Raw genomic sequence first — 72,089 nt, 5'->3', positions numbered from 1 at the left:
TAGAAAATTTATACACAGTCATCAAAATCAACTGTTTCTTTTTTCAAATAGATTCAGAAATCCAGACTTCAAGTTGTTTAAAAATAACCCAGTAAGATAATGGTTCAAATGTGATAAAACTTTCATGTTGTTAAAATATAATTCAAGGTGTCAAGTCAAAGAGGCTGACTTATTTGTCAGTTTTAAGTTTCTTCCTCCAACTCAAAAAAAATTAAACTTAGGAAAGTGATTGTAATGTCAAATTAAAATTGTGTAGCTTCAAAAATAGGAAATTTTTCCTCTTTAACTTATTCATCTAAAATCCATGAAATAGATAATAAAAAGCGATAGCTGCCTAATATAGCCTTAGATAGCTAATTATCTACTTCCCATAAATACCAGGACAATGTTCATTCTTGGTTGGTCATAAAAAAGGAGGAGGAAGAGGATGTGGAAACAATATAAAGACCAATAATTAATAAAAATTCAGCTGAACAGGTTAGTTTCTAAAAAGCACAACTGAAGGCAAAAAACTTATCTATTTTTCATTATAAAAAGTAATCAAACAAAGATATTTACTTCCTTAAGATGAGTTTCATAAAATCCCAATGAAGCCAAGAGTAGTCCCACATGGTGGCATGGAGTGGCAGCTGACTTTACGAATACGGAGCCGTCCTTCTCTATCATTTCCTCACATTACCTTAACATCAGGAAAGAATACTTTCACATTTCACATTATACATTTTACATTATGCCCACTTCAAACACCAAATTACTTTAAAGTCTTTATGTGAATTTTGAATTCTGCCTTGTCATATATCCATATCACTTTTATATCAAAGAATGGGCAATTGGTTAAATTTTTATAGGTACTACTGAAATTCCCAACGTCTGCACACATCCACCTTGCAGTGTCGTCTGCATGTCCTGACACCACACGCCCGTGGAGTCACCGCGCTGACTTGCAGGGTGTCCACAGAAAGGGGCTGAAGAATTTCCCCCGCCAGCATCCACCTGTCTGCCACAGTGACTGAGTCTCCCCATAGGGACTGTCGGCTCTGAGCTAAGGCTTCTGGACAGGTCAAAAGGGAGGACCACCTCCAGACCATGGGGACAGGGCAAATACTTTATACGATTTCACGTAGCTTTCTGGAATATATCTCAGTCAAGATTTGTATAAAGCAGAGATATTTTAAATGTACCGGAAAACTGCTACTTACAAGCCAGAAACTAGAAATCTTTGAGCAAAATAATTTTTTTAACACAGATTTTCATCTATCCATTTTGCTTACGATACTAAATTACCTACACACAATTATACTATAACTATGAGGGGAATACTATTTCCCCTATTTTACAGCTGAGAAAACGGAATCTCAGAAAAGGCAAGGGAGTCACTTACCTCGTATGTAGTAGAGACCAGCTTGAACCCAGGCTGTCTGCCTCCACAGCCTCCCTTAAGCCTGTCCTCTTGATGATGTTATTCTGACACAGAACTACGTGAAAATCAAAATATTTCTTAGTATTTTAGGAACTTCTTACAATTACACTGCTTGATGCTGACATTAACAACACTGATTACTATTATAATGTCAGCTCAAATATTACTTTATAAAGAGGAAAGGAAATGAGTACTACCAGCTCTTAGTTTCCTATGGGTCATTTGTGGCTGGGAGAACCTAGAGCATCACTCCCTTAGCTTGTACTTAATAGTAAATTGTCTGGGGCCTGCACAGCCCCTGGTGATCTCACCGGCCGCCCTCCGTGCTTCCATTTGATAATGTTCACCTGCTCCCTCTCGTTGATATGCAAACATGCAGCTTATTTCAGCTTATTCCCTAAGCCTCATCTTGACATGAAGTCATCTTTTCTCTGGGTGTGCTTCTTTGAGTGGCCATTATCTGAACTCTGAAACATCCTGTAGCAACATAGGCATCTCTGAGAAATAAAAATGTCGCATAGCCCTGACAACAGAGACCAGAGGAATAACTGCCTGGATAGACGACAGTGCAACCATGAGCCCCCATAATCTGCCATTTAAACCCCCATCTCACCATCGTCTGGTGACTCTATCACACCTACAAATACTGAAGAGCAAATAGGAATTTCTTGGACTCCGGCTATAGAAAGTGTTTGGCTAATCCTGTTTCATGCTATCCTAATTGTTTTCCTTATATTCAACTCAGGTCGACTTTGCTAGAGGTGCCCTCAACCAGTCCAGCGGTCATTTTTTCTTGCTACATAAGCATGATGAAGTTAACGTGTTGCCCCATTGTGATCTGTCAGTTATCCTAACAAAAAATTCACTCTGCAAATACCAGGAGGTACCAAAAAAGCAATCTGAGCTTCCTGCTTTTTCATGCTTTGGCTATGTGACCTTTCCTGTCAAAAGTTCAGGGGGAGTCAGGGATAAAGTTCTAACTCTGGTGTGCCTCGTTTCTGGTGTGTAGATACCAGGCACGTAAGCAAGATTTGAACAAGAGGGTGTGCGATTTTTCAACTTTGAGGAAATATTTCTATTGAACTTTTTTAGGAGTGTGAAAAACTCGCTGTCCTAGGGCGAACTCTGTCAATCTTTGATCGAGCGTCTATTCTCCCTGGTATGGTTATGAGAAACAATATTAAAATATCTAATTCTTTAGTTTCAAAGCAGAGTACACACAAGGATATAATATAATTTGCAATTTGTTTATTACTGAAAAGTGATAGCATAGAATTGGGACAATTGTCCACATAATTGAAGCAGAAATAGACCCTTAATCACAATTTTCTGCATTTATCAAACGATAATGTTGTGGTGTTGACCTGATTTTATGGGTGAGTTGCCTCCAATTCTGTATTTCACTTTGTATCAGACCACGAGAAATTTCCATCCCAACCCTATAACCACAATCCTAACACCATCCCTTTAACACATCTCTTTAACTCTGTCCTTTTAATATCATTTACCTTGGATCTTATAAAGTGACCACATAAAATCTTACTTTTGAATGTCACCCTAGATAAACCACAAAGTTGTCAATTTGGAGAAGTAGCCCAGATGTGTGCGTAACAGTCAGGGGATTCAAAAAGAAGGGTTTTTAAAATCAAGATTTGAGTCAAGTTATTTACTTCCTACTGGTAAATTGCACCCATTATAAAACAGAGACATCAAGATCGTGTTGTGAGGATTAATGAGATCGCGTTGGTTAAGTGCTCTAAATTCTTTGGAGATAGATTCCATCTCTTACCACCTGGGTGCATGACAAAAAATACCTCCAGCTTTCTTTGCTGCACACTGTATAGAGTCAGCAACAGCCAGTAGTCTTTACTCACCTTCTTTCTTTCATCTCTTTAGTAATTAATGTTGTTAGAGGAGAGAATGTTATGAACCAAAGCTAAAAGTGAAGTAAAGGCAGATAACTAAGAAGGCAAATAAGAAATTGATTACTACAATTTTTACCCAATACATTAACCTTATAGCCAAATATCACCAAACTCATTTGTTAGTCTACATAGCAAAGCAGAATGAGCAAGAAGTTTAGAATAAGAGCAAATTGGATTCAAATTCTGGTTCTACTGGATGGATACCTCTCCTTAAACTTCAATCTCTGCATCTATAAAATGTCACAACACACTTCCTTCTAATAATCACCATCAAAGTAATTCAGATCCACACTCCGATTGAGAACAAGAAAAACAGCTGAACAAAATATTTATAATAATAATAATTTATTCTTAAAAAATCAAAGAGATAGCAAGAAACTAAGGAATTACTGAACCAAAATCTAAAAGACAAGATTCCAGCAAAGTTAGATCAAAACTCAAAGCCACTTTTGCTCTGAAGGCATCTGCTGATCTAGAAAAAATAAAATAGTGGCAAAACTGAGCTGAGCTTTTGGCAGCCTTATTGACTGAGAGTGAAAAGATAAAATCTAGAATCTACCAAAGCTGGGAACTCTGAGAAACCAGCCCTAGTCTAACCTCAAATCCTATACCCTCAGGGCAAAGGGCCCCAGAAGTGCCCAGTCCTACCACAGACCTGCAGGATTCTCGACACCCTAGAGAACCTCAGGCCTCAGACTGGGATCAAAAGATTTTCCTAGGAGGGGCTGGCCCCGTGGCCGAGTGGTTAAGTTTGCGTGCTCTGCTGCAGGCGGCCCAGTGTTTCGTTGGTTCGAATCCTGGGCGCGGACATGGCACTGCTCGTCAGACCACGCTGAGGCAGCGTCCCACATGCCACAACTAGAAGAACCCACAACGAAGAATACACAACTATGTACCGGGGGGCTTTGGGGAGAAAAAGGAAAAAATAAAAAAATCTTTAAAAAAAAAAAAAAGATTTTCCTAGGAGAGGCTCCCGGGAGCACTGTGTGTCTAGGTCAATGACGGCTCAATAAATGTTCACTCATAATGCAAGCTTTTACATTTAAAGCATGCTTTCATATGTGTGTTATATTTCATTTATAAAAGGTTTGTTAATACAATGATAACACATCTTTCAGGTTTATGATTGGAATTTGATGAGACCTTTGATATCAAGGTTTCAGCATAATGCTGAATTAGTCACATATTAGCCTTATTGTCCTTTGCCTTACCTTCATTTCTTTCTCTCAATTTCATGTCTTTTCTTCTTTCCTTTGCCCCTTTCTTTCTTCAATACTCAGGTTCAACCTCCTCTCTCAGTCCCAATCCCCTAATAGCCTCCCCGTTAGTTGCTTCTCCATATTATGAATTACTGCTAAGTTTAGTCACATCACATAAGAAATAGTGTGAAAAGGGGCAAAGTGAGCCCATACCAATATTAAGGCTACTTTAGCACGTGTTCCAAAATTTTTTCTAAAATAATAAACTTGAAGAGGTTGTTATTTTATGTATTTGTGAATCCATCTATTTCAATGCCTCCATTGTTAGGTGTTGAGTGGAGGACATGTGACCAATATTAGCCAGATGCAGGAGAGAGCAGAAAAGAAGTCCAAGAATGATTCCTGCTCTTCAGGGTGTGCTTCAGCTGTAGCTAAAGGAAATAAACGAAAACATACCAAACAATTAGAGAAACAGTGGGAATTCAGAAGACTGTGTGAGGAAGGTAGGACTTCAACTGTAAATTAAGGGTGAATGACACTAGAAGTGCCAAGGAAAGAACAGAGATGATGCTGCCCCAGAGAGTGAGGAATCCAACACAGAGGACAGGAACAGAGGGAGTGCCAGCTGGAAGACAACGGTGAGTACATGAAGTGAGTGCCCACTGTGTGTTGTATACCATTCTGCACATCTTACAGATGTTATCCCACTTTCAAAGCCTCTAGAAGCCTTAGCAAGCGGGCATTACCATCATTTTACAGATAATAAATTGAGGCTGAAAATGGTCATAGTGCAGAGCTTGTAAGTGGTGAAGCTAGAATTTGAAGCCAGTTCAACAGGACACCAAGACCTGTGCTCTTGACTACTACCCCAGAATGCATTTCATTAGGGTCATTTTATGGAAGTCATGGGGTCGTGTTATGTTGCAGGCAATAGCCAAATGGCAGCTAATCATTACGGGTTCTTGAGGATGAAAATAAAATGCTAAAAGCAGTTTTTAGAGCAATTTCTCAGATCTGGACATGAGAGAACAGACAGAATTTGGTTATGACCAAATGAGTTGAACCAAATAGAAGATTGTGGGCTATATCCGGGGGTTATTGTGTTCTGGTCTTAGACCAAGTGGGAGGCTGTGAGAACAGAGACCAATGGGTGAACCTAAAAACCAATTCAAAGGAGGAAAAGAAGGACATGTTGACATTGGCTAAAGAGAAGATGGAAAAAGAAAAATCAAAGAAAATCTGAGATAGAAATGGCAAAAAATATATATATATATTATATATATATATATAAAGTTGACAAGCAGACGACAGACAACGCAAGCAATTTCTATGAGAAGAAAGGGACTTCAGGTTTTAATGTGTTCAGTTTGGGGCAATGGCAAGACATACGGAGGTGGGTTTATAATAAGCATTGAGAAACCCTTGGATAAGAGACCACAGTAAGGGGATTGGCCTGGTGGCATAGTGGTTAGGCTCATGTGCTCAGCTTCAGAGGCCCAGGGTTTGCAGGCCCAGATCCCAGGTGCGGACCTAGCACCACTTGTCAAGGCACGCTGTGGCCACATCCCACATAAAATAGAGGAAGATTGGCACAGATGTTAGCTCAGGGCCAAACTTCCTCACACACGAAAAAACAGAGAGACCACAGTAAGACGTCTGTGAAACAGCAAACAGGTGAAGCACCAGGGTGTCAGTAAGATAACTATTATTTTGTAAAGACCCAGAGGCTTCTTATAGGAAAGATACAGCATAAGTACAAAATGAGACATAATGAGAAAATTTCTCCCACCTGCCATTTGCCTAAATTTCTTTCATTTCGCACTTTTCTCTCAGTACTCACTAACTGTTAGGCGGGCATGTCGTAATTCTCCCTCCACGTCTTAATTTCTGCCGGTGTTTGTTTGTTCAGATGAGTCTGTGCCTTTAATCCTGCCCTACTTTTGCGCTGTCTCAAATAATAAGGGCAATAATGACCGGAATCTGTCTATTTCAGTCTATACAGCACTGATTGGTTTGATATCCCTCTATACCATGTTATTTTACAGTAAACATAAGATTAAACTCAATTACGTTGAAGATTAAATTCTTTAACGTCAGCATTTCTAATGAAACTGACCTCATAACTCTCTTTGCATGACCTTTGTAACATTACTTTGGGTAAAGGCTGAGCTACTACTGAAAAAAAAAACCTCAAAATACAGGGGCTCAGCAACATGAAATTTTATTTTTCACTCTTATCATAGTTGAAAAAGAGCAGTTAAGGTCTGATGGGATGGCTCGGACATTCTCAACTCATGGCTCCCACCACAGAGACTAAGCTGGCTGTGCTAGCCACTGGTAAGGGGAAAAGAGAGAAAGGAGGGCAGTCAGCTTCCTTTTTTTAAAAGAATGACACAGAACGTACACACATCACTTCTACTCACACCTTATTGTTCTAGACTTAGTTACATGACTCAGAGCTAGCTCAAGGAGGCTGGGAAATATGGCTTCTAATTGGGTGGTCTTGTACCAGCTAAAATGGGAGAAGAGCAGGAAAATCAGAGCTCCAATACTGAAAAAAAAAAAAGGAGAATGGATTTGTGGCAACAATTAGCAGACTCGACCACATCGGATTCAGAACCCCATTGCACCCCCGTGCTGTTCTCTTCCTTGAATAAGACCTTCCTCTCCAGCTGTCAAACTAATTTTTAAAGCAGTAAATCCATTTTGTAGTATTGTTTTCAAATGTAACACATTACTGTTTAAAAAAGCTGAAGGGAGCGCTCCTTGGGTTGAAATGAGGAAGTGAGGGGCCAGAATGAGCATCTGAGTCTCCTCTTGTCGCTCCCCCACTCATTTCGTGGGAGCTCGTTGACTCTAAGAAACAAAATTTGGAAACTGTTCTCATGGCATTTATTATCCAAAAAAGAATGTGTCATGCTTCTTAAACAGTCAAACACAACCAGTGAGAATCACTCTCTCCCATTTAAATAATGAAAAGTCCTCTTCCAAGCCTGATTTACATCATCTTGTCAGCTAAGTGAACATCCATGGAAGTGAGCACAGAGCCATTTGCCAGTTCTTCCCAAGAGTGCTTCTGACCTTGCAGAACGCCCCGCCAAGCATGAATTAATAATCATGTTGATGCAAAGGATAAAAGAGGAGGCTATTTCTGTGATTCCTCCCCACAAATCTAATCTTGACAAATGAAATAATGTTACGTCTCATTAGCTAATAAACTGTCTAGATTGGAATCGCACGTAGGGGTAGAAATGAGCTCAAATTATGCCTAATACTCTGGGAAACAACTTTTCATCTTCATTTCAAGAGGAGAGGAGAGAAAAAATAAATCCCAATAGAAAAGTCAACAGAACTGAAAACAAACAAACTGAGAAGTTTTCATCATGGCCAATAATTCCATGGGCTCCATTACTGAAATCTAAGAAAATATGGCAAACACCTCGCTCATGTGGGGCTGTGTCTGGTTACGTCAAGTCCTCCAAGCCAAAATCGTGCCATAAAGTTTACCAGGGTTTTCTGATTTTCACCAACTAATTTTTGTGCTATTACACTTGGAGCCTATATTTTATTTTACATATGTTAGGAAATGGAATAAATCGTTTGATTATAGGCAGTTTTAAAAATATTTAACTGTTTGTCTTTTTTTTTTAGAACAGTGCCATAGTTTCCCATTTATTCACCCATTTCCTGATAGAAGTTCCAAGGAAAGAAGGTCTTCCTTGAAATGCCCATGTTTGGGGTACAAGTCACTTACCTTTCAGATTTCCGAAGGGGAGAGTAAGTCACATTCAGCTACTTGTTGGGACTACCCCTAGGACAAGTTCAAAATGGATCATATGGATGGATACTTGTGAAGAGAAGTTCTTTGCAGGACAATCTCATTGCCTGAATTAACAAAATACACATGCTTTATTACAGTATGACTTTGTCATGGCCTAAGAACATTCGCTTATAGGTTATTAACAGTGTCTTTATAGAATTCAAGTGGAAAACTCAAAATATTGCTATATACTTTCTATTTGCAAGAGTGAAGCTTCTCTGTACTTTACAAGAGTCTCTTGTTTATAAAGAAATAACTTCCAAGCTATACTAGTGTTTTTATTATCTCCTAGTGATTACTTTGCTATTGAAAATTACAGCAACCCAATGTTTAGGATCCATAGTAGTATTATCATGAAACACACATTAGATGAACTACCGTTTAAGTTTTGTTTCGGTTTCAATTATTTTCATTTGCCCAGGACCTCATGCCAAATTTCATCCAAGAAAATATTAGGGTTTCAGAAATTGCTTTACATGATTTCTATCAAACAATATTTAGATGAACAAAATACTGTTTTGCAAGTCCTGCTCCCTGGAGAGTCATGAATAACCACTTGTATTCGGTAAAGAGAATCCATGGAAACAATCCTGCCTTCAAAAATGCAACGTGTTGTTTTTCCAGCAATTCATATTCTAGGTGCCTGATCAAACCAGCAATTAAACCACCTAAGCACTATAGAGATAAAATCAGATTAAAATCAAATTATGGCACCTGGTCAAATACTTCCCCAAGTAAAAACAAAAAGAGAGTCGATAATCCCTTTTTAAAGATGCCAGATGCTTCAACTCATAGGATAAATAGCATTTAACAAGTCCTAGCTCACAGCGGCAGCGCCTGTTCTAGTCTGTCCTGTGGCCCTTGCAGTAAACTTCCCTTAGCCTGTGTCTCTCTTGCTTTCTCCAGTCCCTCAAGTGTGTGTACAGATATGCACATGCACCCATTTAACGAGTCTGTTTTGAAGTTTATCTCTGCATGAAATCATAGCCTGTCATTGTAGTGGAATACTCTCAACTTTGAGAAGTCAGGGACAACGTCTTTTTGTTCTCCTCAGATCCCCAGTGATTGGCACAAAGTAGATGCTCAATAAATATTTTTGAATGAATTAGTGAATGAATAAACCGGTGCCAAGATACTCACCTCCACACTGCTGAATCCAGCTGTCCATTCTCAGTCCTCATCTTTTTGACTCATGAGCCAATTTGACAAGGTTGGTCACTGTCTCTTCTCTGGAGTCTTCATCCTGCATCACTGGTCACTCTTTTCCAATCTCTTGCTGGTTTTTCTTCTTCTCCATGAGTTTTGAATGTCAGAGAGCCTTGGGATTCAAGTGGTGGTGTTCTTTTTCTCTGTTCTTCAATGAGCTCACCCATTCTTAGAACTTTAAATGACATCGCTAACTTTCAAATTTATACCTGCAGCCTAGACCTCATTCCTGAATTCCAGACTGTCTGGTTCCTTACTCCCCACCCGGATAGCTTACAAGCATCTCAAACTGCCATATTCCAAAAGTGAACTTCTACTTTCTCTCCTATCCACCCAGCCCCTTCTGCCTCAAACAGGCTCCATTTGCATTCATCTCCATATCAGTATGGGTTTTCTATCCTCTAGATGCTGTTACCCACTGCTCCTACTGCCACTGCAACTAGAGGTGCCACCAGAAGCAGAAAAATGGCTTCTCTCTTCCTCCTACTTTCATGCTCCCAACGTGCTTCCCATTGGCAGGTCTCATGTGGAAACCGGCTGGCAAGGGAGTCTAGGAATAGTAGTTCACAAGCTTCCAGCCTCATGGTACAGAGGAGTTTAGAAGATTGAGTGTGGAGCTGAGCATCTGTGAGCGTTATCTGCCACAGCCTCCTAACTGCTCTGCCTGCTCCCACCCTTACCCCCTAGTCTAATCTCAACACTTCACTCAGAGGCATTTACTTTAAAAGCAAATCATGGGGCCAGCCCAGTGGTGTAGTGCTTAGGTTCGCATGCTCCACTGGGTGACCTGGGAGTTCAGATCCCAGGTGGGGACCTACACACCACTCATTAAGCCATGCTGTGGCGGTGTCCCACACACAAAATAGAGGAAGACTGGCACAGCTGTTAGCTCAGGGACAATCTTCCTCACCAAACAAAAAATAAAGAAGGAGAAGAAGAAGTCAGTCAGATCATGTCACTCCTCTGCTAAAATAAAATATAATATAACTAACTTCACTTACTCCCTGTTTCACTGAATAAAAGACAACAAAGTGCTCACAGATGGCTACAAATGGGATGTGAGCTCACCTCTGTGATCTTTCTGACTTTATCTCTGCATTGTTGGCTCTGTGGCAGCTCCCCTGGCCTCCTTGCTGTTCCTGGAATACAGACACACTCCCTTTTGCCCCTGGCACTGGTTGTTCTGAAAACCTAAAACGTTCTTTCCCCAGGTGGCCACTTGCCCGATTCCCTCATCACGACGTCTTTGCTCCTTGTTACTTTCCAGTGAGGCCTATTTTAAATTGCAACCCTCCCACACCAGCATTTGCTGGTACCCCTTACTCTGATTTCTTTGTTGGTGGTGGTGTTTTGAACATAGCCCTTATCATGTTCTAACCCACAGAATAATTTACTTGTTTAGTTTTTTGGTTTTGTAATTATCTCTTCCTACATAAAAAGTTAAAGCCCACAAAAGCAGGAATCTTTGTTTAATGACATTTCAAGGGTGTGGGCCAGTATCTTAATGGTTATGAAAAACACCTTCCCATATGCTTAACCTAACGGACCTGAGGGCAGGGCTATTGATAACCCAGCAATCTGTTTGTGTGGACGATAAACATAATAATTGCAGGTAACTCTTTCATGCCTTTTCTAAGAAATAGCTTTTCAGGAGGAAAAATAAAGAATGGGCATTACAGTGAAATAGTATAGTAGCTGCAAAGTGACGGAACCAAGTATTTCATTGGATCGCCTTCATCTGCGGGAGGAAAAAGACAATCAAACCGGCTTAAGCCAAGAGTCGATTTACTGACTGTATATGTGAAAAGTCCAGTAATTGATGTGGAAATGGAAGGACTGGATCCAGATCTTGTGGTTCTAACACCAGGAATCGGTCTCACTTCTCCACATGACTTTTCCTTCTGTCTTGGCTTTCTTCTCGGACAGGCTCTCCCCAAATGCTGCCAAATCTGGCCACCAGTAGCAACAGCCTCCCTCCTGCCCATGAGAACCACGGTGGAGAAAGCGGCTCTTTCCCCAGGGTTCCAGCAAAGTACTCTGAGTGTCCCTCACTGGCCTGGACAGTCCCCGCCCTCCTCAAACCAATCATTCAGTCTTCAGCCATCCTGGTTTGGGTTAGATGCTGTTCCTCAGGCCAGGGACTGGGGTGAAGCCACTCAAACCAGAAAACAGTGAAGGATAAGTGGTTTAACAAGAAGTCAAGGGCTTTTACCAAAAGAGGAAGAAGGGCCACCGGGCTGGCATTACAGCTGATGTCACCTGTGTTATGAAATGCCCGGAGTTCTGAGGAAAAGTTAACAGCGTGTCTAGAGTAAAGTGATAAAAAATGAGGCTGCAAAATTAGGTTGAAGTCTGACGGGGAAGAGCTTTCTTTTTTTAAATGAGAAAAGCACCAGATGAGGTCTCTGGAGACCTGAGTTCTACTCCCAGCTCTCTCCAGAACCATCTGTGTGACCTTGCCAAGTAACTTAATATCTCTATCAATGCATCCTCAACTGTAAAATGATAAATTACACTAAAATAATCTCCGTGTTTCCCACCAACTCTGTCAAGTGACAATTCCAATGGAGCAAACTAGGTGTCACAGCTAGCTGATGTCACCCTCCCACAGACACACTTATTATCACAAGAAGGAAACACCCTCTCCCTACTCCCTTATCATGGGTTAGGGACACTGTTTAGCACCCGTAGCTGGTACAATAGAGCATTCTGACAGATGTTAAAATTAATTCCAGGCAGAAAGACCAGGATTCTTGTCAGTGCTTCCCAAGGGTGCCTGTGCCTCACTGTTACCTGGAGAGCTCAGAAAAAGTAGATTCCTGGGCTCACCCCTATGGCATTGAATGGGGCTCAAGAATTTGTATTTTTACGATTCTACTTGGTTTTGCTTACTCCTACTCTCCAGGCTTGGAAGTGGCAGTTTTCTTTTGGTCAATATTACTAAATACTAATCAAAAATTGTATATATCTATATGCCAAGAGAGATCCTGCTTTGGGAATATGTATCCCCAAGACATAGTCTATATTGCTTGACTCTAAAATATGGGGGGGAAATAAACACCACATTTACTAACATATTTGAGTTTTTTATGCTGAGATTATTTCATTCGCGAAGAATGAAGGTTTTCATAATATATATGACGCATCATCTTCATTCTGCCAGTTTCAGAGAATTAGTCATAACTTTGCAATTTTCACATAACATCCGAGTCACAATAAGAATGAAAGCACCCTTCACATATCTTCAGTCATTGATTTTTTTCAGTACATCTCCAGAATTTTTGAAAATGTGATGATGTAAGTACCTCAATATCAATCATATCTAGTGCATCTGTTCCCTTTTGTGATGAATGTTTGAATAGATCGCCACATTATATTTGATCAAGTTCCTAAGCTAATCAATAATTAGCTTTAGTCTTAATTTTTCTCAAGACATTTTTCTTAGATCAGTTTAGCCAATATTTTTTTTAAGTCCATATATTGAGCTGTGGTCAAATTAGTCACACAAAAAGCCTGACACCTGAGGAAATGACATGTCAACACAGACATGTTTACCTTAAGTCATTTTGTCATTCTGACTTCCTTCTCGTCTGTGTGAACGTGCGCTCTGGGTTTACCAGGAAATAGTTAACTTCAGCGTGATGCGTGTTCCTCCAACTGTAGGGAGGGACTTCTGAGAAAGCTGATGTGACGTACAAATACAATACAATATTTCCTTTCCACAAGCAGAAGAAAATAAACAATAGGTGCCCGCGTGCACACGCGCACACACACACATTTAAGATCAGCATGTGAAGTGCTCTGAGAAGAGGTTAAGTAAATGGTTGCTTCAAGTACAGTGGGAATCACCTCCAAACATCAAATAAATTCTGACTTTGCTACAAGAAAAAGACTTGAAGAAATATATGCTTCCTTTGCTGGAATAAAGAATAAAGGTGATGTTTTATTCTTTAATGGGCTACCCTTCTTGCTAGGGCTCTTTTGAAACAGAAAGAATTAATATTTCAAGGCACTAAATTGTTCATGCATTCATTTATCAAATATTTATTTAGCCTTTACTATGTCTAGACGGAGCACTTGGTACCAGGGAGATTTTTAGTACCTTCCATATAAACCAAGACGGAAGCTCCAATAGTTTTTGGAGTGGTTTTCCTGAGGCCTTGAAGTTGCCACAGCCCTGCAAATCAGAGGAGAGCTCAGGAGCACCTCAAGGCCCCTCTCTGCCCAAATGCATCAGCTGTCAGGACTCACAAGAGACACGCCCTTCTCCCCCAGGTTCATAGAGCACCTCCTCCGAGCCTACTGCTTCTCTCATCCTAATTCTGGGAAGGCAAATCGGACGCAGTCCCTACCTCCAGGAACTCCCATTCCAGAGAGAGAGAGGGGACATGTAAGAAATCCCAAGTGTGTGACAAAACCTACAATAATTGCAAGAGCAGAGAGCCAGGGCACCAGGGAGGGCAGCTAGCTCCATCTCTCATGGCAGCATGGGGCATTGAAAGTGACGTGAAAAGGAGGCAAGAAGGACCATGTGAGTGTGGCAGAAGGAAATGTTGGTGCAAGTGCAAAAGCAAGCATGGCCAGGTTGGGGGCAGTAGCACTGGATGTCTCGAGAAAAAGGGAAATGAGGAGGAGGGATAAAGAGCAAATACAAACGTAGATGTATTTTGGGCGTGAGACCGGAAGTTGAAGCCTTTCTTCCTGCATCGTCAATTTTCTCTGTGAAGTAGTCTGAGTCATCTTAGGAGGGGGAGCATCTTGAAGGCCCCACTGTTGCAATCTCTTCCTCGGGTGACGTGAGGAATGTGAGGACCTTGTGACAAGAAGCTGAGAATGAAAATGCACAACCCTATGGGGCAGCAACAGCTAAAGGATCCCTCCAGTCATTTCTGAGTAACACTTTGGCTGTAAGCTTGACTGTGAGGGGTGAGATTCCACCAGGAAATATCAAAGGATTTAGCTGGAATGTGGCAGATATGGAGGGCAGAGGGCAGAGCGGAAGAGATAGGTGGAAGTTGCCTCACAGAAACATTGGGCCCTGAAGGATGTCAGGGTTGCAAGCAATTTCGAGAAAAGATGAATCCTGAGTTAACTAATCAGGTAGAACAAGAAAGCTGTTGTAGGAAAATGTTCATTTACTTCATTATCCTGCTTACAATCCAGCACTGAGAGCACTACACATTGAAAGTTTTTAGAATTTATCATGCCAGAGATTAAACAGTTTGTCATTAATATTAAATTTAGAGCCATTTAAAATTAAAAGCAATATTCTATTTTTGTGTGTCAATAATAATTGAAAAACTAACCTTTAAATATGATTTTCTAGGGGCTGGCCAGGTGGCATAGTGGTTAAGTTCGTGTGCTCTGCTTCAGTGGCCTGGGGTTCACGGGTTTGGATCCCGGGCGTGGATCTACACACTGCTCATCAAGCCGTGCTATGGCAGAATCCCACATACAAGAAACAGAGGAAGATTGGCACAGCTGTTAGCTCAGGGACAATCTTCCTCAAGCAAAAAGAGGAAGATTGGCAGTAGATGTTAGCTCAGGGCCGATCTTCCCCACCAAAAAAATAAAGATAAAAATAATGTGATTTTCTATATTTGTTTTGGCAGACATTCTGTCTACATAAGCTATTGATAAGGAACATTGTAACCTCATCAAAACTTCTTAGATATATATTCATGGCCATCCTAAGCCTCTCCATGTTAGTTTCCTTTTCTTCAACCATATCTACACAAGTCCTTCTCTAGTCAAACTGGTCTATTCAAATACAATTTCATTATCCTTCTATATTAGAGCCTACACTAACCCCTTGCCCAACACCACTACCCTATTCCTATTTTTCTGGATTGTCTTCACCCTCAAGACACAGATGGCACCTCTTCTTTTCCATGGTGCAGTCACAGATAATTCTTCTCTATGGCAATGTCTCCGTTATTTGAACCTCTGTAGGAGACATTGCACATCTCCCTCTTCCAGTACCTATAAACATCATCCGTATTATAATTTTTTTTATTTCTGTTTAATCTACAATTTGATTTGTAGAAAAGCTAAAACCCTTTCCTACATGTCTTTGTATCCCCTCCCTTCCCATCACCACTCTCAACTCCTTCTCTCCAACATCTCACTCTCTGACCACCACACTCTGCATATTCCCAGCTCTCACCCGCTCCCTCCCATCATGAATGATCTCCTGCTTCATCCACTTTGTCTCTTCCTTAAGCTCTCCATTTCCTCTCACTCCGTCTGTTAGTTCTTTTTGTTTCCTTTTCCAGTCAGTCCAGATCACATGGTCCACCTCTTAGACCACAATATTGTTGACACCATCAGCTTCCTTATTGTTAAAAATCAACCACCCGGTAAAATTCCAAGCCTCCGTTCATCCAGCCATCAACCACCTCCACTACTGTATCCAGATTGCTGAAGTCACCTGAACGTTAGCACCATGGTCTCCCGTCTCAATGATGCACTGCCATCTTTCCATTTGATACCAGGCAGTTACTTCTCCCACTCTGCACTATAACTTTTCCAACATCTTTCGTGTTCTCCTCTAGTCACCAACCCCACAATACTCCTCTCACTCACAAGAGATTTGCCTTCCAATTTACAGAGAAAATAAAGGCTATTCAGTCTCATCTCCCATAACATCATGCCTTCCTTCTTCCAACAAATTTATTTGTTCCTACATTATCACTTTTCTTATATCCCAATGGATGGACAATTTCTTCTTCTAACCAAAGCTAATCAAGTTATCTGCATCATGTTATACATTATCCTCCTTTCCTCTTCAAAGACCTTGCTACTTTTCCCTCTCCTTCCTATATCTTCAACTTCTTGCTCTCTACCACCTCTTTTCTCTCAGCTTACGAACATGATCAAGGGTGTCTGCATTTTAAAAGAAAGAGAGAACAAAGCCCACCTTTGACCCTATGTCTCACTCAGCTATGGCCCCATATTTGTATCTATTTATTTCTGTGCCCCCAAACTCATTGTATCTCACTATAGACCTACTTCAGAACCCTCTACTCCATTGGAGTGGCTCATGCAAATGGCGCCAATGACATCCAGAGGATTTTTAGTTCCTATCTTTCCTGATTTCAGTATTGAATGCTGTTGGCTGTTTTCCACGTTCTATCCCTCTCCTGGTTTCTAGAAATAACCCCTTCTTGTTTTTCATCTATCTCCCTGGGCATTCTGTTTCAGGTCCCACCAGGTTCCCTCTTCCTAGATCTTTCTCAGGATCATGTCTTCAACTCGCTTCTCTTCTTATTATATAGTTTCCAACCCCAACTGAGCATTGGAATCACCTCAGAGATTTTTTGTAATTATTGATGCCTTGTCCCCATGCTAAGAGATTTTGATCCACTTGATCTGGGGTGGGTTCATACATCAATATTAAATGAAATAAGATAAGTCTGTCACCAGTGATTCTGGTGTATGGCCATGTTTAAGAACTACTGCTCTTCAGAGTTGCCCTGAGTAATTCTATCCATTTCCATAACTGTGCTTACTATCCATTATCAACTTTAGATTAGCCAGTACAACAGGGGAAGGAAATCATAGATAATCATCATGTCACAGAGAGAACATAAATAGACAAAATACACTACAAAATGGTTTTGCTTTTTTTTTTTTTGAGGAAGATTAGCCCTGAGCTAACATCTGCCAATCCTCCTTGCTTTGCTGAGGAAGACTGGCCCTGAGCTAACATCCATGCTCATCTTCCTCTACATTATATGTGGGATGCCTGCCACAGCATGGCTTGACAAGCAGTGCAAACCTCCATACCCGGGATCTGAACCGGTGAACCCTGGGCCGCCAAAGTAGAGTGTGCAAGCTTAACTGCTGTGCTGCTGGGCTGGCCCCCAAAATGGTTTTAAAGCCAATCTATTTAGTAAAATTTATTTTAAATATTCAGAGACTTATTTACCACTCTAGAGACATCATTCGAAAATATTAAAGTAATATAAGTGCAATGGTTTAGGGTTATACCATTTAAAGCAAAATTGGTCAAAATGTTTCAAAGCTGTCTTTCTCATATTGCTGTCTCTTAGAGCTGAGCTCTCCTTTTGTTCAGATACGAAAACAAAGACTACACGCCTGTTTCACTCTGAGCAAATTCTCCTCTTCACCTTTTAAATGGTCCAGCCAATCACTGGCATCACACAGCTCATCTCCGAGAGTGATCTCGTTTTTGCTGGTTGATGCCTGCCTTTTGCTATCACTGCCATTTTTCTTCTTTCCATATGGTAATGTTTTCTTTTCTCAGAGTCTCATACCTGAATTCATACACATTATAGTCAAAATACTCATTTTTTAAAACAACAACTTTCTGGTCTCCAAAAAGCACAATTCGCGGGGGCCAGCTGGTAGTGGTTAGGTTCATGCAATCCACTTTAGCAGCCTGGGGTTTGCAGGTTCATATCCCGGGCGCACACCTACACACTGCTCACCAAGCCATACTGCGGCAGCATCCCACATACAAAGTAGAGAAAGATTGGTTCAGATGTTAGCTCAGGGCCAATCTTCCTCACCAAAAAGAGAAAACAAAAAATCCAAAAACATGATTCTCAATTTAAGCTCATACCAAGAGAATGACAGTTCCGCCATGCCAGTGTCCTAGCCTCATATCCATTTGGTAACGAAGAGGGCTTCCCAAATTGTAGTAAAGGCTATGTAATCTATTGTTTACTAGACTCCAGATGACAAATATCTTCTAAAATATTGCTTCATGGACATTTTACTTTTTCAATAAATATAGTTTAATATTTTTTAACTGCATTGAATCCACCATCTGCAAAAAGTGTATGCTGAGCACCATGCATGTCTAGAGCTCCCAAATCTATAGTTCTATCTCCAATTCTTTGTAATAGTTTCAGACCGTCCTGCCAAAGGTCTGCTGAAAAATCCACCTGGATGCTGCATCGACACCTCAGTCCTAAAGTGTCCAAAATGAATGACTCATCTCTGTCATCCTGTCTCAGGAGCCTGCTCCTTCTCCAGACTCCCTCTTTTGGTGATCAGCACAACTATTACCACCTGATCGCTTCGCCAAACCCTGCGGAGGCTCAGGACTCTGAACGAGCTTCTCCTTTGCTGTTCTTATTCTGCTAGAACCCCCACATGGGTGATTTGGGTCAGAGGTAGAGTTAGCAAGAAATAGTGAGCCAATTTTCAGGAAGTCATGGGGACAAAGAAAAAACAAATTTTCAGCAACTGTTTTGAAACTTACCTGACTCAATTCTGAGTCCCTGGATAGAGAACCACAGCCTCAGGAAGCACGTGTCTATGTCGTGCATTTCGTCACTTAATTGCACCATGCCTGGTGTGGTAAATTGACTCGACATACCTGTGTATGCCTTGTCTCGAGAAGCAGTGTGGTGTGGCGCAAAGTGCACTGACTACGGGGTCAGAAAACCAAGGTCCTAGGTCATTAACTAGCTCTGTGAACTTGGGAAAGACCTATATATGTCCTACCCCACTGACTAGTGTCTTCTCTGCCCTCCAAACCAGCGAGGACACAAAACCATTCCTTTGGACAAGAATTTTTAAATGCTCATTTAGTCACTTGACCTTGGCAGCTCCTCAATTTAGCTCACACTCAGTTCTTTCCACAGTGCCCCTTACTGTTTGTTTATATTATTTTTGTCCATAGGCCAGATCTTCTTTAAGGTCTTATTCATGTCGACATCCCACCTTCCAACCCAACCCCTCATCCCTACCCACTCCCAACCCCATCCCCCCAGCATTATGCATGTGGTAAAAAATCAAAAATGTTTGCCCAAACTTGCTGAAAACAAAGTAGTAATATGCATCAAGTACCTTAAAAAGAAACATATTCTTTGACCTAATTATTCTTTTAGAACCTAGCCTTAATAAACAATTCCAAATGCAAACAAGAATATGTCTGCAAAGATGTGCAATATAGTGTTGTATTAATTGCAAAACAAAACAAAACAAAAAGAATGGGACAACACAAATAATTATCAAGAACCAAAGACTAAGTAATTCATGGAATATCCAATGATAGAAGCTTCATATATATGAATATATGATACGTGATGGAAAGGTACTAAGCATCCTTGAAAAATGTCTTAATAGGAAAGAAAACGTACTATTAAGTGAAGAAATTAAGTGTACAAAAACTATATGCATTATGATTCCAGTTGTGCACATACCACACACATACAAAGAAAGAAGACTATGGAAATACGCCAAAATGTTAACCATGGATATTCTTGGAGTGAGATTATGGTATGATTATTTTTCTTCTAAATCCTTTTCTGTATTTTCAGTTTTCTATAATGTACATGTATTACTGACTAATAATCAGAAGAAACAAGTTTTAAAACTTTGCTAATAAGTGAGTTGATTAATTAAAAAAACTTTTAGAGGAACTAATTTATTTAACAATAAAATGGAACTAATAATACTATTCCTGCTCCCATATTCTCATACGTGAAGCTTAATGGAAACACTATATACTCTGCATTAAAATTGTTAATGGTTTCCTCCATAGGTTAGTAAAATTTTAAAGAAAAAATGACATCTTATATTTCTTTCAGATTAATGACCTCTAGGGCACATAGTAAGACATGGCCAACAAATAGTTGTTAAGAAATTATGACTTACAAAGATTAAGCCCTTTAATTTTGGAACTCTGAAATAGACAGTAATGCAAATCAGTGCTCATCTATAGTCATTACAAAGGAAGAAAAAAGAGCTAGACTATTCAGAGCATATTGAATGTCAGATAATTTACATCCGTTTACTGGAAACTGTGGTATGAGGTAGGAATTAATAGCCTTGTTTTATACATTGAGGAGGTTGAGATTTGGAGAAGTAACTTCAGCAAGATCGCTGAAGTAGATTATATTCTGAATATTCTCTGCTATTTCCAAAGGGCCCCTCCCAATAAGGAGATTATACAATTCTACCCCATTGACTCAGGCACGGCCATGTGCCTTGTTTAGGCCAATGAGCAGAAATATCACAATGTCCACCACAAGCCCTCTTTTCTCCCTCTCCCATGAGGCCACAATGTCCTCAACAACAACAAGAAATGACTGCTTCTTTATTTTGTGTTCTAGAAAGAAAACGTGGCCTTTTGGCTCTCTGAGCACCACCATGGCGGTAGGCAAGAACAAGTGACTTACAAAAGACGGCAAAAAGGGAGCCAAGAAGAAACTGGTTGATCCATTTTCTAAGAAAGATTTGCATGATGTAAGCACCAACTATGTTCAATATAAGAAATATCAGAAAAACATTAGTCACGAGAACTCAAGGAACCAAAATCGCATCTGATGGCCTCAAGGGTCGTGTTTTTGAAATGAACCTTGCTGATCTGCAGAATGATGAAGTTGCATTTAGAAAATTCAAGCTAATTACAGAGGATGCTCAGGGCAAAAACTGCCTAACTAACTTCCAAGGCATGGGTCTTACTCGTGACAAAATGTGCTCCAAGGTCAAAAAATGACAGACCATGATTGAAGCTCATGTTGACGTCAAGACTACCAATGGTTATTTGCTTTGTCTGTTCTGTGCTGGTTTTACTAAAAAATGCAACAATCAGATTCAGAAGACCTCTTAATGCTCAGCACCAACAGGTCTGCCAAATCCAGAAGAAGATGATGGAAATCATGACCCAAGAGATACAGACAAATGACTTGAAAGAAGTGGTCAATAAATTGATTCCAGACGGTATTGGAAAGGACATAGAAAAGGCTTGCCAGCCTATTTATCTGCTCCGTGATGGCTTTGTTAGAAAAGTGAAAGTGCTGAAGAAGCTCCAGTTTGAATTGGGAAAACTCATGGAGCTTCATGGTGAAGGTTGCAGTTCTGGAAAAGCTACAGGTGCTAAAGCTGAATGAGCCGATGGATATGAGCCGTCAGTCCAAGAATCTGTTTAAAATTCAGACTTTTAATAGAGAGGAATAAAAAAATCTTATTTGTTGAAAAAAAAAAAGAAAACCTGGACCAAAGTCATAGTCAACCCAATATAAACTGTAATGTGAGCGAACAATAAACCTTTGTGGTCAGAAACTACCGAGAACTGGCCATGTACATCCTAACCTAACCTATGCCAATTAAGAGTCACTAGTGACTGGTGATGACAAAATTCACACCCTAGTCCATTTGGCTCTTATGTCCGTGGTCTTTCCACTACATCGTGCAATCAACTCTTAAGTTTTCAACTGTTTTGCTGAAACTTATTTTTATGCTGAGAAAGAAGATATAATAAAACAGTAGTTTGTGTGGGTCAGGGATGTTTTCTGAATGGAAAACTGAAATAAATAGTAGTTTGCTTCCCCGTGACTCTGTATTTCCTATTATATTACAAGTAATTTTAAAGATTTAATCTAACACCCTGGAAATTGCCACTCACGCCTGCAGACTGACGCCTAGCTAAGATCTCAGGTGTTGAGTTAGCTTATTTCCCGATGTTCATACAGAAAACCCACATGCAGGCAAATCCTCTGCTCTTTTGCTTTGGGAGACTGAACTCAGGGGTACATGTTATCTCTTATTTGGGAATCAATCCTGTGGATGAGGAAATGGACTTTTTTAAGGCTTCTGCTTTTATCTTGTCAAGGTGCCACTAGGCCACTCTGTGGGTGGGAATCTCTCAGTGCTGGCATTCTAGGGGCTCAGAGATTATCAGGAAGGCTTTCCAAAGAAATGGCTTCCTCTACTTGGGGGTCCGCTCCTCCTGAGCACAGCCATTTGCTGCCGTGGAGATTCAATCTCTTGGCAGTTACTACCAGACTCGCTATAGAATTTTACAAAATTCCTGGCAAGCTTACCCATACTATTTTGAAAGTCTGGAAACTGAAAGTTAGTTTCAAACTGCTTATAGGTTATGACAATAAAATTGATGATCAAACCTAGTCAAACTCATTAAGCCTTGGCCTTGGGGCCCGAGAGCACACACATAAATACAAATACACACATACCACCTCCTTTATGATGTAATCCAAAGCCTCAGGACTCACCAGTGTTGAATACATCTGAAGTCACAGCAATTTTTGTACTCAAGTCTCTGATTCATCTCCCCCTTTTTCATGTCAAATTTTAGCCTTCTCAAAAATAACATCCCTGCCCCAAAGATGTATTTGAGGAGTATTCCTAGCAGGAGTTTCATGTGCATTCTGGAACAAGTCTTGATCCACTGGACATAGTATAACTATTTCCAGTCTTATACTGGACAAGCACCATGCCCAGGAGCACCCTCTGTGTCCACCATTATTTCTTCTACTTCTAGAAGACTTTGCCTTGCTAAAGGTGCTGTCTCCTGATATATTGAAATTATATGGCCCTCATGGTACTGATACACAGCTGTGTTCACATCCTATCTAAGCTAGGGATCTGAATCAATATGTCACCATTAACTATTTTTATCTTTATCCTCCTACCCCTTCTAGCAAGGATGCACAATCTCTCTCCCTTCAACCAAAATACAAAAGCCATTACGTAGACTAAACTGATGTCTCCTTACCACCTCTATCACCTCTTCAGGTTCTCCTCACTGAGGACCCAGCACAAATTTCCCTTGTAATTTCTTATATCTTTACAATATCTTATGAAGTTTTTAAAAAAATGTATGCCTATAGTACTTTATTGAAGTATAATTTACAAACAGTAAAATAAAAAACCTTCGGTTTACAGCTTGATGACGTTATACTTCAATGTAGCCTAGTCAAGATAGCGAATATTTTCACAAGTCCAGAAAGTTTCTTCAGTCACTTCACAGCCAATAATGTCAAACCTCTGCAGGTAACTGCTCTTCTGAATTCTATCTCCACAGATGAGTTTGATGTATTCTTGAATTTCATGTAAGTAGAATCACCCATCTACTTTTTTGTCAGTATTCTTTTGCTCAAATAACTTTTGACTGTAATAGTAACTTATTCCTTTTTATTGCTGAGCAACAGCTGTATATGTATGAATGTCACAGTTGGTTTATCTATTTTTCTGTGGATGGACATTTGGGGTCTATTATGAACAGAGCTGCCATCAATATGCTCATGAAAGTCCTTTTATGGGTGTATATCTAAAAGTGAAATGGATTAGTTGTACAGTAAATGTCTTTTTATTAGAAACCGCCAAATGGTTTCACAAATTATGCACCATTTTATATTTCCACCAGCGAAAGATGAGAGTTCCAGTTACTCCACATACAGAAGGGTATGTGGTGGTGTTTCATTGTTTTTCCTTAGTTCCTGAAAGCCTGTTAGCCAAGCTAATCCAGTCGTATGGCAAACAGAACATAGTGCCTGTGTTCAGGTTAAACAATGGTGATTCTTACATGCTTATAAGCTTCTACACACTAGACCCTCAAGATAGATTTTCCTTTCCAGAGATCAGGGAAAAAAACTAAAATAAAAGCCTGGAGTCTTTTATCCAAACAGAATTTCTCTATGTCAGCTGCTACTGTTGTGCATGCTTGAAGGAAAAGTTTTTAATTTTGTCTTGACGTTTTTATTACCTGATGGCTCATTTTCAGAATCCCTCACCCTTGAAGGGTACTTGGTGATTTCAAACGCTCATTGGCTCTCATTGCAGCCTTTATAAGTCAGGAGATAAAAGGGTTATCCACCTGCCCGGAACTCCATGGTCGGCAACGGGTGCTCAACAAAAAGAGCAGCCCCGGTAGTGAGGTTTCCCAGAGGAGGTACCGAGAAGCTCCCTGTTCTGCCTGAATTGAAACCACGTTCCAGATCCGCACTAGAGTTAGAGCTGAAGAGACTCCAACACCTGGAGACTAGTCACTTGAGCCCCCCTGCCCCTCCGCTCCCCTCAAATATGCAACAGTGTTGACTAATGAGCACATGGCTGCCGTGTGCTATTTACTGCTGGGCTAGATATTTCGTAACTGACTCAGCTGAGGCCCAAATCAACAGTTACAAAGTGGTGAAATTCAAGGTGGTGGTAATTTCTTAAGAATTTGTTTCATAATTAATTAAACAGACACTGCCCCTTCACTGGAAATCTTCATATCCCAGGTACTGGAACACAGTTGTTTCAGAGAAGTACATTCTAGCTTTCCTTTTACTCTGCTCTTTCTGTGTTGGTTGCACAAGGTTAATTAACACAGGATTTGAACAACATTTTCCCTGGATTAATCCATTATAACAGAAATATACTTTTAAGTAAATTATTTGGAAGAAGAGGATTAGGCACATGTAAAGGAATTACTGGATAACTTTAACTAATGGACTAAAATTAACCGATATGATCTCTAATCTTTATTTTCTCTAAATTAATTTGCATATCTATGTACATGTTTTTGTCCGTGCGTGTTTGTGCATGCACACTTGCAAGCTTCGTAATTAATTGAATCAGGAACCCTAAAGCTGCCAAAGGCGACAGCCAGGCCTAACCACCTTTGCCCTGTACAGGTCTAAATCTTCATGGATTATTCATTCTTGTCTTTGCGATCTCGAAGGCTTTAAAAAGAGCTATAAAAACTGGGAGACGGTTAGGGCTGAGTTTTGCAATATCTTGCAGTCAACAGGCATTTGCCCAGGGAAGTAATTGATGGACCAAGATACAGCTGTGACTTCTGCTGCTGCTTTTTATCTTCTAACTTAAGTCATTTGTTTCCCAACTCTCCTAGTTATCTCAAACTAACTATGGAAATTTACTAAATCTCCTTGAGGAAACAGCCTATATGATTTCCCAAGAGAATATTCAGTGGACATACAGGATCTTGGTCCACTCAGAGTTGCATGACCTTCCAGAGCATCAGTTTCCTCCTCTGAAAAACAAAATTCGTAATACTTATCTTGGGATAATTGGAAAAGCAGATGGATTAGTGATTGTGGAGCCCTTTATTAACTTTAAGGCATGGCAAAATGTTATTCGTTGCTCTTTACAAACAGAAAAACCAAAATGAGTGCCTAGAGTGGGCTATCACTAAAAGTCTGACCTGAATGTATCAATAAGATGCGCAGTATTTCTCTCAAAGTGTTTTACATTTCATGTCAAGGGGGAAAAATAAGATAAATCGTGCCCAAAAGAGAGTGTGCTGACGGAAGGTATGTCTGACAGAGGTTGAAAGTAGAGAAAAGGAAGGGCAACTAGAAAAACTGAGAAAGAAAGGAGCTGGGACAGAGGCGATAACACAGACAAATGAAATATACTTGTGCTCATAAAATTTAACAATAAAGCTGTTAGACTGTACGATAACTAACTTCGCTAGGATACACATTAAAGTGACATTTAGAGATCTGGTAAATCAAAGAACTGCATCAATCCTCTTTTCAGGTGTACCTATTGTTTGCAGAACCCATCTCTACTTATGACTCTGCCCCTTATGTTATGGGATCACCCTGAACCTTTGGCCCAGGAGCCGTTCCAGTAACTGCGCTTCAGACTGCTCTGTGTGCTACATTGTTTATCATCTACGTCCAGCCTGAGACTCATCTGTGGCCTGGACTATATTTGCCTCAGTTCAGTTCACCTTACAAACATTCTGGGGGGCGTCTTGCTTTCTTTATCCTCCAACAACTCAGTGGAACGACACTTGGATGAAGGAGGCCTCAGCCCTGATCTTCGGGACCTATTACTGCTAATCAGATCTTGACCCATGGAAGGGAATTTGGAGGGGACTCTGATTAAAGTTCTCTGATTTCTTTCTACAGCAAGACTTTGTCGACTGTAGATGTCATCCCACTCCCACCTGAGAAAGCCTGATTCGCAAAAACGCCCACCTCCTAAATGGATCCATTTAAAAGTGTCCCTTGGGTTTATGAAAAGATTTGCTATAGGATTTCTTTAAATAGCTCTTTTACTGCATTTAAATAAGAGTTCATTTACCCATTTTCAGGAACACATCCATCCCAGGTAAAGTGTGGGATTCCTGCATAAGGATAACACAGGAGGAATATCTTTAAAAGCCTAAAGGCCTGCCTAGACAGCACAATAAAAAATACTGAATATTAATCTTGTTCACAAAGAAAATGGCCTCATTTCTTCCAAGTCCTATTAAGGCTTTATGCAAACATGGATCACCCATTACCCACTGTCCTTTGCATTCTAGTTGCTTGGGCTTGACATTTAGATGTGTCCAGAATCATGTATTTTTAAGATAAACTCCCTTTCGTATGTGTAAAAGAAAGTAGTGCCTAGAGGGAGTCACAAGGTTAAATATTTCTTTTGAAAATAGCATGAAAGGAGAGTAGAAGCATGTAGCCTTCAATTATCCATGTTAATATGGGGCAAGATTAGTTTACTTAATCCAAAAGCTTTTATTTTAGACAATACATTCAATTCTTTAATTAATTCCTTCACGATAAACATTGCTTTTTATTTCTTATTAATACCTTCACCTCCTCTCCTTTCTAAATCTCCACCCAGTTTTTGTTTTCTAAGAGCCCAGGAATATTCTATAGACACGAAAGAGTTAGATCTCACCTCTTCAGCTAATCCACGTAATTACCCAACTCACCTCCAAGCAATGTGCTAACTGGAAAGACAACATATTTCATTAGTGAGTATGCATGGTTGGTGAAACTGGATCAACGAGATTCTGCTCTGTCAAGGTCCAGGTTTCTGAATTTCTGTCCTCAGTGAAGCTCTGTAGGTTAGAGCAGTATTTCAGAGACACCGAAGGCTTGAATTAGTTTCTAGATTCTTCCTTTGTACCTTCTCTTCCAGTCGTGTTTAGCCATGTACAAAACTCTCCCATAGCCATTTAAAAAAATCTCCTTTGATTCCATTCTATCTTCTGACTAAAACTCAAAATTTTTATTCCCTTCTCCGAATTCCTCGGAAGCACAGCCTACACTCCCGTTTGCTTGAGAACTCAGTGAAATCCGACATCAGCTTCATTACTTGACTGAAATCGTTCTTATTGTTCCTCCTAAGGTCACAAGCAACTTCTAAGTTTCCGTATCCAAAGGATATTTTTCAGTCTTTATCTGTGGAAGGCGACTTGGTTTAAAACTGTTGACCACCTCTTTCTTCTTAAAACTCTACTCCCTTCGTCTCCATGCCACCACATCTTTCTGGTTTTCTTTACATTTTTATGAGCATCCCTTTTGCCTGTTTTCTCTGCACAACCATTCAGTGTGGCCCAGGCAGAGAGCTTTATCTCACCATTCTCCATCTATGTTCTATCCCTTTGTGGTTTCATCTACACCTGTAGTTCAAGGATTATATGTTGCTAATAGCTCCCAAATTCAATCCTTTGTACAGCTCTCCCACCGGAGACTGAGATCGTATGCTGAACTACAGGCTGGATAACTCCACCAGAATAAACAATGGAGTTTCAAATTCAACATGTCCAAAGCTGAAATTTCCCATTTCTTCCTTAAATTTGTTCCTATTCCTATATTCCCTATTTAGTTTACAGTACTGCCATTCAAACAAATATTTAAACCAAAAACCTGCACGTCATTCTTGACTCGGTCAGTTCCTGCAATCCTAAGAGGTAATCGATGAAATCACAAAATCCTGATGATTTTACCTCTAAGTACTTCTAAAATCTATCTTTTTTACTACCCCAACTAGTACTATTATAACTAAAGCTCTTATCTCCTCGTAAGCAGTGTGGCAACCTCCTCGATCATCTCATTTACAGTCTTCTCATCTTCCACTAGCCACTAGAGTTCTATCTAAAATGTCTATCTCGTTAATGGCTCCATATCTCCTCAGAATGAAGTCCAGGCTCCCTTATAGGGAACATGGTCCCTTGCCCACTTCTATGCCCTCATTTCTTGCCACTCAATTTCACACCTTTAATTTTTCCCCATTCAATTTCACACTTCATATTTCAGAAAGCTTGAAGTGCCTATTTCCCATATGGCGTTCAATTTCTTGCCTCCACACTTTGTTCAGCCTGTCTCCATTCCTATCTCTTTGCATCTTCCCCTCACCTCTGCCAACACCCTCTACCTGCCTAGCTTCTACTCATCTTTTGAGAATGAGTTAAGTATAATCTCCTAAAGCCTTTTTGATGACAACACCACTCTCTCCACCCCAGGCTGAGTTAAATATCTCTTCTCTAAGACATCATAATGGCTTGCACATTTCTCTCCTGCATACTCATCCTCAGTATTTAGCATTGTACCTAACGAGAATTGGCTCTCATGAATATTTGTTGAGTTAATGAATGCGGAATAACAGGTTGGCTTCCTGCTGACTGGGCTTTTAGTATTTTGTCAGTCTAAGAGGTGATGTCATTCCTTTCCACCATAAAGGAGACTGAGCAGAAGATTGTGACAAATGATTTTATCACCATTTCCTTTTAACAGTTGAGCCTCATGATGTTGTTTTAAGAGTTACAAACTTGCAGAAAGACCAACACATCCAGATCTAAATGTGGCCATCAAATTACATTTCAAAAGTAATAATTTCAAAATAGCTCCCATTGTGGAAAATGTGTGACAAATTTCTGCCAACGATCAAAGGTTGCCCTTTCTTCCAAATTTTTCATTGGAGATGCCAACAGGTACGACCAAGTTTCACCTTTGTGTCTCGTCTCTATCTAGGCCCTGGTACAAGGGTGGTAATTGATGTAAAACCTGGTTAGAAAGTTGGTCACCGAAGAGAAGACGTGAAAAATCTGAAAGCATGGGAACCACCTTTCCAATCATCAAGAGATAACATAGTGCATTTTTACACTATTTCAGAATTTTCAACTCCAGAAAAAAAGAACAATGCTTCCTGAAACTCACAAGTCAGCGCCTGGCCTTTGTCTCACAGGAAGCATCTGGGGGCTGCAGGTCGCAGGCCATGAGGGTTACAATGGGAAGGTTTCACAGGGATGATTAAGTGTGCGGAAACTGGAAGTTTTGGGGGAATAGGATGTGAATATTTTTTAAGACAAGAGCAAAGAAGCATAGACAACAGAAGGACTTTCGGAAGAGATCTGAAAAAGAAACCAAGAGGCTTCAAGAGAGAAAAACAAAATAAGTCAGATAATTACTACCCATTGTGTAAAAATGATAAAAAGGGAAAATTGAGAGACTGAGTTTTTAACTCAAAAAAAGACAGAAGAAATGCAGCAGCATCTGTGGGTGACTAGATCTCAGGTGCTTCACTTGGGAGATGGTGGGAAACAAGGAAATACTGAAAGGAGGAAGGATAGTCCTTTTTATCAGAAAGTTTTCCAGCTTTATAGACAAGAAAGTATTTAGTTCTTTACCTGCATAATACTTTCCTTTGTTAAATCTTATGTTACATATCACTAATTTTCATTTAAGCTTTAAAACTAAAAAATTAAATAATTTTTCTTAAATATTTGATTCTAAATAAGATACTACTCATTAGATTGTCCCCCCATATCAATTCATTTTCTAATTTGTGACATTAGTATTTGGAAATTTATATTCCACTCTTATCCAATGGGGATTCCCCGTTCAAAATATGAAACCCAAGAAACTAACTCCAAAACTCTCCAGGCTCATGCCCCCTTCAGCTGCCAGAGGGACTCAGCCTTGCTCTTCGTTTCCCATGCCCTTTCCCCAAAGGCTTTGACTCCCAGCTCAGCCATCAAGACTGCCGGAGCAGTCTCTTACCTAACAGTTTTTAAAGACTCAAGTTTTCGTAATGGATCACCGTTCATATAAGTAGACAATTGTAAGTGGAAAGTTGAGTTCTATCTCTCTTGAAATGAAATAACAGAAAAATGGATGAACATACTATTTTAGATTAAATGCAAATATGTTTGGTCTGAGCTTGAAAAGTCAGTTAAATGGGGTTTCATTAATATTTTGTAGTAACACAATACATAAGCACTACTAAAGCAAAAGCTATATTTTCAGAATATTTAGACAATATCTTTAAATTTTAGTATCACCAAGGCACTTTACATCCTGGAAGCCAAAACCCCACAGAAAACAATGTCTAAGCCACAAAATATTTTAGGCCTAGCCAAAAGAAAAAAAGACACGATATTGAAAAGTCAAATTTATTACTACATTAAGGAATCCTAAATTTGTCTACTTATTATGCAAAAACAGTGACTTTTTTCATTTCTAAACTATAAACACACCTGTAAATGTTACAAATACAACACCTTATTGATGCCTAAAATGAACCCCAACGTGAAACCATTTCTCCAGGCTGTTCTCCATGGGTTACAGGGAAACAGGACCAAAAGACAGAAGAAAAGGCGTTGGCACTTCTGTTTTATTTGGTTTAAGCATTTCTTTGTTGTTTTGAGATATTCCCAGACAGTAATGCCATTAGTGTTCATGTGGGTATTCTTACTAGTCCAGTGAGAAGACATTCTGCTAACATTCTCCATAGCAGTTGAAATAAAAATTACGGTGCCAGGAAAAACAAAACACTCTCTGCCACATAGGAAAGTAGGATCTGCAGAAATCTCCTAAGCAGAGGTATAGAAAATTTCAGCCTAATCCTTTGTATTTTCCTTCTTCAACACCCTTTTGGTAGGGACGGAGCACGGCTTCTTGGTGTGGTATGACACGGCATGTGTATTACCTATCCACTGCTGGTTACAAATTACCCCAAAAAACATTTCGTATCTCACACAGTTTCTGGAAAGTCAGAGATCTGAGAGTGGCTTAGCTGATAGTTCTGGTTCAGGACTCATGAGGTCACAGTCAAGCTAGGGTGACCAATAGTCTCAGTTTGCACGACAGAGGAGTTTCCCAGAATTTTGGCAGTAAAACTGGGAAAGTCCCTGGAAAACCTAGACAACTGGTTCCATTAAACTGAGGGTCATTTGGGGCTGAAATCTCTGAAGACTTGACTGGGGCTGGAGCATCCACTCCCAAGTTTACTCACATGGCTGTTGGCAGAAGGCTTCAGTTCTTTACTCTGTATTCCTCTCCATAAGACAAGCTTATAACATGGCTTCCCTCAAAGACAGTGATGCCTCACTGCCTTTTATGGCCTAATCTTCAAGTAGTACAACCTCCTGCCTTAGTCTATTTGTGAGACGCAAGACTTTAAGCCCAGCTCACATTAGAGGGTAGGGAATTATAGAAGGGTAAGCATACCAGAAGACAAGGATGATTCCGGCCATCTTGGAGATTTGGCTACCACTGTATGGTGTGGTATGGTATGGTATAGTATGTATGGTTTGGTGTGGTGTGGTGTGGTATGGTTTGGTATGGTTTGTTATGGTATGGTGTGATATGGTTTGGTATGGTATGGTATGCTATGGTATGGTATGGTGTGGTGTGGCATGGTATGGTATGGTATGGTATGTTTGGTGTGGTGTGGTATGGTTTGGTATGGTATGTTATGGTGTGGTGTGGCATGGTATGGTGTGGTATTGTATGGTATGGTTGGTGTGGTGTGGTATGGTATGGTATGGTTTGGGATGGTATGATACAGTGTGGTGTGGTATGGTTTGGCATAGTTTGGGATGGTATGATATGGTGTAGTATGGTTTGGTATGGTATGATATGGTATGGTTTGGTGTGGTGTGGTATGGTTTGGTATGGTTTGGTATGGTATGGTATGGTGTGGTATGGTTTGGTATGGTGTAGTGTGGCATGGTATGATATGAATACTAGAGGAATGTGTTGAAAACACTACAGTAGATGTCTAGGCGAGGCACCTTCATCTTTTCATTCAACAGGCATTTGTTATGGACCAGATACCATGTTGAGCACCCCTGTTTGAGCTTATACCAGAAGAATAATGATAGCAAAGCAGTCCCACGGCAATGGGCACTCTAACAAGTCATTCCCCTGCAAGTTTATATAGGAAAAATTGGGCCTAAAAGAATTATAAGGTTAATCTTGAAAGGGAAAATAAGTATAAAGAACAAAATGTAGGATAAAGAGACCATCACATTTTGTAGCTTCTTTGGAAACTTTATAGGCCAAACTCTTAGTATAATGCAACATAAGGCACATGGAGCTGATTGTGTAAAGTGTCTAGAACAGAGCTTGGCACACAACATACAGCTATTAGCCTTTGTTAACACCCGTCGCCATTCTGGAAACCAACATCCTTTACTTCTTTACCACTGCACACTCTTAGTTCTCTACCTCCTTTGCAGATCATTTCTTCACCAGCTCATTTTTGGCTGCCTTTCCTTTTCCCACCCTGTGTTTCTTAGGATCCTACCCTCAAATCATTTTTTTTTCCACACATTCTCCCTGGGAAATGCCATCCTCACACACAGCTTCAAACCCCCACCTGTATGTCGAGGACTTCCAAAACCCATTTGCCTGTTCACATTGTTCTGCTGCGGGCTCCGGATATCACCTGGACTCTTAAGCAGCAGGAGCACAGCAGATCTAAAACCAAGATCCCTATGTGCCTGCTCTGCTTCCTTTCCACTGTTTCCCTTTCTTGGTAAATGGTGTCACTATCTCCCTTGTTGCCCAAGCCAGAGTTCCACCCAAGAGTCACCTAGACTTTTTCCCCTGTCACACTCAACGTTCAATGTCATCCCATCTTCTCTCTTAAAATCTTTCAATTTATCTCTGTACCACTAATCTGTCCCATCTAATGCCTCAGCAAGACCTTCCCATCCACGGAGACATTGACGTAGTACGGGGAAAGGACAAGGCCTTCAAACCCCAGCTCTGTCACATTTCAGTTATAGGGCCTGACTAAACCTCAGTATCTTGTCTATTAAAAGAATAAAAAAACCTTTCCCCATCACCCTAGGAATCTTAGAACCCCCTCCTCAAGCTCCCACAATACCTTCTATCAGGGTGTTGATATCTACTTGACTGTCCCCACTGTGCTGTGAGCTCCTTGAGGGTAGAGCTGTGCCTCAGTGGTTCTGTATACCCAATAAAGCATAATGCCTGGCCCAGAGAGTCCAAAAGATGTTTGTGGAATGAATTACATTGTGGTAGGTGTGCACTGAGCCTTTCCAGTTCCCAGTGTTAGAACCATCCCTGCTCCCTTGTCAACTGCCTCCCTGAGCCCAAGTGCATGGTGTCCACCACACCGCCCACGTTTCACCACCACGAATGACTCAACTGATCGCCTACTGGCCATTTCACATCAAACTGCATTTTACCAACCACAAGCCTATACGTGTTAAATGGAATCGATTTTCCTCTTTTTTTTAAACTGATTAATCAGATCCATGATAAAACCACTTTAAGTTGATAAAAGTCCTAACTTTTATAGAAAATTTTTCTTCAAAAATAGGGAATTGATGAGTAAATAGCATTCATTACATTTTGCTTTCCTTTAAAAAAATAATAATACATTATGTAATTTTTTTTCACTTCTGACCTGACACCATGATGATGATTTGAATCAAGTTTGAAAAAGAAATGACTATTTTTGCTAGCATAAGTCCTCGAAGTATAATTGGGTTTCATGCTGGGAAAAAAATATGAGCCATTATCAGGGCTTCTCAGGTCTCAAATTACAAATATAAATTCTGAGGCCTTTTTTGACAGAGCAAGTGATTCAGGCCTCTAATATCAGGAATAGGGGGAAATATCCCAGCTATTGGTAAATACCACAACTATAATATTTTGTCTCCAGAATCTACACTTCTCCCAAGGCTTCCCAATCCTGAATGCACCTCAACATTCTGAAGTATTCTATGACTCGGGCTGCTGAACTGGTTTATACCTAAGAAAATGTTCTTGTTCATTTCAAGTGATTTTTATGTTTATGATCTCATATCAATTGATCTTTGACATCTGGTAGAAAACAGCAAAGATGTTTTATACAAAGGACAATCTCCCGTTTGTCACAGAATTGGTACTAGTTAAGAGCCCCACCACAATTTCATCTTTTGTCTACTTTGGATTTCTTCCCATAATCCTTCAGACATGGTAAATGACATAATCAGTGACATGGTAAATATTCTTAGAATGGAAAGGCTATCAGTGCTCACATTAACCTGCGTGATTGGAGCCAGTGTGAGATATAGTTAGGCCAGAACCAAAAGGAACTGAAATGAAATGAATTTTTTAAAATTCCTTATCCTATTAGAGCAAACATATGTAATATTTAAGGTTTCTAAGATCTCTTTTTTTTAAGAGGATTTCTTTTTTTTCCTGAGGCAAGATATTTGTTATCATTTCTCATTATTTTGAAAGTCCCTTACTTCTAAATTTTAAACTTTATCCTTTTAAAAATTGATACAATGGTCGAATATCATTGATCAAATTAGATGTGGCAAGCAACAAAAATAATAATAATACAACTGATTCGTGACACAATACTCAGATTCTATAACCATATTAAAAATATGTGAGAAGTATCTTCCTTTATAACTTTGTTAAAAGACTCTTAAGCACAGGTTTTGTTTATTATTTTTCCCTCTGTTCCCCAAAGTATAATGCCAAGTCCTACACACAGGGAGAAGTGATGATCAGAATTAGCCAAATATTTTTTAAATTTTTTAATAAAAATTGATGTTCTTTTCCTTATCCCAAAGTCATCTAAACTCATTGTAAAAATTTTTAGGAAATGTAAATAAACACAAAGAAAATGTAAAATACACATAATCATACTTCCCTAGAAAATCACTTTAATATCTAGAAACCGTCCTTCTCTCTCTCTCTCTCTCCAACTTCTTCTTTTTTTTTTCCCCTGAGGAAGATTCCTCCTGAGCTAACATCTGTGCCAATCCTCCTCTATTTTTTTGAATGTGGGACACCTCCACAGCTGACTGGTGAGTGGAGTAGGTCTGCGCTGGGGATCTGAACCTGGGACCCTCTTGGCTGCCCAAGCAGATTGCAGGGAACTTTAACCACTTGGCCACAGGGTTGGGCCCTCTCTCTCCAATGTTTAAAAATTAAAAATGAAATATCGTACTATACTTGTATTTTTATAACCATCTAAAATATTTTATGTTGATATCCTGCCTAATGAGATCATTATGAAGAAGGATGCAGTAGCAAATAAAGTTATGAGGTTCTCTTATGTCGACGGCCTAAGAGTCAGACTGTCAGAAGCACCAACCCCTCCTCTCCCTCTCTGCCATCTGCTCCGCAGCAGAAAGTGGCAACCACGCGTGAGTGCGTCTCCATCCACCTTGGCCAGGCTGGTGTCCAGATCGATTGGCAATGCCTGCTAGGAGCTCTACTGCCTGGAGCACAGCATCCAGCCCCATGGCCAGATGCCAAGTGACAAGACCACTGGGGGAGGAGCTGATTCCTTCCACACCTTCTTCAGTGAGACTAGCGCTGGCAAGCATGTGCCTAGGGCAGTGTTTGTGGACCTGGAACCAACAGTCGTCGATGAAGTTCACACTGGCATCTACCGCCAGCTCTTCCACCATGAGCAGCTCAATACAGGCAAGGAAGATGCTGCCAATAACTATGCCCGTGGGCGCTACACCATTGACAAGGAGATCAGTGACCTCATCTGAGACCAAATTTGGAAACTGGCCAACCAGTGCACAGAACTTTAGGGCTTCTTGGTTTTTCACAGCTTTGGTGGGGGAACTGGTTCTGGGTTCGCCTCTCTGCCGATGGAAGGTCTCTCTGTCGATTATGGCAGGTAGCTCAAGCTGGAGTTCTCCGTTTACCCAGCCCCCCAGGATTCCACAACTGTAGTTGAGCCCTACAACTCCATCCTCACCACCCGTACCACCACGGCGTAATCTGATTGTGCCTTCATGTAGACAATGAGGCCATCTATGACATCTGACATAGAAACCTCAATATTGAGTACCCAATCTATACTAACTTGAATAAGGTGATAGGTCAAATTGTGTCTTCCATCATTGCTTCCCTCAGATTTGATGAGCCCTGAATGTTGATCTGACAGAATTCCAGATCAACCTCTCCCTGCATCCACTTCCCTCTGGCCACATATGCCCCTGTCATCTCTGTTGAGAAAGCCTACCATGAGCAGCTTTCTGTAGCAGAGATCACCAATGCTTGCTTTGAGCCAGCCAACCAGATGGTGAAATGTGATTCATGCGATGGTAAATACATGGCTTGTTGCTTGTTGTACTGTGGCAATGTGGTTCCCAAAGATGTCAACACTGCCATTGCCACCATCAAGACCAAGCGTACCATCTAGTTGTGGATTGGTGCCCCACTGGCTTCAAAGTTGGCATTAATTCCCAGCTTCCCACTGTGGTACCTGGTGGAGACCTTGCCAAAGGGCAGCGAGCTGTGTGCACACTGAGCAATACCACAGCCATTGCTGAGGCCTGGGCTGGCCTGGACCGCAAGTTTGACCTGATGTATGCCAAGCGTGCCTTTGTTCACTGGTATGTGAACATGGAGGGCATGAAGGAGGGAGAGTTTTCTGAAGCCCGTGAGGACACGGCTGCCCTTGAGAAGGGTTATGAGAAGGTTGGTGTGGATTCTGTTGACAGAGAGGGTGAGGCAGAAAAGAGGAATACTAAAGTTAAAATGTCACAAAGCTGCTGCTTTTGTAGGGGAGCTTATTCTGTTTTAAACATTGAAAATTATGGTCTGATCAGTTAATTTGCATGTAGCAGTGTTTACTTTCATATACAATGACTGACTTTGCTTTAAAACATGATGCTTTGTTACAGACCCAAGCTGTCCATTTCTCTGATGGGTTTGAATAAAGTATCCACTGTCTTAGATGAAAAAAAAAAAGTTATTGACACTCTCCAGTGCCTCAGAACACTTACCCAAGTGCTTCATAAAAATGAATGATTGAGTGAAGGAGCAAATGAATGAATTAATGAATGAATTTATCAATACTTATCTTTATGGGAAGCTGAATGGTTGCTTTAACAAAGCACTTTTGGCAAAAATGATAATAATACTCACTTATTGGCTTTTTGTTTTTAGCCCATTGCTAAGCTTCACAGTAACCTGAGAAGGTAGATCTTGTCATCTACCTCCACCACTTCAATGGTCTCTGAGAGAATGGAGAACCTGCCCAAGCTGCAAAGCCGAGATTGAAACCTAGACCTGACTGAACCAAAACACTGATAGCTCTTCCCACCAGAACACACTGCCTTTCCAATATTGCTAATACGCTGAAGTGAAGCTTTGTGAAAAGGACACCACCCCCCCTCCAATAAAGGAAAGAAGCCTTTCAGAGCTGTGCACGGCATGTAGATTCGCTGTCTTCTCTCGTGTCCCAGTACAGCTGTTACCATCCATTTGTGTGGTGGCTGTTTCATACTAGTACTGTCAGGGTGGCCGAAACCACAGACACATTCACTCAGAGGAAAATAAGAATGGATTTTCTTTTTCTTTTTGAGAAAGCTTTTTACATTAATCCACTTAATCCTATGACTGATTTGCCATTGAAATCTGAAGCAGAGTACCTTTTACTAGAAATTTCTTAACTTTGGAAAAAAATTAAATTAGCCAGCAAGATATGTTTATTGCTCCTTCCTTAACTTTCAAAAAGAACGTGTGTGTGTGTGTGTGTGTGTGGTTGGGAGGATGGGGGTGGGCGGGAGAGGGCAGCAGATGGATCTTTTCAGCAAAGTGAATATTATTTTACCTCTGAGGCAAACTACAGCATAGCCCATAAAAGTAAAGAAAAATTGATTTACTTAATAATAGCTAAAAATAACACTTTTTTTTAAGAAGGATTTTGGATACATGTCATTATACACCTGTCAAAACCTATAAAATACACAACCCCAAGAGTGAACCCTAACGTAAATACGGACTTTGGGGGATAATGATGTATCAGCGTACGTTCGTCAGTTGCAACAAATGTGCCACTCTGATGGGGGATGTTGATAGTGGGGGAGGCTGTGTGTTTTGGAGGCCAGAGGGATATGGGAACTCTGTACTTTCTACTCAGTTTTGCTGTGAACCTAAAATTGCTCTAAAAATTAGTCTATTTAAAAAAAATAGCAGGTTGGGATGAGACAAATGTGCTCTCTAGGTTTTACAAAGAAGTAAAAGATGTTTTTCTCATTCCAATGGAATAAACAAAAAAAATATATATATACACGTATATCTCTCATTGGCCTTACAGCTTACTTATTTATATGAGAGGCGATCCCACAGCCATAGATTTCTAGTTTAGCTCTCCCTCGTCCTGAATGACACACCCATTGCTGGGCTCAGCCCAATGCAACATCAGCATCACCTGAGAACTTGAAAGAAATGCAGATTCCCAGGTACCACCCAGACCCACTGAATCAGAAACTCTGGCAGTGGGATGGGCAACCTGTTTTTTAACAAACCCTCCAGGTGATTCTGATGCAAACCAAACTTCGAGGACCACTTGTTTAGAGTACTCACCATTGTATTTCCAACCAGATCATTCTCTGAGTTGAGAGCAACCATAGAAAGCCAGCCCTCTCATTTCACAAACATGGAACCCAATTTCAGGAATCAAGAGATGGATCACCTGTAACAATGGATAAACAATACCTACTTCACAAGATTGCTACGGCGATTAATGAGTTAGTCTATACAAAATGCTTAAAACAAAGCCTGGCATATACATACCCACTAAATATTAGCTCATACTGTTACCATTGCTACCGTTAGAGTTAGCTAGCTTTTCGAAATGGTTCATGAGCATAATTCAAAAACTCTGTTGGGACAACTGACCCCTGATTCTGTTAACTGCTCTTAAATTCTTTTTGTGGGCAAGTGTTTGTACATGTCGCATTGATGATAACCTCTCAGCCTTGACACAGGCTCCACACACAGGTTTCTCACTGTCTAGCACATTAGGGCCGCTGGAAACGCCCTCTCCTCAGCAGATGTGCAGTATGAGAGTGATGATGAACCAGCCTCCCTGGACCAGATGCTGAAAGTGGGTAGATAATGCCAGAGCTCTTAAACAGGCACTCAGTTACTAGGGAAGGGAGAGTTGGATGACAAACTGCTAAGGGAAATGTTGTAAAGACACACTGAAGGAATAAACTGTGTAGGGAAACAAAGTTAAGCCTAGCTGTGGAGACCCAAAAAGGATATTTTCTACAGCTGAAGGAGTAATGAAGAAATGATGGAGCAAGGATCAGGGATGACAGGATGAATGGCAGTGATCAAATATGGTCCCATCACTGCAGTACGTTTAAAAAGGGGGGAAATTCAATGATTTGTTTTAGTCTATGACAAAACTGCCTTATCAAAAGGGCCTCATCAAAATGGCCATGCTAAGACATTACAGACCCAACAACACAGAGTAAGGAAGAGTCTAATCTAGAGCAATCATAACGTCCACTGCTGTCACCTGGGCTCTTAAGACCCAGATCAGATTGATATAAATTCTCATGGTTCATTGTCCTCTTGCTATTTCTGTGGCTTTCCAGTAGACTGATGTTCTTATGGTCCTCATCAAATCAATGTAGTCTATGGATTAATCACAATAGCTAACACATACATTCTTTACTCTGAACCAGGCACTGTTCTCTGAGCTTTACAAACAATAACTTGTTTACTATTCACAACAACCTTAGAGGGGACTATTACTTTCATCAGAGGAAACTGAAACACAGAAAAGATAAAAACTTCCCGAGATAACAGAGCTGGTAAATGTCAGAGCTGTTTCAAGCCCGGGCAGCTTGGCCCAAGAGGCCAAGTTCTCATCCACTGAGTTTTGCTGACTTCGTATTAGCCTGTCCTGCATGTACTGTTTCTGTTCTATACTTCGTGGACTCTAGAATGGAATCACCCCTTTATTTGATTTACCAAAAAAAACAATAAGGAATAATCATCACACAGGCATTTGTGTGTGGAGCTGACTTTATTGAGGATTTGAGAAAATGGGTGGAGAAAACCTTCCTTACAGTAATTAAAACAACTCAAAATCGATTGTAAACACCGATGTATCCAAAAGGCTTTCCTTTTTCCCGTCTTCCAGCCTGAACCTGGGGCCTCTTTTTTCACGTCCTAATGGTCCCATTGACTTCGTTCATAAAGAAAGGAGAAAACCAGTTTGTTCGCTGAGAATAATTCTGGTGCTTGCCACCAAGACGATCATTTTTATTTAAGCTTGTTGCCCTGGCATTCAGAAACCAGGGAAAACCAGAAGCCAATTTTAAGTAAATGCTTTCCAAAGGACTAAGAAGATGGAATTACATGAACAATAGGCCCTAACACACACCTGGCTTCACCAGAATGCAACTGTGAAAGGGACTGTTGTTAATCTTTTTTTTTTTTTTTTTTTTTTTTTTTTTTAGGCCATGCACACTTGACAAGAGACAATTCCAGGGCTGGCCCAGTGGCCCACCGGTTAAGTTCGCATGCATGTTCCGCTTCTCAGGGGCTCAGGGTTCGCCAGTTCGGATCCCAGGTGCAGACATGGCACCGCTTGGCAAAAGCCGTGCTGTGGCAGGCATCCCACATATAAAGTAGAGGAACATGGGCACAGATGTTAGCTCAGGGCCAGTCTTCCTCAGCAAAAAGAGAAGGATTGGCAGCAGATGTTAGCTCAGGGCTAAACTGCCTCAAAATAAATAAATAAATAAATAAATAAATAAATAAATAAATAAAATTTAAAAAAAGAAAGAGACAATTCCATCAGCAGCAACAGCATCTTTGAACTTAGATACCACATGGACCTGTGTAGATACCAGAATGAGGTTCACTGGGATGCCTCCTAGAGCATTCGTCAGTGTAGGCACAGGGCATCTTGCTAAGGAATTAAGTTCAGTGGGAGCAATTTGAGGACCTCCATCAGGGACAGCATCATAGGCCTTTGACCTGTGCAACTGCACAAGCCTTGCCCTCAGAAGGGCCCTGCACTTGGTTTAATGCTCTGCCATCACTGTCTTGGAATTCCTAATAATTTTTGAATAAGGAGCCCTGTGTTCTCATCTTGCACTGAGCCCCACACATTATGCAACCAGCGCTCGCTCCAGTCGCTGCCCTACATTTTCGTATCTGCTAGTCAGCATAATACCTTCTATATGGACAGGAAGGTGAGTTCAAACTGTCAGCAGATATTAAGCCAAACAGCATCTCAGCTTGATCACCCACCAACTAGAATTTGACTTTGAATGGCATCAGGTACCTTGGCGCCATTCTCCTCCTAGCACAGCAGGGATACTGGAAGCCCACCTGCAAACTGTCACCAATCCTCAAAGCGGCAAATACAGAAACTGAGAGTAAGCATTTAGAATTTTTTTTTTAACAATTTGACATTGCTGCAATATCCAATTACATGATCATTTTTTTAGTCATTCATTTTCGTTGGATTTTATAAATACATGAGTCCATGACAGATAAGGGGAGAGAGGAACTACACTGGTCCTTGCCACAGATGTTTTGAAAAGCACTGCCCAAGAGTCAGAATCTCTTTTCCAACCAACACTAAGAAACAGGTCAAGAACAACAAGAAGACAGAGACCACAAATGAAATGTCAAGTTAAGATGCCCTTAGGAATTGTGGGCTCTGGGACATGAGACATCCTAAAGAGATTTACAAAATAAACACCTAAAACATTTGAGAAACTCCCTCTTGCCTAACAGCTGCCACAGAAAACATACTTTGTTTCTTGGAAAGTCTTCTCAATGTTACTGAATTTAAAGTATATTCTTTAGTCAAATGCAGGACAACAGTAGTTTTATATTTCCTACCATTTCCGGGTTCAGAATTAAACATTAGCAAGTGGCATGCTCTAGGCTGGACCTGGCTTTTCCACACCTTGGGAGGGCCCGACTACACTCTGGACCTTGTTTACTGCCTATTGTGCTAGTGCTAATTAAAGATTGCACATGAGAACATATTACCACAATTTATCTTCTCCGGAACTCAATTAATTTTATAGACTATATTTCCTGCCTCTCTGGGTGGAATATGACTCTTAGTTGGCTTACAGTCCATATAGATGGAGATCAAAGTATTTGCCTATGGTCAAACCGGGATGCCTAGACTGTTTGCCTTCACTTCCTCTCTTGAGCTTTCTGAGTCACCCTCTTGTCTACCCAGCAGATAAGAAGAGGCAAAGTGGTGACAAGGGCTCCTCAAATTGTTGCTACTGAACTGAGCCTTGGCAAGATGCCATCTGCTCACACTGAGGGTTGCCCTATGAAACAGCTCCATAAAACCCATTCTCGTGTCTACTAAGAGGTGGTTGGTTGGGTTTGTTGTTCAAAATGTTACACCCTCAGGAGAAATTCCTGTCTGTCCTTATTATGAGCAATAGTTAGGGTTTGCCTGTCCAATTAGTCTCTTTTTATGTCATGGACGCTGTAAGTCGTATATGTGATCCAGCAGCTCTCTCTTTCTTCTTGGCTGCTAGGATGCCAATTAGTACCAGATTCACAGTCCTTTTGTACCAACTGTGCAGGCTTTTATGGAATGTGTCTTTATATTCAATTTGTTCTTAGCATCATGCTATACCCCTCTCTAGTTTGCTTTCTCTTTTCTCAACTACTTGTAATTTATATCTTGTAAAATACCCCAGTTGCTATTGGAAGAAAATAACAGGTAAAGAGAGAAAGGAGAAAGAAGAGATGGGACACAGATCAGGGGAGAAAGGAGAAGAGGAAGAAAAGGAGGAAGGAAGAAAGGAAGGAAGGAAATTAAGAAAAAAGAGAGTGTAAGGCAAGGAAGAAAAGGGGCCATATTCTTGTGGTAATAAAATGAAATGAGAATCACAAAATTCAAATAGTGAAAAGGTCATAGAAAAGAGATTATCATATGAGTGAATTATATAAAAATCATTTCAAAGCTAAGATTTAAGAACTACTCTCCGACTGCATTGTTCACTATGGATTGCTATTTAATTATGTCCAAGTTTAACTGTAACAAGATACGAAATTGTTTCAGAAGTTTGGCTTCAGATCTAAAAGCTTTAAATCTAAGGACCAAAGATGACTATCACCTCCTTCCTTCCCCTTACTAAAAGGTTCTAGACATATCCCTCCAGGACTTACTAAGAGGAGGCCGAACTGGTTTCTTCAACTACCAAGTCCATCAGCCAACACCAGCTTGGAGGAGATGAACACATAACAGAGAAGATTTTTCTTTAAAGGCAGTAGTGGAATGAAGAGCACTTGATGTTTTCTCTTACCTCCTCCTGGGATGCTTCTCTCCTGTGTACGCGCGCACACACACACACACACACACACACATCAAGCCAAGAGAGGAGGGCCCTGTAAGAAGCTCTCATAGAGATTGGAATTATCTTCTCTAAAAAGTGGAACCTCAACGTTCAGTTGGGTATCTGCTGAGCCTCAGAATCTTGGGTGTCTGCCCTTTTAGAGAAGACTGGGGAAGGCCTGCCATGTTGACAAGTGCACCCAGGAGTTTCGGGTTAAACGTGAAGGTAGACACTGAGGCTGCCCTTCCTTAGAGAAGTCTAAGGATGGGAGACTGGCTGGAGGAAATTATAAAAGAGAGTGTGGAGAGAGAGCACCAGTGGGGGTGACTTGTGCTTCCAGAGTTTTCTGTCAAGCCCAGTGGAAGTTTCAGAATGTAGCTAGACCCTAGCCATCTTGAAAGGATCCCAATGAAGAGGGCTTCTCACCTGGTGGAGGAAAGCCCAGGGGTGTGCCTCTATAGCAGGAGAGGAGGAAGGTTCAGAGAGGTGAGCCAGAGGAAGCCTCACCTGCGTGAGGGAATTGCAGTGTGCACATCCCCAGGGGGGCCTCCCCAAAGAACCCACCCATGCAGCTGGCAGAAGAGCAAGCATTGGACATCCTCCACAAAGAGGGCTGACGGGGGACTAGTGCACAACAGTCCGGTACAGGGGCCTTTTCTCCTTTTCCTCTGATGCCTGGGAGAGTGGACGCCATGCTTAGTTAGGCAGAACGGATACTCCTTTGAATTGAATGCCAGTTTGATTTTTTTTTTATTTTAATTAAGCTTTTTCACAGTTGGAAAAAAAAGACTGCCCTAATACCTAAAAGTAACTACAAAAGCAATGGGATCTCTGGTTCCTGGGAAGAGAAATCTAAACGATGGTGGGGGAAGCAAGTTTCTTCTGATTTATGTTAGATAAATGCATGCAAAATCTAGAATAAAAATTAAATCTCAGCTTCGGCCTGTTCAATAAATCATTTACATAACACTAAGCATTCCAATTCAAAATGAAAGATAAAACAATTGAAATGTCACAAAAAACAACAAAGACCAGGATATCTAACAACATAAAGTACCTACGTTCTCCTCAGAACACTTACCTGATGTGTTCATGCTGAGAATGGGGTCTCACACCTTAGTTTTTCTCTCTCCCAGATAGCTGGTTGATCTTCTCTCTTCCTTCTCTCTTCCCAGATTCTCCCATTTTAATTTACTTCTTAAAATTCATTTAGAGTAAAAGAAAAAAAGAGACAAATAATAAAGGCAGGAGTTTATAAATTTCAGAAAACTAGTACAATTTTTAAATTCATCAGGTATAGTAGTTATCATAACTGGGTTACGGAGACATTTTCATACAACAGTGAATTCATTTGACTTCGTATGCGGCGCTGTACCTGGTCCTTGCTTGGAGGACGTACTCCTGAGAATAGAAGGTTTACACGCCGTATCTCCACAGTGACTTAGGCCACATCGCTTTCAACAACACAGCTTCATGAAATCAGCCCTCACCAAGCTTCCTTCTCCACACGGCCTCGTGTTGTTGCTGCAATCAGCGGTGCCAAATGTTTCACCATTTGGGTATAAAATTCTCCACTAAGAACTCCTAAATCATTTGCAAATTGCTTTCATAACTACACCCTAAATTGAGCCTTCAAATTTTTTTCTCTCCATAAAATTGAGTTTTCAAAACGAGTATAGTTTATTTTCTTTCCTAATGACTACTTCCAAAATCTCTCTGCATACAGGCCATTTGAGCTCAGTTGAAACAGGTGGCTGGAGCAGGAAAACTGGGGCCTAAGTCTCCGGCCCATTAAAACATGTTTCCTCCCTGGCAGCAGCTGCCCTTCTGAGCGTATTTAAAGTGTGAATCCTCCCCACTAACAACTCAATTAATCAGTGACCGCTTTCAGATAAATGCATGTAAAATCTAGAATACACAATTAGATAAAAATTGGTCAATCCAGTAAACCAATTTTTGCGTACCATATGTGATCCTAACTGGTGAAGACCTTCAAATCTACCAATTGTTCCAGAAATGAATGGATAAATAAACAGATAGTTTCATATAAATTTTCTTTTTTTTTTTGCCTGTTTAAAAAACTTTTTATTGACTCTGACATACATACAGAAATAGGCACAAATCAGAACTGGACATCTTGATGAATTATGACAAAGGGAACACATCAGTGAAACTACCACCCAGGTAATAAATAGAACATTAGTAGCGCTCCAGAAGTTCTCTTCACGTCCCCTTCCAGTCACTTCTTTGACTTGCTCCCAAGGTAACAGCTATCCTGACTTTTACTTATTCATTTACTTATTTTATTGCAGTAACGTTTGATTATAACATTATATAACTTTCAGGTGTCCATGGTAATGTATTTCAAATTCTGTGTACATTACATCATGTTCACCACCGGAAGCATAATTACAATCCACATATAAATTTTCTGATGCTCTTCTAGTTACACTTGCTGCATCGCAAATTATCAGAAATCCTAGTGCCTTAAACATCTGTTTTATTTGGGGAAGTATTTTGTGAATCAGGAATGTAAGAAGGGCTGGATTGTGCAGTTCTTGACTGGGGTCTCTCAGGAGGCTCGTGGTGGAGTCAACTGCAGGATCCACTGGGCTGGCCATCTAAGGTGTCCCTCTCACAGGGCTAGCAGTTGATGCTGGCTGTTGCTGGGTATTCAGCCAGGGCTGACCAGAGCGCCAGAACATGGCCTCTCTAGCATGGTGGTCTCAGGGCTGGGCTTCATTGCAGCCATTTCCCCCTGAGCGGGCACCACAAGAAAAACTGGAAGTTGCATGGTTTTTTTTGAACAAGCTTCAGAAGTTACCTAGTGTTGCTTCCGCTGCAGTCTGTTGCTTACGAGCTAGTTACTATGGTTAGCCCAGATTCCATAGGAGAGGACGGACACCCCACCTCTCTGTGGGAAGAATGGCAAAGAATTTGAGGACATGTTTTAAAACCGCCACGTTTCAACTCATCTGTTATAATGAAACAATTCTTCTCCCTTCTCATACACTACCTTCCCACACTCAAAAGAAAACTTCTGGAATTATATTACCATTTAAAAATACTGTTTGAAGTGTAAAGAATTTGAAAGTACAAGATTTAATTATTTAGTTTAAAACAAACACTTTTAGTTCTTAGGGGGGAAAAATAAGTCCAAGGATATTTTGGCTATTTTCACCCAAATGGTATGGATGGAATTTAAACATTTCTTATTGGGTTTGACATTGTTTCACAGAGACTGAGGGGTCCCTGTGAACAACTCAACTAATGAATTTGGTTCTGAGCCATGATTTGCTTAGCATTTTGACACCATCCACGCAAACAAATTTTCCAAAAAGAGGCTCATTCTATTAACTACAAAATAATGAATTTCAAGTCTCCTGACAAAGGTCGTTTAAAATCATCTCTATTCCTTTTGCAATGCATAAGTCGCTTAAGTGTTATTGGTTTTTTACTGCTCTGAAGTTGTCTTGCTTTGCATTATCTTTTTCCCAGGCAGACCAGAAGCACTTGAGCAACTCTTAGTAAGGTGAATTCACACCCTTTCCAGTAGAACTTCCAAGAGTTGGGGCGTTTCTAAAATTCACCTCTACCCAGAAGAAATGACACACCAGGCCTTTCCTGTCCCACTTGCCCTGTATGTGGTTCATATATAACAGGTTGTAAACTTCATTGTTTACTTATCTCTGCCGCTAAACTACATGCTCACTCAGTGGCGGGAACGGAGCTTTTAGTCACCTTTTCATCCCCAAGGGCTAGAACGCAGAAGATACTTAACAAATATTTGGTGATTTCATTCTTTTTTTTTTTTGTAAAGGCATTGTTTCTGAAGCCTTAAAAATATATATAAGTACATATTGCTTGTTTAAAAGAATGTTGAATACCATGGGTTCCAAACTTGCCAAGGACTACTGTTTTGATAACCTGGATCAGTGATTCTCCATCCTGAGTCACATGGAAGATCTTAAAAAATCCCAAGTCCCAACTGGAGAAATCCTAACTTAATTTGTCTGTGATAGGGCTCAGGCATGCATATTTTTTAAAACATTTCTCTAACTTTTTATTTTGAAATAGATTTAGACTTACAGAAAATTGCAGAAATAGAACAGAGAGTTCTGGTATGCTCTTCATCCAGCTTCCCCTAATGTTAACATCCCACAGAAGTGTAGTATGATTATCAAAACTAAGAAATTAACATTGGTACAAAACTCTTAACTAAACTATACGTGTTATTCAGATTTTGCCAGTTTTTGCAGAAATGTCCTTTTTCTGTTCCAGGATCCAATCTGGGATCCTAAACTGCATTTAGTTGTTGTGTGTCTTTAGTATCCTCCAATCCGTGACAATTCTCATTCTTTGCTTGTGTCTCATGATGTTAACACTTTTGAACAGTACTGGTCAGTTGATTTGTAGAACCCTCCTTAATTTGGGAGCATTTTGTTTGCTGATTATTAGATTGAAGTCTTTAATTTTTGCCAGAATACCACAGAAGTTGTGTGCCCTTCTTAGTACATAATATCAGGAGGTACATTATACAGGTATGTCTTATTTCTGGGGATGTTAACCTTGATCACTTAGTTGAGGTATCTGTTGGGTTTCTCCCCTGCAATGCTACTAGTTTCACCTTTGTAATTAATACATTTCTTGGAGAAAATACTTTGAGACTAGGCAAACGTCCTCTTTCTACTCAAACATTGAAACTAACTTTAGCACATGTCCATGGATCTTACCTGCAATAATTCTTACTGATGGTGTTCTAATGGCAATTTTCTGTTCCCCTCATTCCTTCCATACTTATTCATTAATCATCTGTGAGAATGCCATTTTTTATTCTTCCCCCAATTCTTTAACTGTTCATTTATTTATGTTAGTATGGTCATATGGATCAAATATTTTTAAGCTCCCAAACGATTCTAATTTGTACTCAGGATTGAAAACCACTGCTAAGTGATCTTTGAGTCTGGCTTATAATGTGCTTCCTCTAGTCTGCCTGCTAACATAATGGTCTTGTCCTGTCTATATACGATTTGTTGATATGACCTGTTCCCACACTTCTATAAACTTCTCAGTTCCAACTGAGTGCATCTCTCCTCTGCCATAGATAAGCTTGGTCACACCTTGAAAATCATAACTCAGAACTATTATATCTCTAAATCTCTGGGTCTAATCCCAGCTTATAACCATTTACATTGCCTGCATTTTCCCACCTACTAAAAGAAGCTTTGCTTTTAGCAGAAACTTAAATCCTATAATATCCCCATCTCACATATACCACATCACTTTCCTTTGGGATTCACTAGCCTCCTACCCAGTTATATGTGTTGGTTAATCATTTCCATGCTACATATCCTGGCATCCCAAGATTCTATAAAATTTTAAACTCCTGTAAGCAAGGACTTTGCATCATTACACTTGTTATCTTCTCTTCACTGCATTGCATTTAGTATATGTTTTAGTCCCTTGCTACTTAAAGTGTGGATCACATAGCAACAACATTGGCATCACCTGAGTGCTTGTGAGCAATGCAGAATCTCAGGCCCCACTTCAAATCTACTGAATCGGAATTAGAATCAATGCTCTAGTCCAGCGACTCACAAATCTAATGTGTATAAGCATACCTCATTTTATTGTGCTTTTCTCTATTACACTTTGCAGACACTGTGTTTTTTACAAGACCCTCCACCAGCAAAAAGATTATAACTTGTTGAAGGCTCAGAAGATGGTGAGCATTTTTTAGGAATAAAGTATTTTTTAACTAAGGTGCGTGCATTTTTTAAAAACATAATGCTGTTGCACACTTATAGACTATTCTATAGCGTAAACACAACTTTTATATGCACTGAGAAACAAAAAAATTGTTGTGACTTATTGTGATATTCGCTTTATTGTTGTGGTCTGGAACTGAACCCACAATATTTTCCAGGGATGCCTGCATATGAATAACCAGAAGATCTGGTTATTTGCAAAGAAAAAGTTAGCCAATTGTAGCAAATTGAATCCAACAATACGTAAAAAGAATAATGCAGCAGAGTCAGGTAATCTTTATCTCAGGAATGTAAGGTTGGTTTAATATTTGAAAATCAACAGTAACTCATCATATGAACAGTAAAATCATATCATCATCTCAGTAGATGCAGAAAAATCATTTGACGAAATCTAACATCTATTTATGATTAAAAAAAAACAAAACAAGTCTCAGCAAACTAGGAATAGAAGGGAGCTTCCTCAACCTGATAAGGGCATCTACCAAAAAAAAAAAAAAAAAACCCATACAATTAACATCATACTTGAATGGTAAAAGACAGAAATCCTTCCTCCTCAGGTCAAGTACAAGACAAGGATGTCCACTCTCATCACTTCCATTCAACGTTATGCTAGAGATTCTTGCCAATGTAACAAGGCAAGAAAAAAGAGGCAAAAGGCATCAAGTGGGATGGAAAAAATAAAGCCATTTTTATGCAAAGACAATATGATTTCTACATAGAAAATCCTATCGAATCTACCAAAAAGCTACTAGAATTAATAAGTGATTTTAGCAAAGTTACAGGTTACAAGATCAACATACAAAAATCTATCACAATTCACATATAGTAAGAGTGACAATCAGAAATTGAAATTCAGTAAAAATGCCATTTACAATAGCATCACAAATATGAAATACTCAGGATAAAACTGAAAAATGATGTGCAAGATCTGGACATTGACAATGACGAAACATTGCTGAGAGAAATTAAAGAAACCCTAAATAAAGAGAGAGGCATACTATGTTCAGAGAGTGGAAGACTGAATATTGTTAAGATATCAGTGCTCTCAATTTGATCTATTTTCAACATACTACATTAAAATATTGGGTTTTTTTCCCTAGTAGAATTTGACAAGGATGGAGATTGAAATGACCCAGAATAGTCAAAAATTTTTGAAAAAGAAGAATAAAGATGGAGGACTTACACTACCAAATTAAAGATTCATTGTAAAACTACAATAATCAAGAAAGTGTGGCAATGGTATAGAAAAGTCAAATAGATCAACATAATAGAACAGAGTCCAAAATAGACCCACACATACATAATCAATTTATTTTCAACAAAATTGCCAAGATAATTCAATTGGGGAAAGGATAACTTTTTCAGCAAATGGCTCTGGAACAGTTAGACATCCATATGGAAAAAATAAATAAACCTTGACCCTTTCCTCACAATTAATTCAAAATGGATCATAGATCTAAATATAAGAGCTAAAACTATACAACTTCTGGAAGAAACTATCCAGGAAAGTCTTAATGACTTTCAGTTTGGCAAAAGCACAAACCACAAAAGGAAAAGTCAATAAATTGGACTTCATCAAAACTGAAAACTTTGTTCTTCAAAAGATACTGTTAAGAAAATGAAAAGACCAGTCCACAGAGTGGACTTTTATCTAGAATATATTTGAAAACTCTTATACTCAATAATAAAAGCACAAGTGACTCAATTTTTAAAAAGTTGAACAGACATTCCACCAAAGAATATATATGGTTAGCAAATAAGCACATGAAAATATGCTCAATATCATTAGTTCTTAGGGAAGAACAAATTAAAATACGAGACATCACTGTGTATCTATTACAAATGGCTAAAATTAAAAAGTGATCATAGCAAGTGCTGACAAGGATGTGGAGGAATTGGAACTCTAATACACTGCTGATGAAAATATATGTAAAATGGTACAGCCACTTTGGAAAAGAGTTTGTCAGATTCTTAAAACTTAAACATATACTTACCATATGACCCAGTCATTCTACTTTAGATATTTATGCAAGGAAAGTGAATGCGTGCATACGCCTATACAAAGACTTGTACCTGAATGTTCACAACAGCTTTGTTTGTAATAGCCACAATTCAAATGTTTATCAATAAGTGAATTGATATCTATTGATTTAATTGACAATTAAAAATTAGGGTTTTTCCATACAATAAGATACTACTTAGCAATAAAAAAAAATAAGCCATTGAAACATGCAACCTCTTTCTGGTAAAAGAAGCCAGGCCAAACAGAGTACGTGCTGTACTACTCTATTTATATACAATTATAGAAAATGCAGACTAATCTATAGTGACAGAAAGCAGGTTGGTGGCTGCCTGGGGGATGACAGGGAGGGGCAGGAGGAAGAGATTACAAAGGGGCATGAGGAAACTTGATATGTTCATTATCTTGATTGTAGTGATGGCTTCACAGGTGTATATATATGTCAAAACTTATTGTATATTAATTATACTTTAAAAAGCTGTTTTAAAAAAGAAAGACATTATAAGAAAACAAATCTACATGCCTATATCCCTCATGAATATAGATAAACAACAGAAACAATGAACCTGATGCCTAGGGCCCTTACCAGAAATTTAGACTTAATTGATAAGTGGCATGACCTAGATATCAAGATTTTTTTTAAGTTCCCCATGTGATTCTGACATGCAGCAAACTTTAAGAGCCACTGTTCTATTCCATGACCCTAAACTGCACCCTCAGCCTTGAAAAATCCTCACTTAAATTAATGCCCATTGCTGCCAGGCACTCATGTTGGAAAAATATGAGTGGGCAACGTAAATCCCTCATCACTTCCAGAAGACAACCTGAAGAACCTAATGCTGATGGCTAATCAATAACATCCTAGTAAAATGAAGGATAAGTTTATTTACAAAAAACAAAAACAAAACAGAAGTGGGCCGCTGAGAGTTCATTGCAAGTGCTGACAACTGGAAAATACGCAACCACAGCTGCAGCAAGCAGGGAATAAGTAACTCAACATACGGAGCTTCCGGAAACGCCCTGATGAACAGGGAAAGGTAAAAGGTACAAGAGAAGTTTTTAAAAAAATGAAAAAATTCGGGGGCTGGCCCCATGGCCCAGTGGTGAAAGTTCCACGCACTCTGCTTCTGCGGCCTGGGTGCATGAGTTCAGATCCCCAGCATGGACCTACTCCACTCATCAGCCTCGCTGTGGAAGCATCCCACTTACAAAGCTAAGGAAGACTGGCACAGATGTCAGCTCACAGATAATCTTCCTTACACACACACAAAACAATAGAAAAAATTCAGAAGTTCTGAGCAATGGATCAGGAAGTAAAGGAAGTTACATTGAATCATCGCTCTTAAAGGCATTCTCTGTGACAAGAAGCTTATGTTTATTTTCTATCCGGTGCCTTCTACGTACGTGTTTTCTGTTGTATGGCATTAATGTTGTTGTACTTTTTAATAAGCTTGTTTTATTGTTCCTTTCTTCAAAAAGATGTCTGACATTCTTTTTCTTCTTCTTATCAGCCATGCAAATAGTTGTGCAGTTTTATGTTTGGGTTTGGGGGTTTATTAATTTTCAGGATTCAGGATTTCTTTTTGAACTGCTTTTACCATAAGAATGTTTACATTCTTTCACCAACTACTGCTTATTGAAAGACGTGAGGAAATTAGTTCACTGTGCTCAATCCTCAGCTGTTTTCTTCTGCGACTCTGATAAGGCCCAGCAGAATTCCTTTAGGAACAAGAAAAAAGACAGAAATTGTTGATTTCGGTCGTCTATCCCTGTCTAACACTGATGAACGGTTGTCCTGGATTCTACCAAAACACTTTGTAGATAATGATAAATCTGTATGATTCTGCTGAATCCTGGGCAACCTTGCTACTTTATAAAGGCAAGAACCCAAGAGGGAAACATGAGCACTTCCAGATCATGTTTGACCTTCAACCGATGTACAAAAATGAACAGTGCTAAAATCCCAAAGTTTTGTATAAAAAAAGTTTCAACTTTCCTTATTTACTAGAAATGATAGAAATGCAGTTTCATTTTATAATTCTTTATAGCTGGAACACTATTCAACTGCAGAAGGTAAAGGACTCTTCCAGAGCAAACGAAATAAAAGAGCTCAGATCTACATTATTTCGCACAGAAATATACAAGGTAACATTACAAATTGACTAAGACATGGATCAAAAATGGCTCCTGAATATTTGTACCATTAGATCATAAGTGTACTGAATACGATCCAAATCTTATTTTTTGGTTTCATTTTCAAGTTATTTCTATTCAGAATTTCTAATTTTTTAAGGATTTTATAAGTAGTGATTTAATAGTGTCATAAACAAGTAGTGATTATAGCCCCAGCTTAAAAAATATAACAGTTTTGAGTCATAAACAGGTAATGATTATGACCCTAATTCAAAAAATGAATCCTGGCTCCACAAGGTCACATTAATAAGAAGAGAAAGTAGAACTTCCAGGCCCTCACTGTTGTGTGGGGTGCAGCCTTAATGAATGGGTCTATAGGAGATGAAATATACTCAGGTTTCTGGAAAGAATCTGGTGACTAGAGGAGAAAATGAAAAAACTTTACCACATGTGATCTTGAGCACAGTTTGATAGATTGGAGAGTCATGATAAGGAGAGCGTGAAAAATATTGTTTTACAAAGAATGGTGTGTACCATTCCTGACAAGCATAAGAGCAACTCAAATACAAAGGATTGCAAAGGAGATTTGCATAGCAGGCACAGTCGTGACCAAGGTCTCATATAGATAGAATGACCCTATAATTTAATCTTCAAACAGGACACTTTTGAGAGTAAAAAGACACAATTAATAATTGCTCTGGAGCAAAGGGATAAACCATGACTATCCTGAGTGAACCAGGATATGTACTTCCTTACAGAGAGGAGAAGGTAATGAGATTAGAAAGAAGAGGGCAATGGAAAGACCAGAATTTCTTGAGAAGATCTTTAAATTTGATGTGACAGGTTACTGGAAACTATTACAAAAGAGATCATATAAGATGAAAAAAGTGATATGTGTTGTGTGAACGCAGCTAATCTGCATTCAGACAGACTAAAGGCAGGGAAATTGGCAAGGAAGCAGCTGAAAGCTGCAAGCCTGATGCTGTGTGACTGAAGAATGAAAAGACGCCAAGAGTGGACTTAGGAAGCATCTGAGGGACAGAAAGAAACGATGGATGGTAAACTGATGGCTGCCAAGTCAAGCAAAACAATGATATGTGATATGACAACAATGTAGGGACGGGGAAAGTGTTCAAAAAAGAAATCTGGAGAAATGTCAACACAGATAAAGATACTCAGGGAGGGCATGTAAAACATACAGGCATGTAGATAGTATCCAAGATAGGGAATCAGAAGAGTCCAGGAGACCACAAATGAAAGGAGAAATTAGAGAAGTGTGAGCATGGCGAAAAGCAGAGTAACTTTGAAATCAAGAGCATCCAAGATGAAAAGAGGTCAGTGGTGGTGGAACGGTCTCAAGACTGAGAAGGAGAAGAAAAGCAAATGGTAGATCTGGCTTGAGGGACATCACCAAGAGGTTTCATCGAGAAATTGAAGCCAGAGACCACATTTTTGTAAAGGCGGTTACAAAAAATGAGATACTACAGTCCTTTGAGAAATGCCTGTAATCCTTGGCACGTGACGTAAGGAACTGACTGGAAGCATAATTGGAAAATAGAAATTTTATAGAATTTTGGAGAAAAGTGCTTGAGGGCTGCTCTTTTGTTGCATTTATTTATTGTTGCATTCAACATGCAAAACTCATTTCATTTCACCCCCTTTTATGCTCTCATTCTTGCTAACTTTGGGCTCTCCTCAGTTTACTGATTCATAAATTTACGCTCAATTTTGACTCCAAACCCCTATTAGTCTAGCTTCAGTTCAATCAAATCCCATTCGAGCCAAATAAACTATTTTAAACCATTATTCCTTTGTGAAAGATTCATTTTTCACTGTGATATAATTTGAGGAAGTATTGAGTATGAAAGAAGTCACTCTTAATGAGAGTACAAACCAGGGAACAAAGGAAAATATCCTTTGAACAAGTTCTTCCAGTGTCCGAGGAAATTTAGAAACACCTCCTTCAGTCACCCGTGAAATACAGGTGGGAAAGAATTCCTCTTTTCCTAAATTGCTTGATATCTGAAGTTGCATAGACTTATTTTCTAATTAATTCCAAATGTTTTTGAAAATTAGGGGGTCCAGCCCCATGGCTGAGTGGTTAAGTTTGTGCACTCCACTTTGGCAACCCAAGGCTTAGCCGGTTTGGATCCTGGGCACGGACCTAGGACCACTTGTCGAGCCATGCTGAGGCAGTGTCCCACATAGCAGAGCCAGAAGGACCTACAGCTAGGATTCACAGCTATGTACTGGGGGGCGTTGGGGAGGAGAAGAAGAAGAAGAAGAAGAAGAAGAAAAAACAGAAGATTGGCAACAGATGTTAGCTCAGGTGCCAAGCTTTCAAAAAAAAAAGAAAACTAGGCCTGACACCTGAAATTTCTGAATTCACAGGGTTGTCTGATGGGACACACGGAATAATATGGCAGAATTTACTGATGTCTTTTTGTCCTTAAATATAAATTGGATTATATTCTCATTAAGTGCCTTCTAAATGAATTAACTATGAAATAAAGAATCCTAGTAACTCTTCTTTTTGGCTTAATTCACACTGTTTTTCATGCATGTGTCCTGATTCAGGGCCACTGCTTGCCTTGAACTTTTGTGTAAGTTAGAGAAAGCACGCCTTCTTCAATACTTTGCTTCAGTCTGTTGAACCAATATAATAAATGTGAACATCTAGACCATCTTTGGTGTGAATGGTACCCCTAGAGTTGTGTAGTGTACAGCTTGTACAACCGTACACAGCAACCCTGGGAAGTTGTCCCTGGTGCCTTTCTCCCTCAGCTCCAGTGCACAGTCCCCTAGATGAGTTCAGATACAAACTAGAGGCCCAGGGGAATGAGGCAACGCTTCCATAAAACCGCATAACACATAGTGATAAAACCAGAGAGAGATCTGACTTGCTGGCATTCATGACCAGGATAACCTGAATCCCGCTCAGTAATCCTCCCAGAGCTGCCAACCTCCCACTCAGTAGCGATGCCCCAGCACGCCCCAGGAAGGATGACACCAATCTTACCTCTGCTTGGGTTGAACCTGCCTTAGGGAAGCAGCCTTGTTCTGGTCAGGAATTTCATTTTCTCTTTTCTTTTTTTTTTTTGAGGAAGATCAGCCCTGAGCTAACTACTGCCAGTCCTCCCCTTTTTGCTGAGGAAGCCTGGCCCTGAGCTAACATCTGTGCCCATCTTCCTCTACTTTATACGTGGGATGCCTACCACAGCATGGCGTGCCAAGCGGTGCCATGTCTGCACCCGGGATTCGAACTGGTGAACCCCGGGCCACCGAGAAGCGGAATGTGTGCACTTAACCACTGCGCCACCAGGCCAGCCCCAGGAATTTCATTCTCTGACATTGTATTTCTAGTAACTGTCTGTATTTAGACATACAAAGAGGGTGGTGAGACCCACCTACCTCCCTCACTGACTCTGACACTCTCAACAGAGATCATCTCTATGAACAGTTTGTTAACTATAAAGTGCTGTGACTGGATAAGTTGTTATAACCTTGAAACATAAAGATGTTTAATAAGAGGCCAAAAAAGGAAAACTGACTTATAATTAGTGGGAGGAAAGGTTTTGGTCAGACTTACCTGGGGCTGGTTCTAAGAACCACTGTGCCAGTACCACCTTCTCTCTGCCCTTGCTATTGCAACAGGTAGACATAACCTCCCAATAACCAGGTGGCCGGCTAACCCGGAGACGCGCATCCAACCCAAACACATACTGCTCCAGGCAGCTCCTCTGTAATAAGAATACTTTAATTTTATGCAGCACCTTTCATCTAAGGATTTCTACATATATTTTAGTCAATAATTAAGTCTTAAAGCATCAAGTCAGCCTCCTAAATTTTAGAGAGTTGCAAAACTTTAAAGCTACAGATCAGTGCCTGCCTGGGAACGAACTATCATTCACTGAGGTATCTTCCTCTTCTCAGGTGCCTGTGATCATCTCATTTCAACTTCTTTTTTTCTTTGTGAAGTCAACGTCCATGAACCAGATTGGGAGGTAAGAGCCTTGACACAGTGGACAAACTATTAAAAAGACCTGGGCCAACTTGGCAGCCACCCCCACCTGTGGCCAAAGCAAACTACTTTACCTTCCTGGGCCTCAGCTTGTGCACATGTAAAGGACCTGGGGCCACTGAAGTTAATGGCTAGAGCATCCATAGTGGAATAGGCATGAACTGATTCCAACTGAAAGGAAGAATAAATAGCAAACATCTGCACTGCAATTCAAATGCGTGTCTTCTCCATAAGCCTTTCATCTTGTGTTCTGTATCTGGTCTTTGCCAGCAAACCTTTGCTCAACCTGTTGATCTAGCGGAAATAACAGTAATGAGACAGTGATTGATTGGTTCAAACCAATGAAGACATAATCAGGTCATTTTTCTGAATATCAAACACCTCAACACAGAGTTTCCAGATAATCTATCAACCTGATTGGATTACTACTAACATACCTGAACCTCTTTAATGATTAGATTCAGCTAGTGTCTCTTTTTCCCTAAGGCTTCTTCTGGGTTCCTTAGATGCTCCTAACACTTAAAAATGCTACTTACTCAAGTAAACTGTCATAAGATATCTTCAAGCCTCCTGCCTCCTGAATCTTCACAAACGTCCCTCACGCTTAGCTTCCCTTTGAAGTCAGCAGACAAGAACGCTTGATGAGCTTTATTTAAGCTTCTCCCCTGCCCCTCATCCCATGTTGCTTTCAAAAGCCTCACATTGGATTTGTCCTGAAGAGGTGGAGGAATAAAGAAGAAAAAAACCTGAGAAATGAAATGCTTTATATATATATATATATATCTCCCTTCTTTCCAGGGACATGAGCTGCTGCTATTAAAACATGGCTTTAACAGGATTACTCTATACCCTAATCCCTCAAGCGGAAGAGCCCTGAAGGAGTTCTTCAGATGCTCTGCTCCTTTCAACAGTGTGCGATGCCTCTTCTTTAGAAACTGTAGGAGATAATCAATGCTCTTCTGAAGGTTCTCCTCCTATGAAATAAGAATTAGAATCCAAGGACATTTGAAAGCAGTACTTTGAGTTTCAACTTCTGGGGCTGGCTATGCCACAGGACCTGTTTCATGATTTGGGGCTGACAATCCCTGTGGACCCCTCAGCTTCCTGATCGGAAAGTCAACGAGGTAGGACTAAAAGACCTCTCAAATCTCCCTTTCACCAAGAACTCAGTACTTCTGAGCCTAGGGGGTAGTGATGAAGACTGCAGGCTCTGGGGTCAAAATGCTGGGCCTTGACCCTTGGCTCCCCACTTCCCTGCTATAATTTCTGTAATTTCTTCTTTCTTCTCTCCCCAAATATGGCCCTCATATCTATCAAACTGCTCAGATGCATGTGAAGTGAATCGTTTCCCAAATGGCCCTTCTGCCCACCAGTCACCAGATTCTCTCCAAAAACCTCACCACACTTTGTCTCCATGTAGCACAAAATCCCATGGCTGCACCATATACAATCTAACAGAGAGGGCCTGAAATGCTGAAGCACTGCCTACATGGAGTTGGACAGTATCTATTCATAACTTCAGGGTACTGTCACTAACCTGTATATCACAGTGGAAAGTTTGAGTTGGAAGTTCGATCTGTAAGAGAGAAGAAATTGGATGCTTTTTCCACTCAAAACGAAGTTAATCATCTACACTTCCCATTTACATTTACCCATTTCTTCATTGCAAACGGATCCTTATTTATTTCCTGACATTTTTCTGCTTGACCTTTGTGGTGGACAGACCCTAAAGTGGCCCCCTTGATCACTGCCCTGTGGTGTTTATGCCCTTGTGTAATCCCCTGACCTTGAGTGTAGGTGGGATCCGTGACTTGTGTCTTACCAATAGAACACAGCAAAGGTGACGGGATGAACACGATCCCATGGACATGTTACATTACATAAAACTGTGATGTCCTTCTTACCAGGACACGCTCCCTTCTTTCTCAGCTTTCTCAGTTTGGAAGGTCATGATGGCAAGGAGCTGAAGGCTGACCAACACCCAGCAAAGAACTGAGGCTCTCAGTCTGACTGCCCACAGGAACAAAATGCTGCCAATAACCACCTGAGTTTAGAATCGGGTCCTCCCCCAGTCAAGCCTCATATGAGACCCGCAGTCTCAGCCAACAGTAACTGCAGCCTTGTGAGATACTCAGAGATACCAGCGAAGCTGCGCCCCAACTCCTGATCCCCAGAAACTATGAGATAATAAATGTATGTGTTTTAAGCCCCTACATTTGTGTTAATATTGTTATATAGCAATAGATAACTAATACAATCCTCAATGTGAACTATCCCCTTGAGTCAAATTTTGTTTCTTCTCTCTTGTCTTAGTCAGCTCAGGCTACCATGACAAAATACCATAGTCTGGGTGGCTTAAACAAAAGACATTTGTTTTTCACAGTTCTGGAGACTGGGAAGTCCAAGATCAAGGGGTTGACACATTCAGTCCTTTGTGAGGACCCTCTTTCTTGCTTGCAGACTGCCACATTCTTGCTGTGTCATCCGTGAGAGAAAGAGGAAGCTCTGCTGTCTCTTCCTCTTCTTATATAGGCCCTAATCCCATCAGGGGCTCCACTGTGATGACCTCATCTAAACCTAATTACGTCCCAAAGGCCCTTCTCCTAACACTATCACACAGGGGGTTAGGGCTTCAACTTACGAATTTGTGGGGGAATATAAACATTCAGTCCATAACACCTCTCTTTTTATTTCTTGTCTCCACACTTTTGCTCACTCTATTGCCACTTCCTGAAATACCTTCTCTCTTTTTATTGAAATTCTTTCCCCTTTTTAAGGCCAAATACAATTGGCTCTTACTTCTCTGGATTCTTATGGCACCACACTAGAACATCAGTCTCTTAAGAGTTAGAACCTTGTTTATTTTATAATGCCACTATATAGAAGTAGTGGCATTTGCTTTTTGAAACCTAAATGAATAATAAGGAGTCTTTCATATAACAGAAACTCAAAAAATGGTTATCTTTAAGTTAATAAAGGAAACATATTACAGTTCCAAATGTGTGTTGATGAAAAAGTCCAATGATGCATAATTTTTAATGAAAAACATTTAATTACTGTTAGAAATAAGTGTTAATAGCCCCTTAAGCCAAATAGATATTTTGGGGACACCTTACAACTTGAAATTGGGTTTAATACTCCATTCATAAAAGACGTGAATACTCAGTGAGGAACTCTTAACACATGGGTGAATAAAAAAAAAACTTTAGAAATAACACTTTTTGTTTTGCTTATTATGTCTTCCTTTCGGAAATAAGTATTTGTTTCCAAAATAATACTCATTATAGAGTTCAAAAACTTAAAAGGTACATTAAAATATCTGTCTTTAGAAAGAAGATAATTGCTTGCTTTAAACATGCAGTATATTTTAAATAATGCATTCATAAATACAAAAGACTCTTTAATATCCTAGTCTGTTAAAACTAACCCTTATTAAATTACTCATAGTAGTGAAAAAGAATAGTCGGAGGCTAAAATGCTGAAATTTAAAATAACCCCAGGCACCGATATTGTCTGTGGAGTTCACAGAGAGCTCAGGCAGGGCCAGAGCTGGCCTCTCTCCTTTGACCAGCCTCTGAAACTACATGTGCTTCGACAGGGTCTGTGGGAGGTGGGATGACTCACCCAAGGATGCTCTTATTCATACAAATACATTACAGCATTGCTCTGAGACTCAGACCGAATTGCCTTTGGGTAAACCCAAAGAGTAGGAGCTTTGTCTGTGTTTGTGGACTAAGAAAATATACAATGTTCATTCTAAAGAGCAATTGAAACCAGATAAGGCCAAGGAGGGAGGAACTTTGAGTCTCCTATGAAAAGAATCGTAGATAACCCTTCATTTCTAATATGTTTGAGGAAAACCAAAATGAAATTGCCTTAGAAGAAAAAAGGTTGACAATTTTCTGACGAGAAAAGAAAGAATAGTTTGCAATTCTAGTTCTTGACCCTAGAGTTTCCTGGCATCACTTCTGTCTTTGCATTTTATCAGACATACACAGCGTAAAACACAATGGAAGGAATGGACGTGTGTGTACATATGTGTATACACACACACACATATGTGCACATGCATACATACATACAGAGAGAAGGAGGAAGAAAGAGAGAGAATAAGAGGGGGAAATAAAATAACTTTTGCACACCACCAATCTAAAACATCTTTCCACCAGTTCTTTCAGGGTTGAAACCCACTCACCACCCACCCCCCCATCAGCTCCCTCCCCACCATTTATGGATATATACATGTATTTATTTTATAGAAAGCATAGGAGTGTGTTACAAAGCTTGGCTATGTTATTTAAAAATATTAAAAGTAATTAGGAAAAAAAGTTATTTGTAATCTTAAGGCTTATATACCAGTATAAGAATATACGATGTCATTTTTGAACTTGAAACTGACATGGAAACTTGAATGGTTAAAGAAAAATGAATTTAAAACAAAGGACACATACTTTTATAGTAAATATGACAAATGCCCTTCACCTCCTAATTATTAGCTCAGCTCTAGTGTCACAGACCATTAGGTAGCAAATGCCATCAGTACTAGAAGGAGAAATCTGAGTGGTGATGTAGAATAGCCTGTGGCTATTAAGAAAACGAAAGGAAACTGGAACATGTTATGGTCTTCTTAGATGATGTAATCTTAGAAGACTCTAGAAATGTTGTGTCACCAACCCAAGAGAAAAACAAAACATGATCACACAAATATTTTAATTTTCCCCAACTAAGTGTATTCACTTCATTGCTTGTCATGAATATAAAAATAAGAGTTTAAAAACATTGATTTTTGTGGTAGGGTAACCCTTTAAAATCGAAGTGTCAAGTGATTGGGTGCAACCCAGATTACAAAGAAAAATTTTGAGATGTTCACAAATTAAATAATATCACATGATTATTTGGTTTCCTGGGTTCTTAATGGCCAAAAGTTCTATCTGAGACCATTTATTCCCACCTGAAGCTGACCAGAGCAAATCTGGACTATTCAGCTGTTAGAACAACTCGCCATTTCTTCCTTTGCTGACGAAGCTGGGAGAATTTGGCTGTGGCAAGCACTTCCCTAGTCATTTTGCCTTTGGGTGCGCTTGAACTTTCAGTAATTTATCTGGCATGAAATGGAGCAAAGCTCCAACTTGTTCTGAATTCCACCAGGAAGAACTGAGGATAAAGAGAAGTGATAAGTAAGAGGTTTTTAAAGTACACCAAAACAGTGTATCCTAGAACACTTGCCTTGGGGTCCGAGGCTCAACCTATGCTCCTTTTTCAGTGGGGCAGATGGGCCTTGGGTAAAATCCCAGAGTATTCAGTTTCAGCTCGGAAGCCATTAACAATGGGAGCCCGATTAATTGAGAACAAACGATTTGCAAACAAGCTATCACATTCTCCATTGTGGGTAAGAATCGAAGTCAAAAACAATGATATGCTTTTCTTTTTACTTGCCAGTATCACAAGTGTAAAGAAATTCCAAAGAGCCCTGCTCCAAGGTTAGGGCTGTCAGGCAAAACATGGAGGCTGTAAAGCTTATATATTTTTGCACCCAATTCTCTCTCCAGTGTCTCCTCTCAAATTCTTTTCCTCCCACTCCATCCTCCAAACCAACCCCACACAGAAACGTACTCCAAATCTGCTCTTTGAATCTTTATTAATATTTTCTATGTCAATGGCTGAGGGGGTCAGCCCCAGAGCAGAGTGGTTAAGTTCACAGGCTCTGCTTTGGCGGACCAGGGTTCACCAGTCTGGATCCTGGGCGCAGACCTAGCACTGCTCATCAGGCCATGCTGAAGCAGTGTCCCACACAGCAGAGCCAGAAGGACCTACAACTAGAATATGCGAAGAAGAAGAAGAAGAAAAAGAAGAGATTGGCAGGGGGCCGGACTCATGGCTGAGCAGTTAAGTTCGCGCGCTCTGCTTCAGCGGCCCAGGGTTTCACCCATTCAGATCCTGGGTACAGACCTAGCACAGCTCATCAGACCATGCTGAAGTGTCCCACATGCTACAACTAGAAGGACCACAACTAAAATATACAATCATGTTCTAAGGGGCTTTGGGGAGAAGGAAAAATAAAACATAAAAATAATAAAATCTAAAAAAACAACAAAACATTGGCAATGGATGTTAGCTCAGGGCCAATCTAAAAAAATAAATGGTTGATAGTCATGTTGAGTTATTCCTCCCTTGGCTCTTTTCGTTTTGCCAGAATCAGAGCCATACACTATAGGCTTAACAATCCACTGATGCAGTATCAACATCCTGCCAGAGCAAAGATTAGGTCTCGGAATATGAGAGACAGAAAGACACTTTATTTTTAATTTTATTGATGGGGTGGACTGTTGAGCACCCAGCCAGTTCTGGGAGAGCGCAGGAGTCAAGTCTTCCTTGCAAAGAGGAGTAGAAAATGAAAATTCTTTCAATGGCATAATTGGAGTCAAGTTGCTTTTACACTAAGTGAGGTACCAAATAATTTTGAGACGACATGGTAGAGTAACAAGTTCGTAGAATTTGAAGGCCATGGTCCAAGTCCAAGGCAGAGAGCACAAAGGTTTCAATGTTAAAAGAACTTGGGGCAGACTAAATTCTCTTTCTTCTGGAGATAAGCCTCGAGATACATGTAGATGATCTTCATTTTCTTTTGCAGTCCTAGTCTTGCCACTCACTAGCTGTATGATCTCTTAAAAGTCATTGATTTTTAATTTTATCAACGTATTTTGAATACATGGTTTTGAAAAGTCAAATAGTTCTGTAAAAATAATGAAAATCAGCACCCACTACTGCACATGTCCACACGAAGTCCTACTTCCTAAGGCAAATATTTGCAAAATGTTTTTAGCTATTTTTATTTGTCTCCTACTGCTATATTTCTTTTCTGTTTATGTTTTATTTTATTTTATTTTACTGCAGTAACATTGGTTTATAACATTATATAAATTTCAGCTATACATCATTATGTATTTCAATTTCTGTATAGATTACATCATGGTCACCACCCAAAGATTAATTACAATCCATCACCACACACGTGTACCTAACCACCCTTTTCGCCCTCCTTCCTCCCTGCTTCCCCTCTGGTAACCACCAATCCAATCTCTGTCTCTATGTGTTTGTCGTTGTTTTCAGCTTCTACTTATGAGTGAGATCATATGGTATTTGACTTTCTCCCTCTGACTTATTTCAGTAGCATAATACCCTCAAGGTCCATCCATGTTGTCACAAATAGCTGGATGTCATTTCTTATGGCTGAATAGTATTCCATTGTGTATCTTACTTCTATATTCCTATTTAATATGGTTATACATCATCTACTGACTTCCAATTGTGGGAGATATTTTTTCTCTTTTACATTAGACCCCCCATACACCAACAATCACTTTCCCTGTCCTCACCATCCTCCCAATATATGTAGACAACAATTTTTGGTTAAATTCCTGTTTGGAGATATTTCATTAGGAGTGTGTCATTACCATTTGTTGCTGAGCCAAGCAGTATAATATGATTATTTTTCCATAACTGTAGTATTTTTATTAGTATTTCTTAAACTTAACAGCTGTCTCAATTTTCCATTGGCTTAGGTTTCTATATGCCTGTGCCTAATTTTTCTCAAAAGTGTAGATGTAACACATGCATAAATATTTCACAATATTATTTTCTACATGGTCAAATGTGTTAGATAAGCTCACAGTTCCTTTTTTTTCTTTTCCTGGAAACCCCTATCTCTCAGCCCTCTATCACCTCCACTTCAGTCTGTACTGTCTATTCTTCCTGCTGCTGTCATCCTGGAACTTCCCTTCACTGTTCTCCTGTGATGACTCCCCTGTTTCCACAATCCTGTACCTTCGTCTGTCTTGGTTTCTTCCTTATTTTGATGACGTGCATCTCTCAGTGGCTTCCCCAAAAAGAGTGAACGGAAAGCAAAGTTTTGATAACAGCTAGTTGTCCACCAAAGTTGTGCTCCTCTGTCCATAATTTGGAGCTGTCACTGCGCGAGGCTACTCAGCCAGGGACTTCAAGTCCTGGTAAGGCCATGCGACTAGTTCTTCACAGCAGGAAAGTGAGCAGAACTGGTATGTAACATGTCCAGGCTGGGGCCTGTGAGAAGCAGGTGGGACCTCTCCATCCTTTTTTCTTTCTGCTGACTGGAAGTTGACACCCAAGCCTGCCTTGGGAGGCACATATTGTACTGGCCTGGGTACCTGAATGACTAAGTGGCTCAGAGCCCACCCTGTATTGGACTGCGATGTGAGTGAGAAACAAACTTCTATTGTCTTCAGCCATTGAATGAGGGGATTATTTATTACAGCAGCTCCCATCACCTGAACTTGACTAATAATCTGACTAGGTGGGAAGTCCTAAATTAAAAGTCGTTTTCCTTCAGAATTTCAAAAGTACTTATCCAGCCACTGTCTTCTGCTTCTAGTTGCCATTAAAAATTATGCTTCCATTTCTAGTCCTCATTACCTATTTTGTCTTTGTTTGCTCTCTCTCAGACAAAAAGCTTTGTCTGCTTTTTAATTTTGTCTCGTTACCTAGGAGGGGACAATTTTGCAATATTTCAGCGTGGGCTTTGGTGCATGTCTCTTTGCTTTGGGCTGGATAGCAAACCCTTTCAGCCTACACACTCAGGTTCTTTCATTACGGGAAATTTTATCCTATTATTTCTTTGAAAATACTATCATGTCTTTTCTCTTCTTACGACGTTCTAGACCTCTGGATGTGAGAGCTCCTTGATTAATCACATACATTTATTTTATCCTATTATATATCTCTTTGTCTGTAATTCTGCTTTCTGGGAAATTGCCACAAATTTATATTCCAATTCTCCCGTTAATTTTTTTATGATCATATTTTCAATATCTGAGTTAATTTCTGTTCCCTAATTGCTCATTTTTATTCCATCTTGTTCTTCTTTCGCACATGTAATACCTTTGCTCATCTTGCCAAAGACATTATGTTTCTTTAGAATGTTCTCTATTGAATCCATTTCTGTAGAACTAAATTTGCATCTATTACCAAGTAAACCTCCTCTCATTAAGTCATTTCGCATGTCACTTTATCCTGCTTTTCAGTTTATCCTCTCTGCTCATCTCACAGTATCATGTGATGCATTTAGGATCAGAGAGTGACTGAGATTTCTAATTGATTCTCATGCCATTAAAATTTTATTTTAAGGCATGGCATCCAATCATATTGGATTCTGATTTATGATTTTAAGGAATGTGGCTATCTGGCCTAGCCTTTGAAAATGGATCTCCAAAAATGTTTTTGTTTATGACAGGCACATTCTCAAAGGGTCATTCTACTGTAAATATTTATCAGGAGGTAACATTCTGGACAAGAATAATAATAACTTTGAATGTTAGCTATTAAGAAGGAAAGAAATAGTATGTAGGCAGTGCTTAAATTAGGAGGAAAAAGGAAATAGTATGCTTTTTCCCAATCATAGATGTAATACTGGGAACTATTAAAAAGTTTCCAGCTCTCTTGAAAAGAAGTAACCTCTGCTTTTTGCTTTACTTACTTCAAGCACACTTTTTTAAATAATATTTCTCTGATTACAAAAACAGGACATGTTTATTGCGGAAATTTTGGAAAAGTGGAATTACAAAAAAGCCCAAGGGAAAAAATGAAAATCACCTACAACTATACTACTCAGAGAAATAATCCCTGTCAAAATTTTGTTTTATATCCTTTCTGTCTTTATGTGTATAATATATTTTTTGGGGGTGTTTACAAAGTTGTGTCCTGATTTTTTAGCAAAACAAAACTAATATATTCATGCCATTAAAATATTATTTTAAGGCACAGTATCCAATCACGGCTACATCATAATCTCCTTAATCAATCTCCTGTTGTTGACATTTAGGTAGTTTCCAATTTTTCACTATCATAATAATGCTACAATGAAAAGGATATCCTGGGACATAAATCATCTTACACACTATCGTTATTTCCTTGACATAAATACTTAGAAACGGAATTGGTAGGGGAGAGGGAATTCATATTTTTAAAACTTCTGATACATCCAGCCACATTGCTCTCCAAGAAGACTTTCACAATTTTATCCACCACCTACAATGTGTTAAAGGGCTTGTTTGCCTAAAGCATTATTAAAATAGAGTAAATTATTGCATATCTACCCATTTGCTGAGTTGAAATGTGTCCTCTGCATTACTCTCATACATGATTCATTTCTGCCAGCCAGTGTGAAATTCACATGTGCAAAAGTTGAATAAAGTAATGCATCATTATGGGTTCCCAACAAGGCAAAAATATAAAATTCCTAAGTATCCTTTGCTTTTTCAGACACTCCTCTCAATGGCACATTTTTTCTTTATAACGTCCTTCATAAGTGTACACTGAACTAGACAGCCGGGCTTAAGTTTAATAAGCAACTACTTGATTCCAAAGACTGAATGCTTTCAAAAGGTCAAATGATCTCCATCTTTCTCACCATTGTCTCCATTTTGAGCCATATAGTTCTTATCAATAAATAATTCTTGTTTTTTCATTTCCACTCATTTTTGTAAAATAAAGAAGCAAAATGTGATACAATATTCAAATAATTTCATAAACCCTATATTGACCAAGATAGAAGCACTGCTGAAACTGAAATGTTGGCAGACAAACAGCACCAACCTGCCACATTTGAAATGTTTAACAGGTAAAGGTTCACATTAAGTACAATCAAGGCAGTTTAGTGGTGTCACTGTATTAAGCACAACAGTACAAGTCACACCTAATTAAATGGAAGCCACATAATCTCATGGATGTTTTATTTCCCATTCCATTGATTGCTAGCAACATTGAACATGTTTCCATAAGTGTATTGGCCATTTGTTGTTCCTTTGTGAATTTCCAGTTTATATCCTTTGTCTATATTATATTGGGATGTGCATAGTTTGCTGATAGAATTATAAATGCTATTTACAATTTCAGAATATAAAACTGTTATAGTTGATTTGAATAATGATACCTAACTGGCCATATGTCTTTAGGTTTGGGGGTTTGTTATGGATCTGTAGATACTCTTGATTTTTATGTATGTAATCAAATATCTCAATGTTATCTTTAAGATTTTTCTCTGCTTTATTATTTCAATAGATGATTCTATTCTATTTACATCTATTTCCTTCAAGTTCTCTTTCTGGGGGAAAAGTGTTTGTTTACATTTAAGTAATTTGATTACAATTGATTTTATGTCTTCTCTGGCTTTGTTTAACGTAGAAATCTAACTTTATTATATTCCAAATTGTAGCCAATTAGTCCAGTACCATTTTGACTAATCCATTTTTTCTCCTGAATTGAAATGCCATCTTATTTTTATACTGAGCATTTACAAACACTTAAGCCTGTTTCTTAGTTTTCTACACTTTCTAAAGGAAATTTTTACCCTGAATTTCCTTTCTAGTTTTTTACACATGTAGCACAATGGGAATTATTTTCACTTTTTAGTATACTTTCATATCTCACAATCCAAACCCCCCTCCCTTCATTATTCTGTTTTATAATGGTCTTATCTAAGTTAGTTGTTTTTTATAGAAACTTACGAAACATTTTGCTGAATTAAAAAATATCCACTTGGATTTTTATGAGAATTGCATTCAAATGATGAATTAATTCAGGAAAATTTGCTATGACAAATTTTTCCCATCTAAGGTCATGCTACTAATACAACTCTCCACTAATTTAAAATTTTATTTGCAGTCCTCAGTAAAGTTATGTAGTTTTGCCCATAAAGTTCCTGTTCAGCTTTAATGAATGTACTTGTTATGTTTATTATGGTTGTGAATTTTTCCCATTTTAGGATGACCAACCATCCCACTTTACCCAGGACTGGGGGTTCCAGGGATGTGGGACTTGCAGTATTAAATTGGGAAAGCCTCAGGCAAACTGGGATGGTTGGTCACCCTACACTACATTGTTCAACTAGTTATGACTGGTACTTAGGAAAATTAATTACTTATACATATATTTATTTGTTCCCAGCCACTTACCTCTGTTTTAATTTTCAACAGAATGTCAGTTGCTTTTATTGTTATTTTTAATGTTATCTGCAAATAGTGATAATTCCCAATATTCATAGCTACTTTTTTTGCCTTACTGTATAGATCAGTAAGTCCAGAATAACGTTGATAGTAAATAATAACAGTGACATTACATATTTGTTGGCCATTGGCTTAATAGACGTTATTCATCAAGTTATGGAACTATCTTTCTATTCTTTCGTAAGACTTCGTGGTGGCTGCTGTTTTTGACTCTTTTAAAATTAAGCATGAATGTTTAACTTCATAAAAAAACATTTGGCACTTTCTATTTCAGTGATCTCAATGGGGAAATATTGAGGAAAGAAAGGAAAATACTCTATTGGAAGTTATAGCAGAAGCAACTGTGGGATTTTTTCAAACTAGACTATACTCTCACATACATTAAATTCTGATCAATCCCATCCTTTCTTTCTTTCCTAAGGCAGGAAGCAAAGTCTGGGTTACTATTTTAGAATCAACAATGGTGTGAGCCAATTTTCTAATAAAATTTGTTATATCCTGAAGTAATAAAGTTGAATTGGAAAAAAAGTTTGACAACCACTGAATAGACAATACTATAAGTTTTTTTCTCCTTTTATCTATAGATATGATTAAAATATATTAGTAGAATTCATAACATTAAATCTTTCTTGTGTTACTGGAGCACACCTGTCTTTTCTCTTAATATACTTCCAAATATGTGTTGCAAAATTTTTGATATCTCTATTTATAAACAAGATCCTTTTGTAGATTTCTATGCCATTTGGGGGCAGATTTTCAGGTTATCATCACAAACACTGAAAGTGAATTGGAAAATTTTTAAATCTTTTTTCTCTGCTCTTAAGCATTTGTAATGGTGAGAATCATCTATTCCTTGAAAATCTATAGCATTTTGCCCATGAAAGCATCCAAGTCATGCTTTTCTGGAGGTGATTTATCAATAACTTCTAGGGGGTTTTTTCCCCCATAATTATTGGACTATCTAGTTTCCATTTGTTCTTAAGTCAATGTCATTGATTTAAATTTTTCTAGAAATTGTCCATTTCAGTTAAAAATTTTAATTTGTAAGTGTAGACTCTTTCTTATGATTTTAATCTCCTTTATATCTGCAGTTATATTCATTTTCAGATTCCTTTTTTGGTTTTCTTTTCTTGATTTGATTAGCTAAAGGTTTGCCACTTGGTTGTTGTCGTGGCTTGTCACTTTGCTGTTGTTATTTTGTTTTGTTTTGTTTTGTTTAAAAAAACCTTTTGGATCTTTTTTCTACTGCCATCTGTTTTCTGGAAAATTCTAAGACATTATCTCTTCATTGTTTCTGCTACGTTCTTTCTTTTTTTCAGACTCCAAGTACACACATGTAAGATCTTTCACTATATTCCATTGGTCTTTGATGCTTGCTTATGTATTTTCCATCTTTTTGCCTCTTGATAGTTAGATCTGGATACCTGAATATTTTCTTCATACCTATCTTCTAGTTTACTAATTCTGCTTTAACGAAATCCTTCTATTCAGTTCTTACTTGCAATTAGTACATTTTTTTCAGTCTCAAATTTCCTTTTAACTTATTTATATTTTTCCAATTCTTTGTTGAAACTCTTCATCTTTTAATAAATTAATCACAGGTACTTTAATATCCATGACTGATAATTCCAATATCTAGAGCTCCTGTGGGTCTAATTTTATCGTCTAATTTTTTTCTCTTGGTTTCGGTCAATATGACCAGCTATTTTCTTTAATGTAATGCTTGACATCATATGTAAAAAATAATTTGAAGCTCGGGACAATGTTGTTTTTCTCCAGAGAGGATTTTCTTTTGCTTCTGGCAATGAATTAAGGCAAAGGTATATCACTTTAATCTAATTTATTAAGGTGGGTTAAGCTGACTCAAAACTGGGATTTTTTTCCCATTTGAGAGCTGGCCAGTTAGCCCATACTCCTAAGGTATAAACTTCTGGGAGTCCCATTTGAAAGCCTTTGGTATTTACCAGAGCAACTCCTCTTTAGTGAGTTTTTCTCAACTTCGGTTTGGGTCACCCCAGCCACATTAGACCACCACAAGTTCTGCTCAGCTTCTCAGCCTCTCAAACACCATTTTCTGCTAAACTTCTGGGCTTCCAGCCTTTAACCACGCTTCTATTGGCAAATGCCTTAAAACAAAAAGTGGTGCCAAAAATAGGGTTCATCTCTCTGTGCTCCTCTTCTCTCCAGGATCTTGGCTGTCAAGTCCTTGCTACCTTGGTAGCTCTTCAGCATCTTCAAACAGATTTTGTTCTTGTTGTTAAGCTTATTTAGGTTTTCTCAGTGTGTAGAGCCCATTTAAAAGTAAATAATCTGCCATGGCCACAGAAGAAAAAATTTCATTCTGTCTTCTTACTAATTTCTGCTTTTATCTTTATTAATTTCTTTAGTATACTTTGGTTTGTTTTGTTGTAGTTTTTCTTATTGAGTTGAATATTTAATCTGCTTAGTTTCTTTTCTTTATTGCTTTAAACACTGCCTTTAATATAAACTCATTTTGAATCTTTTAAATAAGTGTCCATCAGTGGTGACCTGCAAGATCATAGAAACCGACGTGGTACTCCAAAATGTATCTAGTAAATATTTGATGATTTTTCCACCTGCTATCCATTGTCCACTTCCCACTTTTCAACAGCACTCAGACTTGGTTCGAATATCTGCTATTCCCCTTCCA

The 72,089-nt window shown here is 39.4% G+C and overlaps 2 pseudogenes; both read left to right on the top strand.

Annotated features, from left to right (window-relative positions):
- The first annotated feature begins 20,697 nt into the window (after positions 1–20,697).
- On the top strand, positions 20,698–21,479 carry LOC124247571 (40S ribosomal protein S3a-like; annotated as a pseudogene).
- A 14,105-nt stretch (positions 21,480–35,584) lies between these two features.
- LOC124246694 (tubulin alpha-1 chain-like) lies at positions 35,585–36,923 on the top strand (annotated as a pseudogene).
- Positions 36,924–72,089: the final 35,166 nt, after the last annotated feature.

This window comes from Equus quagga, chromosome 11 (assembly GCF_021613505.1).
Source record: "Equus quagga isolate Etosha38 chromosome 11, UCLA_HA_Equagga_1.0, whole genome shotgun sequence".
Taxonomy (NCBI): domain Eukaryota; kingdom Metazoa; phylum Chordata; class Mammalia; order Perissodactyla; family Equidae; genus Equus; species Equus quagga.
Note: the sequence above shows the minus strand (reverse complement) of the source record. Positions and strands in the feature narration are given on the sequence as shown.